Source organism: Onychostoma macrolepis, chromosome 20 (genome assembly GCF_012432095.1).
Source record: "Onychostoma macrolepis isolate SWU-2019 chromosome 20, ASM1243209v1, whole genome shotgun sequence".
In the NCBI taxonomy this organism is placed as follows: domain Eukaryota; kingdom Metazoa; phylum Chordata; class Actinopteri; order Cypriniformes; family Cyprinidae; genus Onychostoma; species Onychostoma macrolepis.
Window position 1 is genome coordinate 540,916 of NC_081174.1, and position 72,089 is coordinate 613,004.

A 72,089-nucleotide genomic window follows, 5' to 3' on the forward strand; every position below is an offset into this window, starting at 1 on the left:
CAGGTACATCACAGGCAAGGCAAAGAATATCCCTAGGGCTAGCATGGGTCTACGATCGGCAAACAATATCCAGAGGGCTTGACATGAGGGGTAATCCAAATAACACAAGCAATAGTCCAAGTGAGGTGCAAACACAGCCCGAAACAGCAGGCAAAGGGTTAATCCAAGATACACAGGCAGAAGATCAGGAACCAGACAACAAGGCAACACAAAATGACTAGACTTAAACTAGAACTAGAAACTAGGACCAGAAACTTGGAATGGCTCCGTAATGTAGCTATCGCTAGAAGAGTGATACATGCTAAACAATACTCGGCGATCTGAAAGAGGAAGTCCAAGGCTTATAAAGCATGTCTGATTGGATTCAGCTGTGTATGTGTAATCAGTGCAATGGATGATGGGAACTGTAGTCCGGAGTGACAGTCTCTGTGGTATGAGAGTCAATATGATGGAGAGGCGAACACTTGTGGCAGTTGGACGGAGGACCACGAACCCCCAAACTCAATACAATCCATGAGGGCGGTGTAGCGGAGGCGGAACAGGGAGGGGGATGGAGGGCCAGGTCCATGAGGAATTGGAGAGCAGAGCACCAAGGTGGAGCAGGGAACCAGGACGGAGCCAGCAGAGCAGAAAGCCAGGGCGGAGCCGACGAAGCAGGAACCCTGAGCGGAGCCGACAGAGCAGAAATCCACCAGGGCGGAGCCGATGAAACAGGAGTCCTCCAGGACAGAGCAGACAGAACTGGAGCCCCCCAGGATGGAGCAGACGGGACTGGAGCCCACCAGGGTGGAGCAGATGGGACTGGAGCCCACCAGGGCAGAGCAGACGGAACTGGAGCCCTCCACGGCGGAGCATAAGACCACCACGGCAGAGAAGATGGAGCAGAAAACCCCCATGGCGAGCCAGACTGATCAGGAGACCATGGTAGAGACTGAGACCTAGAGAAAGCAGAGATAGACAACACAGACAGAGCATTCATGGCCCCAAGGACCGAGGCAGGAAATGTAAAGTGTTCCTTAACAGTTTACCTGGTTCCCTCATTGACTGAAACTGGACTGACACACAGTTCATAATTGGGTCCATTGACAGTAACTCAAAATAAGTCTCATTGGTCGAAACAGGACAGACAAGTGGCTCAAAATTAGAGTTCTTGACTGACACAGGATAGATAGACAGTTCATTAGTGGTTTCTTTGGAAATTACAGGGGTAACGGGACAGACATGGATTGTATTTATAGAATCTGGGCTCATGACAGACAGAGTTAAGAGTTCAGAGGCGGATCTTTGGGCTGTGACAAGGTTACTTGAGCCTTCAGGGAGCTCAGTAGTTAAGGTTTCTGGGGTCATGTCTGGACTGAGGGGGCAGATAACAGGTTCATTGATTGCAATGGGACTGACAGAAACTTCAAACACATTACTTGAAAATGGACAACCAGATCGTTCAAAATCAAAACCATTGATTGGAACTGGACAGGTTGACAATTCACCCTCAGATTCATTAGTAGGAACTGAACAGACAAATGATTCAACAACAGACTTCTTGACTAAAACAGGGCAGACAGATTGTTCAAACATATTACTTGACATAGGACAGACAGATGGCTCAACATTAGACTTACGGACTGAAACAGGCCTGGCAGAAAGTTCTAAATCAGGTTCATTGACTGAGACCAGATAATCAGTCAATTCAGTGACAGAAACTGGCAAGACAGACAGTTCAATATCAGACTCATTAGTTGAAACTAGACGGACAGACAGTTCACAATCAGCCTCCATAGCTGATACAGAACAGGACAAGAGTTCAGAGATAGCCTCATCGGCCAGTTCAGAGCAAGGCAAGAGTTCATAGACGGCCTCCATAGCCGTGACATGACAGGCAGAGAGTTCACGGATGGCCTCCATAGCCGTGACAGGACAGGCAGAGAGTTCACGGATGGCCTCCATAGCCGTGACAGGACAGGATGAGGATTCACTGGCGGCCTCCATAGCCGTGACAGGACAGGCAGAGAACTTACAGACAGCCTCCATAGCCATGACAGGACAGGCAGAGAGTTCACGGATGGCCTCCATAGCCGTGACAGGACAGGATGAGGATTCACTGGCGGCCTCCATAGCCGTGACAGGACAGGACAAGGATTCACAGACGGCCTCCTTGGCCAGGACAGGATAGGACGAGAGTTCATAAGTGGGTACCACCGACACCACTAGAGGGTCTGCAGCGGATGCTGCCACCTCTGGAGGTTCTATAGTAGCACCATCAGGATACAGGGAAAGTTCAGAAATGGTTCCTTCGACCGTGACATGACAGGCTGAAAGTGCATTGCTAGACGCCACCACCACGCAAGGAGCTGAAGCGAGCACCGCCGCTTTGTGAGGTTCTGCAGCATGCGCCGCCACCTCTGGAGAAACTGCAGTGGGCACCATCGCTTCGGCGAACACAGCAGCGAACACCACTACCTCAAGAGGTTCTGCAGCATCACCCGCCACCTCTGGAGACATCACAGTGGACGCCGTCGCCTCTGGGAGTTCTGTGGTGGTGTATGCAGCCCAAACACACCAAAAAGCCATCCCCATCATGGGAAGCACTTCAGACAGGGGAATCAGTTCAGGAACAGGAGGGCTAGATTGAGTGGGTTTGAGGATACCAGCTGCAAACACCAGCAGTGCATCCCTCACACTGGATACCAGACTGGGATATTGAAGGACTGACCTTGAATATCTGGGTGCAGCAGACAGGGAGTGACAGGACTCGTGCCGAGACTCTGGACGATCAGCTGTGACGTTATGAGACTCTGGACGATCAGCTGTGACTTGACTGGACTCACAGAGATCAACTGTGACTTGACTTGGCTCACGAAGATCAGCTGTGACTTGACTGGACTCATGAAGATCAGCTGTGACTTGACTTGACTCATGAAGATAAACTGTGACTTGACTCATGAAGATCAACTGTGACTTGACTTGGCTCAAGAACATCAGCTGTGACTTGACATGACTCACGAAGATCATCTGTGATTTGACTTGATTCACGAAGATCAACTGTAACTTGGCTTGACTCATGAATGGTAGTAATGATGTGACAGGTTGTTGTGGCCGCCATTTTGTGAATGCACTCTGGTGCAGCCACCATTTCAGTCATAGATGCACCAACAGTGAATAGAAAGCCAACAGTCAACAAAGCAAAGTCCAAAAAACAACTCTCGTGTCTAAGGTTAGACTGAAGAGGTTGATTAATGTCATCACAGAAAATAAAATAATGTCTGATAAATCTGAATAATGAGCGATGGCTAGAAATTCTCTAATATAGTTCTCCAATGATCGTGGGCCTTGTTTAAGGACTAATAATATTCTTGCAGTGTCCATAACTGGCCAATGTCTATTTGAAAACTGCTGGATCCTTGTGTGGCCGAGTATTCTGTTACGGGGCGAACGAGACGTGAGACGTGCGGATCCATGTGCAAGGCTTTATTTACAAAGGCGTGGTCAAGAAACAGGCAAGGATCAGATAACACAGGTACATCACAGGCAAGGCAAAGAATATTCCTAGGGCTAGCATGGGTCTACGATTGGCGAACAATATCCAGGGCTTGACATGAGTGGTAATCCAAATAACACAAGCAATAGTCCAGGTGAGGTGCAAACACAGTCCGAAACAGCAGGCAAAGGGTTAATCCAAGATACACAGGCAGAAGATCAGGAACCAGACAACAAGGCAACATGAAATGACTAGACTTAAACTAGAACTAGAAACTAGGACCAGAAACTTGGAATGGCTCTGTAATGTAGCTATCGCTAGAAGAGTGATACACGCTAAACAATACTCGGCGATCTGAAAGAGGAAGTACAAGGCTTATAAAGCATGTCTGATTGAATTCAGCTGTGTGTGTGTAATCAGGGCATTCAGCGGTGTGTGTGTAAACAGTGCAATGGATGATGGGAACTGTAGTGACATATAACAGTCTGTGTGGTGTGAGAGTCAATATGATGGAGAGGCGACCTCTTGTGGCATTCGGACGGAAGACCACGGACCGGATTTGTGACACCATGTTTCCATCCACCTATTTTTATGCGCATTTTGGAATATTGCATAAAAAACTGGATGGAAACGCCAAGATGCGCATAATTTCTAAAAATGTACATAAAAAACTTATGCGCACAATTGTCTTTAGCACATTTTTATAGTATGTAGAACTGGGGTTTGTGATTGATTTGGAGGGGGTTCATGAATTGATGAAAAGCTAATAATTGATTCATACAAATTAACATTAAAATAAAATTTGTCTCACTGGACTGCGTTCCCAATCAGCAGGCATCCACCTCCGAAAGCAATGAACGCATTTATTGTGTTTCGACTACTCAGGCGCAAGTAATTCATCGTATATGAAAATGATTATATTAAGTGGCTTCTCCTACTTTTCTTAGTGATATATAGTGCTAGTTTATCAGGAAGTGATGATTTAGTTCTCTTTGACACGTTGGATGGAAACGGTGCTTTATTCGCAAATGTTTTATGCGATATTCCAGTTTTGCGTATAAGTTAAATTTGAATATTGTTTACAATACACTGGGAGTGCATGCAACTACCTGTTATAAGAGGCATGACGTGTCCAGTCACTCTAGGCGGTTAGCACACAATTTCTGAGGGAGGAACCAGAAAGTCAAAATACTGTTTTTACGAGAACAGAAAAGGGTTGAAGAATAAAGCTAAAATATGTTAAGTTTTTTAAAAACCAAGCATGAAAACATGTTATAGTGCACCCCATAAATACAATCAATCCTCTGAAAAAAGCTGGTAGACAACCCATTTAAAATTAGCCATGAAGCTTTTTTAAAGTAACGTATAAATCACAATAGTTAAATGTTTTGCCAGTTAACATTTTTGAGGGAGCTACTGCCACTGAAATGAAAGGGAATGCTAACTGAATTTTTCATACAGAGAAAACATTTGATTGTTTTAACTCTTGATATACCACCTTAATCTACAAAATACTCTAGTTTTATATAACATCATGTTATGCAGTCTGCCCTCTTTCATAAAGTCACCAGGATCATGTAATGCCTTGGATAACACCGTCAACTTATGCACTTTTCCTTTATCCATGTTACTCAACCATGAGCAATGCCAGTATTTTTCAGTGGATATAACTGCTGGAGCATGTTTATTATTGCTATTTTTGGCAAACATTATTATTTATCATTCTTATGGTTAGAGATTTAAACAAACCTCTGGCTCTAAGTATTACATTTCTGTACCCAATTTTTATTAATGGTACATCAATATTTGAATTGTTAAGGAGAGTGCTCGTACTTTTTTAAACAATCTGACAGACAGTTTTAGCCTTGGTAAAAAACAAAAAATATTTAAAAAACAAAAACAAAAATCCTATATCTATATCTATAAATCTATAAATATTGTATTTTATTTTATTCACCTCCTGTCTGTCTTTGTTCTCAGGCATTTTTCTGTTTATTTAATAGGTATCATACTGCACTGAGATACTGAATCGGCAGCACTGACATATGATGGTTTCTAAAGAAGGCCCTTCTTTGGGGATCTCATATTTCACACGCGAGACACGAGATGAAAGGCTCCACTGGCAATGAAATGTGAGAAACCTGTCCAAAGCAAATGCCTTTTGAGTGACGCTCAACAACATGCAAGCAAATGATGAATGTTACACAAACACCTACACATAATGCTCTCTCACGTGCATGTCTCACCATTACACAAGCAGCAGGTTGTGTGCAGGACCCTGAGGGGCAGAAACGTTAAAGAAATGCCATTAAACACACTCTGATTTATGAAGAGCTACCACAGCCAACAGGCTTCCTGTTGGCTTCCTGTATTCAGCTATAGAGACATCAACTGGAGATGACTAAATCCCTGTCATCACTACTTGATCTTAAAACAACTTGAACTCAGACCAAATACAAATCCAAGGTTCCTTCTCACTATTCATTTAGTTGGACTCATTTTACACTAGATATGTTTAACTATCAAGTGTACTCGCTGTACATTTAAATACCTGCATGTAATTACATATCAAATAAATAAATAAAAATAATACCTTACCAGCCTGGGTCAGTGGGTTAGTATGAGTAATGTCTAAGTTCCTTTATATGACCAGGCCACACGATCCCCTCTTGAAATGCGATCACGTGTATGCTTACATACTCATTACAGCTGTTTTGTAACTCTTGCATAAAGCTGAATCTTGCCACATGGGGGCAGCTTGAACCTCATTGTGTAATCCAGCTAATTTTGACAAGAGGTTTTATTTAATGATAACTGTAGTGTCTGTCAACTCAAACAAAAACAAGCCTATTGAGATGAGGTGTAAAACAAAGTGTTTGACATAGAGAGTTTTAAATTTGTTGACATACATGATAATACTGATGATAATATTCACAATAAACAATTCTTTCAAGTATTAGCCTAACTGTTAGCTGTTTACATGTGCCAAACAACCAAGACACATCGCAAAATCTGTTTTATACAGTTTCCTTTAATTAAACATGAGACACAAATAGTCCTTTCTTTCTTCTAGTACTGCATGAAGATTGTTTTATCTATTATCAATGTTTTTCTTGTGCAGTGGATGTGTAAGAATTAAGTTATGATGGACTCAATAAATGGTCCCACTTTATATTATGTGCCTTAGCACAGATATTTAAACTGAACTGAGTTGGACAATGACGTCACTGAATCAATGATGAACTGACTTTTACTTAAAATTGAATGTTTACTGTTGTCCTTTTGCATTATTACACACTATTTTCCTATTTAATACTGTAAATCTGCTTTGACACAATCTGTATTGTTAAAAGCACTAGAAATAAAGGTGACTTGACTTGACTTAAGTGTAGCTAATATGTCGTTACATTATACAGTTAAGCATTTGACACAATGTTCATATTTTCTGCGTACTTGTTTACCATTTTTTTTTCTTTTTAATAAAAAAACCTTCAGCTTTTGCTGCTTTTAGGGTTTGGATACAGGTAGGGGTAGGTTTATGGAGGTATATAAAGATATGCTGTGTGTATATGTATATATATATATATATATATATATATATATATACACACAGTATATACTGTATATGAAGAGTTCATTTGCAAAAACAGATAACTCATGTTTTTTCATTGTGCATTCCAGTTAATCTCAATCAAACTGCAGTTGGGTTATTTTGAGTAGGTTAAAAAATAACAAAAAAAACAAAACAAAAAAAACCAGCTAACTAACACAATAAAACACAATAAAAACATAATAAAAAACATGATTTTTGAAAATTTAGAGTTATCTGTTTTTGCAAATGACCTCTTCATATATACAGGTGCTGGTCATATAATTAGAATATCATCAAAAAGTTGATTTATTTCACTAATTCCATTCAAAAAGTGAAACTTGTATATTATATTCATTCATTACACACAGACTGATATATTTAAAATGTTTATTTCTTTTAATTTTGATGATTCGAGCTTACAGCTCATAAAAGTCAAAAATCAGTATCTCAAAATATTAGAATATTTACATTTGAGTTTGAATAAATGACCATCCCTACAGTATAAATTCTGGGTATCTCTTGTTCTTTGAAACCACAATAATGGAGAAGACTGCTGACTTGGCAATGATCCAGAAGATGAACATTGACGCCCTCCACAAAGAGGGTAAGTCACAGAAGGTCATTACTGAAAGGTGTGGCTGTTTACAGAGTGCTGTATCAAAGCATATTAAATGCAAAGTTGACTGGAAGGAAGAATTTGGGTAGGAAAAGGTGCACAAGCAACAGGGATGACCGCAAGCTTGAGAATACAGTCAAGCAAAGCCGATTCAAACACTTGGGAGAGCTTCACAAGGAGAGAACTGAAGCTGGAGTCAGTGCATCAAGAGTCACCACGCCAGACGTCTTCAGGAAAAGGGCTACCAAGCCACTTCTGAACCAGAGACAACGTCAGAAGCATCTTAACTGGGCTGTGGAGAAAAAGAACTGGACTGTTGCTCAGTGGTAAAAAGTTCTGTTTTCAGATGAAAGTAAATTTTACATTTCATTTGGAAATCAAGGTCCCAGAGTCTGAAGGAAGAGTGGAGAGGCACAGAATCCATGTTGCTTGAAGTCCAGTGTGAAGTTTCCACAGTCAGTGATGATTTGGGCTGCCATGTCATCTGCTGGTGTTGGTCCACTGTGTTTTCTGATGTCCACAGTCAACGCAGCCATCTACCAGGAAATTTTAGAGCACTTCATGCTTCCTTCTGTTGACAAGCTTTATGGAGATGCTGATTTCATTTTCCAGCAGGACTTGGCACCTGCCCACACTGCCAAAGGTACCGAAAGCTGGTTCAATGACCATAGTGTTACTGTGCTTGATTGGCCAGCAAACTCGCTTGACCTGAACCCCATAGAGAATCTATGGGGTATTGTCAAGAGGAAGATGAGAGACACCAGACCCAACAATGCAGATGAGCTGAAGGCCACTATCAGAGCAACCTGGGCTCTCATAACACCTGAGCAGTGCCACAGACTGATCGACTCCATGCCACGCCGCATTGCTGCAGTAATTCAGGCAAAAGGAGCCCCAACTAAGTATTGAGTGCTGTACATGCTCATACTTTTCATTTTCATACTTTTCAGTTGGTCAAGATTTCTAAAAATCCTTTCTTTGTATTGGTCTTAAGTAATATTCTAATATTTTGAGATACTGATTTTTGACTTTCATGAGCTGTAAGCTCTAATCATCAAAATTAAAAGAAATAAACATTTGAAATATATCAGTCTGTGTGTAATGAATGAATATAATATACAAGTTTCACTTTTTGAATGGAATTAGTGAAATAAATCAACTTTTTGATGATATTCTAATTATATGACCAGCACCTGTAAAGGTTTGAGAGAATGTTCCTAATTCTAAAAAACAAAAACTTCTCAAATATTATTTTATTCCTTAATATTAAAATGACGGAGTTGTCGGTGGTGGTTCGGTGTTGTCTTATATATTGTCCATGAGGATGCTTGGTCTTCTAAAAAAAAGAAACTTTACACAGTACTTGTCCATCTATTAACCAATCACCTGATCCATAAACCATTTGACTGATCACTCTCATTTGCCACAGATAATAGACATCATGACAACACGAGTCATGTGTCATGTGAAATCATGTGTTTTCTATCAGCTGTTTAGAATTGAAACTAGCGATGCCAGATTTGTGAATGAATCACTCTTTTGCATCATTTTGTGTCTGCAGTATGTGTATACAACCACCCTATAATATTAAAAATCCATCCATTCCTTTTTTATTTTCCTTATGAATCATAAACGGTTTCTCCAAATGGGTTGTGACGTTACATTGGGATAGACGTCACTCACGACTGGTGACAGAAAATTCTCTATTAGCATAGATCCTTCCCTAAGTGAGCTGTTTGTTTTCTCGCTAGAGAATTGTGATGGAACACTTGGCCTGGCTCAACAACAAGAAATGGCTGTTGATTTAGTACAACTTCTGTTATAGTGTTATACTGTTGTAGTGAACTAATCTAAAACACAAACCATTCCTAACAAATCATACTCACAATGGAACACGGTGTGCCATTTAACAAATAAAGACTAAATTACAATGTGCAAAACAGCAGCATCCAACACTTCTAGTTGTATCATTGTATCATTAAACAGAGACATGTGTTGCTGTGTATGTGTGTGCGTCCAGTAGCGAGCACCGTAGGAATGTCATCACATGTTCTTGGTGGCAGGCACATGCACACCAAAGCAACATTCAGTCAGTGCATGCAAATTGTTTTACATTAGACTGCTTTGTAAACAAGGGTCAATACAAGGCAGGATTTGCATCAATGTTATTCATTAAGGATGAATGAATATGAACTGTCTGTGATCCATCTTCATATCCAGAAGACGTATTACACTTTATACTTTGTGAATGTCTGCAAATTATATAATAGTTTGTGTTCTGAGTCAGCACTGATCCACAACATCCACTCAATCAGAAATAAAGAAAGAAAGAACAATAACAATACATATTTTAGAGAGTTTTTAATAATCATTATTATTATTAGAGAGCATTACATTTTGTGTAAAAAAGTAAGTCGTTGGAAACATTGACACCGAAACTCTTTATTCTTCTGTCTACCTGGAATTCAGTCAGAAAGGTTTTACCTGCTTGGAAACAGCTCTAAGCTGTGTCTCAACTACAAGTCTTAACAACTTCTTGATTTGTTTAGCAACAGAGGCTACAAGGCTACAAACGTCTCAAGTCAAAATTTTAATTGGATAAGCTTTTCCATTTTGGCCTCAGGGGGATTCCTGAACTCCCACCCTCTTTTACATTTAAGCAACTACTAGAATTTGCAGAGAAAGCAGAACAAATATAACCAAATTATAAATGAATAGTAAATTATATTATTAACCAAATTATCCAAATAATAAATGGTCCAAAAAGAGCTTAAAGCCTGATGTGATTTGAGAACCTTCTTTAGTAGAATATAACAACTACTTCTGGCTTTTTAAAGAAGACAGAAACCAGGAACTGACATGAGGACGCTGTAATATAATAGCAAACTTTTTTAAAATTCCATTGCTTTGGCCATTTGATCAAGATTTTTATTTTTTTTAATCAATGCAAACATCAAAATACTCCGGGTTTATGACAGAACACAAATCTGTTTTATATTCATTTGTCAGACACTTTTATCTAAACCAATGTGTGCATTCTAATGATACATTTTATCAGTACAGCATCCAACATTCCTTACCAGTGCATGCATTCCTTTAAATTACAGTTCGCCACCCTTTACACGGCACATTTACACACACACACACACACACACACACATTGGTTTTTGTTTTATGGGGACTCTCCATAGGCATAATAGTTTGTATTAGTGCTGTCATTCGATTCGTGGACTGTGATTAATCATGATTAATCACAAATTTAAAATACCAGGATTTACCTGTAAACGTGTTGAAAAAGAAATGCATGACAAACTAGTTTAAGGAAACAGTACCTTTCACACTTCCGCCAGGTACGAGACATAATCCTTATTATTATTGTATCATTATTCTTTTGTTTTTATTCAGCCATTATCAGCCATTATACTGGCAATAAAACGTTTACCAAGCCACATCGCTTCAATCCCAGTATTTACCCAAATATTATCAAAAGTATTTCTAAATAAATACAACAAAACATTTCTTGCGACTTTACGTGAAGTATTATGACAAAATGCATTATGAAGAAGAATTGGACCTGTTCTGCAGCTGCATTAGAGCTAACATTAGCATCATGCTTCATAAGACAATTTATGAGATTAATAGTACACTTTTACTCAGAACTCAGTTCAAGCCACCATCGAGTGTTTGTAATAACTTCCTTTTACGATCACATGTGGAATTTGGTCATTTACTGTTGTTAAAATACGCTATTTATAGCCTTTTATTTTACTGCACAAATTAGCATTTCAGATGTACACATTCAACTAAAAAAATCACATACAGACCATATCTATCTTAATCGTGTGTTTATTATCTTATATAATCTATAGTGGCTGTTGTCATGTTTATTTCTGCTGTGTAAAACTTTAAGTCAAGTCAAGTCACCTTTATTTATATAGCGCTTTTAACAATACAGATTGTGTCAAAGCACTTAACAGTATCAAATTAGAGGATAGAGTGTCAGTAATGTATAATGATAAGATTAAACACTCAATTTTCAATTTTCAGTTAAAAGCATTTCATTATTGAATTCAGAGATGTCATTGTCTAGCTCAGTTTAGTTTAAATATTATCTGTGCAATCAAATCGGCGATAATCGCTAGAAATTAAGTGTCCCCAACTGAGCAAGCCAGAGGCGACAGCGGCAAGGAACCAAAACTCCCTCTGTGACAGAATGGAGAAAAAAAAACCTTGGGAGAAACCAGACTCAGTCCTCTGACCAGACGAAACCCGCAGTTCAAAAGTTTATATGTCTATTTTAATTTTGTTGCAATTTCTAACAATAGTAGTATTATGTAGTTAGGTATTTTATTATATTTTAGTTATTTTGTTATATTTTTTTTAGTTTTATTGTATTCAATCGAGGTTTTCGCTGGGGATATGTCTCTGGGGCTCATCTGGGTGTCCTGGTCTCCGCTGACGATCAGGGCTGTAGACATCATCTCTTGGTGCTGATCCACCATCTGATCGGATACGGACTGAGAAACAGAATAGGAAAGAAACAGACAAATATTAGCGTAGATGCCATTCTACTTACGATGTAACGAGTACATCGTGTGTTATGGGGAGTGTTCCCGGTTCCGGTTTATCTAATTAATGCAGCCTAACAATCCTTTAACGGATTTGAATAATAGAAGCGTAATACGCTTATGTGTGTTATGTGTAAGCCAGGCTAAAGAGATGGGTCTTTAATCTAGATTTAAACTGACAGAGTGTGTCTGCCTCCCGAATAGTGTTAGGTAGATTGTTCCAGAGTTTGGGTGCTAAATAGGAATTTAACATGTGCTCTGCTGAAACTCACGTTGTCTGTGATGTTACAACCGCCTCTCCGTTCTTAAGTTGTCAGGTATACATTTCAAGTATAATACACATTAGTAAAAGGATCTATTTTAATTTTTATTTGTCTATATACACTTTGGGCGGTCGCGGTACATTATAAAAGTAGCCCAAAAAATCGCAACCCACGGCTCTGTAATTTTTCCCGCGACTGTATTTTCAAAATAGTCTACTTCTGCCGTTACACTGGCAACACTGGTTCGCTGTACCCTCATCACACAATGATAGATGACCTTCCGCGCTGCGATGACGGGAAGAAGTTGGGGTCAAACCTTATCAAACAATTAATTTGCGTAAAAAAAAATATTAACGCGTTACATTTTTTTGATTAATCGCATGTCACACCCCTAGTTTTTATACTGTACAAACTGTATTTTCTATCTCCCTACACCGAAAACAACCCCTTACAGAAAACTTTGTGCATGATTTGATTATGATTTTTAGCCTTTTGAATTACGAGTGCACAGAAAGCATCCTCATAAGCACCTTCAACATTGTAATACCTATGTCATACCCTGTCATTACAAATTCTCATACAAATCCTCACAAGCCACATAAACGCACACACACATGAATAGTTAAGCTTATTTCACTGGGGGACATGGGCAGATTTTTTCACTTTTCACCAGATAAATAATTATACAGAGAACAATTATTTTGTTGTGAAACATAATGTTTTTAATTATTTTACTGTACTCCAAAAAAAATAAAAAATAAATAAAACAACATTTGAGCAAAGAGGAAAATCAAAAACATTTACTCTTTATAATCTTTCTTTCTAAGATTCTTGAAATTACAAGAGTTTTTAAACCTAGGGTGCTGCAAAGGACCTTTATTTGAAAGAATATGCCAATTTTTTTGTAAAAGTATGTTGTACATTTGATGAAGATATCTGCAAATAAAATACATAAATTTCTTAAATGCCTTAAGCAGTTACATTAGGTGGCATGAAGTCTTAAATTTATCAGTCTGAAACTTTAATTTACAGTGTCATACTTATCTCATGGAGATCACTATGAGTCATTTACCCTGATGATTTCATAATAAGCTCAGAGCAGAGTTTCATAAGAGCTGCACCTTTATACAGTCTATTGATGTGCCTTATATGATTGACTAGCTGAGTAGTTGGTGTTAAAAAATCCCTGTATATTTATGTCATGTCCAGCTGACATTGATCATAACTGACATATTTTTGTTCAAAATCCTCGAAGAAAAGGCTACAAGAGGGGTACAAAAAATTGTGCATATCCTGGATACAGAACGATTAATTTTAATGCAGAGGTCTTTAGCCCTGCTCCTGGAGACCCACTGGCCTGGAAAGTTTATTTGCAACCTGCTTTACACCTTCCTGTGATTTTTAAGCAATCCTGAAGACCTTGATTAACTTGTTCAGGAGTGTTTGGTTACGGTTGGATCTAAGCTCTACCAAGAGCAGGGTTAAAAACCTGTGCTTTTTATGTAAAGGACTCATGGCTAATCCTTGCATTCAAAAGTACAAAACTATTAGAAATTAATTATTGTGGATGCGAACCATCTAGTTCACAGAATCTTTATTGTAAGAATTACAGCAGAAATACCAAAGGAAATATCATAATCAATATGGAGGACTTTAAATATTGAGTTAAATAAGTGGGGGAAAGTTTGAGATAGACTGCTTTGAAAGCACAGTGGTTAAAAGTCACCAGTTCTGGCCCATCCCTGTATGATCACTGTATTTGTTTGTCTTCAGGCTGAATTCTGAGCATTTTTACTCCAATCCTAAAGACAGTCCTTCTTGTGAATATGCTCACTTTCAGTTGGGTCATTTAGAATGAACCCCTATGTTAATTCACAGCATCACACTGTAAAAAAAAAAAAGAACAAAAAATTTTTTTTTTTAAGTTAACCCAACTAGCAACCGGCAAATTAAAAACTTTAGTTCATCTAATGAATAAAAGTCAGTCTACTGCACTGTACAATACTACTCTTTTTTTTTAACACTCCTCTTTCTTTTAGATTTATGTTAATTTTCAAAGTTTTCTACATAACATGGATAGTACTTGCCTCTCAAAACTAAAGGCAAACATTTATGTTAATGAATAAATATATTAAACAAGTTACAATGAGATGCAAATATACAGTACCTCAGCACACGATTCTGAAACATGGTGAGGATAAACATATTTTAAATCAGTGTTAGAATCATTGTCCTGCTGCACAACCCAAGTGCACTTGAGCTTGAGGTCACAAACTGATGGCCGGACAGTCTCCTTCAGGATTTTCTGATAGAGAGCAGAATTCATGGTTCCATCAATTATGGCAAGTCATCCAGGTTCTGAAGCTGCAAAGCAGCCTCAGACCATCACACTACCACCACCATGTTTGACAGGAGATTCTGTTGCTTCCTATTAAATTACCTGAACCATTTAGAAATAGGTCTCTAATCAATTTAGGATTCGACTTATTTTTAACACACTCTATAGTCTCCATAACTGGGTGACTTTGTTATCCGACTTAACAAAGTCCCCTTTTCCCCCTAAAAAATGAATTCAGAAACAAACTGAGGAATTAACCTGACTGAAACTGTCCCCACATTGTAAAATCTAATTAGTTAAGCTTTAAAAAGCATGCAAACCAATTGCCTTAAAAAAAAAAAAACTGAGGGAAACAGGAATAGTATGTTTTTCTGACAAATGCTTACACGAGAGTTCTAGTAACTAAAAAAGAGAGTACTGTATAATTTACTTTATATTTATTCTTGATTTATTACAGCTACTCAGAATTCTACTGACTCATTGTCATTACTGACATTGCAGCATGAAGAAATTATGCAACTGCTTTGTTTTACATTTTTTGGCTGCCAGTTTTATTTGCTGTCTTGAGTCAGTAGTAGCACAACAAAATAGCAAATAATACGCTATTGTTACAATGAATAAAAATGATGGTTACACTTTATTTTGATAGTCCACTTTAGACATTCTACTAACTATAAGCAACTTCGCAACTATACATGTCAACTAATTCTCATTCATTTGCAACTACATGTCTACAAACTCTCAGAGTAGACTGTTAGGTAAAGTTTAGGCTTAGTAGATTATATATACTTGCAATGTTTCTCATAGTCAGTATGTTGCGGACCCATCAAAATAAAGTGTTAGAAGGTTGAAGTCAAACATGGTCAATTGCAAGATATTTGAAGGATTATATCAATCAAATAAAAAGCTTCACAAGGTGTTTATGACAAATGTTAGCAATAAAATTGTAAAAGATCATTAATCGTCATGAAAAACAGATTAGTTAATGATTTAGTTATAAGTTAGGTCACCTTTTAAATGCGACCTATTTATTAATTATCTTCGCTTGAAACCAAATATCTGATTTCATAGAGAATTACAATAATATGAATCAGCATTCATTTATGAAGTCACTTTATGTGATGTTCTCTCAAATTTTGCAGTTGTATTGACAATTCAACATTCAAGATGACTGGGAAATGAGTAAAAGCAACTAGAGAAAGATGACTTTAGAAGTGGAGGAAATGAGTGAAAAGTCCCACCTGAAACTGTTTTTTTTTTTTTTCTCTTTACAAAATGGCTTTACAAAATAGGTTGTTGTGCATGCTAACCTTCCTTATTTCTTCTTCTGTTTTTTGTTGCACACATATCAATGCACTGCTGCTTCTCACTGGTAAATTAATATTTTAAGTGTCACTCAAAACAGTAAGTATGTTGCTTTATGCACTTTAAAATGATCTGTAACTAAAACCTAGTAAGTATAACAACTAAGTAAAGACAACTAATTATATCTAAGGTAAACTATTGGATTTTAAAGTGCATGAGAACTTTGTGTATTTACTCTCTGTTTACAAATTCTCTGCATTAACATCCATTCTGTAAATTACTATAGCTTTTACAGTTTTTCTCGATTGCTAACACACTATAACTGATTCATTTGGCCCAATTTTCCAAACCATTCATATAGTTCTCAAAACAAAGACACGTTACTCAACACTTTTAACACATTGCACCTGTTTGCACACACGTTCCAATTTGCTCAGTGTTTTCTGCAAAACTCTACACAATAACAGCAGCATTTTGCACAGGTTTAACCATGTTCTCATTCAGAAAACACAAACACACAATATAATTACAGTTTTTCTCAATTGCTAAAACACTAAACCCTATTGTCTGAACCAAATGCTCAGTTGCCTGAACCCACTGATTGAATCAATCACTCTTTTGGCAAAACCATAAGCACTTTTCACCTGTTTAGACACAACTTGCCAACACATTTTAATTGTGATGCACCCGTGCTGCATAATGGTGAGCACAGGTGACAAAAGGCAAACACAATTAAAGCACAGGTGTCACCACTTGAACACAACAACTCAAAATTGATCACACTTGTGGCTAATGATGTGAGGGAACATATACAGTAAGCCAGTTCAGAGAGCACTGGTTTGTGAGGCCCTACAATGGATAGAAATCTGAGAGGAAGAGTTTGTGTGAGAGGAGGTCGAGGTGGTCAGCGAAGACAAAGAACAGTAATATCTCATGAAATCAGAGCTACTGTGATTGACCATGTTCTTGTCCATGGTATGAGCATGAGGGAGGCTGGACAAAGGGTACAACCAAACATCAGTAGATTCACTGTGTCCACCATAATCCGAAGATTTAGAGAAGAGAACAGGTAATTACCTTTTTTTGACATTATAGTACAGTATGTCAATGTTGACAGCAATTACTGTATGACATGCTATATACTGTACCACAGTATACTGTAAGTAAATATGTTTCGGTACATCACTGTACCAATGTACTGTAGTATTGTAATGGAGGGTTGGTCTAACTGTTTGTAGGCCTAGTATTCCATGTATATTTTTTGTAACTCCATGTTCTCTTTTTGTAGAATTGAAAGACTGCCACATGGGGGTGAGAGGACAGGTATGTTCTCTCCACACCAAGAGACCCTAATTGTTGATATGGTCCGTGAGAACAATGCCATTAAACTGAGTGAAATTCAGCAGAAGATCATTGAGGACCATGTAAATTTTGAGGGTATCAACAGTGTCAGCCTCTCTACTGTTGATCGTGTCCTCAAGCGCAACAGACTGCGCATGAAACAACTATACAGAGTGCCCTTTGATCGCAACTCAGACAGAGTCAAAGAGCAAAGATTCCAGTATGTACAGGTTGGCATCTATCCAGACACATTCAATGTTGATTACTCTAAGTAGCGATTTACTGTAGTGGCCTAAATCACTTTTTCCGTATCACTTACAAAACTATATCTATTTCTACAGAGGGTTTTTGAACTGGATGCAATGGAAAGACCCCATGAATACATGTACATGGATGAAGCTGGATTTAATCTCACCAAAAGGAGAAGGAGAGGCCGTAATGTGATTGGCCATCGGGCCATTGTTGGTGTTCCTGGGCAGCGTGGTGGCAATGTCACATTATATGCTGCCATCAGCAATCATGGGGTTGTCCACCATTATGCCAACCTGGGGCCCTACAACACTCACCAGCTCCTCAATTTCCTCAATCACATGCGAGATGCTCTGTTAGGGCAGCAGGATGAGCATCCCATCTATGTTGTTGTTTGGGACAATGTGAGTTTTCACAGAGCCCTCCAGGTTAGAGAGTGGTTCAATATGAACCAAGGTTTTATCAATCTTTGCCTTCCACCGTACTCCCCTTTCCTAAACCCCATTGAGGAATTCTTCTCCTCATGGCGGTGGAAGGTATATGAACGCCAACCTTACACCAGGGTAAATCTCCTGCAAGCCATGGGACTTGCCTGTGGTGACATAGGTGTGGAGGCATGCCAAGCCTGGATACGGCATGCCAGGGGTTTTTTCCCCTGTTGCCTGGCCAGACAAAATGTGGCCTGTGATGTGGATGAAGTCCTGTGGCCTGACCCAGTACGGAGACATGATGCTGTGGCTGAGTAATGCACTTATTTGTATATTTTTGTACTTTATTTTTACATGGGCTTACTGAACACAAGTGGCAAACGCATAAGATTTCTGTTTGTTTTTACAAGTGCTACGTGTAAATGCACAAGATTTCTGTTTTGTCTTTTTGTACAAGTGCTAAATGCACAGGTTTTTTTTTGTTTTGCAACATGCATTTAGCCTACATTGAACAATAAACATTTATTTCTCCAGCTTCATGTCCTGAGCATTGTGTTTTCTATTTTTCTAAGTAGTGTTTAGTGACTGTTCCGTAGTGTTTTTAATTTTGATTGACTCGGGGCACGATTTGACAACATGGTTCAGTTTTGAGCACAGATTGAACTGTTTTGAGGTGAAAGTTTGGTTTTGCAAGAAGAGTCTGAGGTTTTGTGAATGTAGCTTGAAAATTGTGTTCACCGTTTAGAGAAAAGGAGAGCAGCTTTCAAGAAATGTGTCTTCGCAATCGAGAAAAACTGTGTAAATCAAGCATCAAAAAATGATTAATCATTTATCCATGTGTGAACATTAAGTAGCAAAACTGATGACACACAGGTCAGAATCTCAGGATGATATGAACAAGAGCACAGGTGATTATGTGTTTTGGAAAATGAATCCTGGTAGTGAGAGACAAAGAGGAATAGGAGGAGAAAAGAAAAATGAAGGGGATGAGGTGAAAGGTCATTTGTTGCTGAATTTATTTATTTATGTACAGTAACTGACAGTACATTCCAATGTGCGTTTACTGTATATTCAGTTGTTTGGTCTTTGAACTTTTCTCTTCTAGTGATTTTCATCTACTGTAGGATCACTTTACAGTAGTGTAATGAAAGTAAACCTTTCTTACAGTTTATTGCTGAATTTCACTGTATCTGCACCGCTCTATTTATGCTGCATACTGTAACAGTCATTGCAGGATTCCTGTTTCCCAAAAGGAGGTTTTTGTAACAGTGTTTGGAATTGATCTCACTAGTGTTCTCTAGTCAGGAAAATAGTCTGTGTATTTGACAGCTTTGTGTGTCATCTGAGGCCAAAGATTAGATTCTGACAAAAGAGAATATGTTTTTGACTAAAATGTTTGACTTTGACCTGAAAGTCTGAAGTTTGCACAAATTGGTGTGAAGTTTTGAGATTGTGTTTATAGTTGTGAGAAAACGGTGAATTGTTTCATGAATTGTGTGTTAGCAATCGAGAAAACTGTAAAACAGAATGCAGGTGCTGTAAGTCTGGGCATGCTGTATTCCCCTTAGAAGCCCCTGTGTCGACCAACCCTCGACAGAGAAGGTCTGTTTAAGTACTCTGAACACTGAAGTATAAGTAAGTATTTCACCCCTGCTGAGCGGGGCTACAGTGCGGTTCCTGTTGACCGGCATTCCAGTTCTCCTATGTCATTCGATTGTAATTCACAACCATTTTAAAAGAGTTATATAATAGAAATTAAATTTGATATGTTATAAAACATTCACTAATGGTTAGAAATGAGAACCGTTTTGGTTTGAAAAGAATATTTAATGAAAATAACCTGTGAAAACAACTTGTTCTGAACTTCTGTAAATTTTTGACGTCAGACTTCATGGAGACATGACTGCCAACATTTACACATGCCTACAATATTCTGTGTTCAGAAACTTGGCCTGCCTAGTTATGACGTAAAAAAAAAAAAGACAGACATTGGTTAGAGTTTATTATTCCTGACATCCAGATGCAATTGTAAAAAATGATTTGAAAGTTTGTAAAAACTTATGCTTATTTTCAACAAGAGCCCTGAAGAGCATGTTATGGTGCAGTTAAAAACTATATATTTTTAACGCCAACAACAAATCCACAAATTGCGAGTGATCACTGCATTATACATTTTACATGCAAAGAGGCCGCTTACATAGAAAGCTTAAGTCTGGCAAATTTTGGGATGACATGAGTAAATGATGACAGAGTTTTCTTTTTTGTCATTGTTTTCACAAGCGATATTTATCTATTATATTTATCTCTTTTTTCACATCACATCTTACAACCCGAATTCCGGAAATGTTGGGACGTTTTTTAAATTTGAATAAAATGAAAACTAAAAGACTTTCAAATCACATGAGCCAATATTTTATTGACATTAGAACATAGAGAACATAACAAATGTTTAAATGGAGAAATTTTACACTTTTATCCATGGGACAAGTCTGAAGACCTTTGTTGAATGCCCGTGGTCTTCAGGCCCTCAGACGACACTGCATCACTCAACGACTTGATTCTGTCAATGACATTACTAAATGGGCCCAGGAATACTTCCAGAAACCAATGTCAGTAAACACAAACCGCCGTGCCATCTGCAGATGCCAACTGAAACTCTATCATGCAAAAAGGAAGCCATATGTTGACTGTTTCAAAGTGGAAAAGTGTTCTGTGGTCAGACGAGTCCAAATTTGACATTCTTGTTGGAAATCACGGATGCCGTGTCCTCCGGACTAAAGAGGAGGGAGACCTTCCAGTGTGTCATCAGCATTCGGTTCAAAAGCCAGCATCTCTGATGGTTTGGGGGTGCATAAGTGCATACGGTATGGGAAGCTTGCATGTTTTGGAAGGCGCTACGAATGCTGAAAGGTGTATGTATATAAAGGTTTTAGAGCAACATATGCTCCCCTCCAGATGACGTGTATTTCAGCAGGACAATGCAAAACCACATACTGCAGCTATTACAACAGCATGGCTTTGTAGTAGAAGAGTCCGGGTGCTGAATTGGTCTGCCTGCAGTCCGGATCTTTCACCTATAGAGAATATTTGGCGCATGGTGATTCTGGAGACAGACCTTAGTTTTAGTAGTCATGTCAAAGCAGTAACTAAATCAGCATACTATCATCTCAAAAACATTGCAAGAATTAGATGTTTCATGTCCAGTCAAGACTTGGAGAAACTTGTTCATGCCTTTATCACCAACAGGGTGGATTATTGTAATGGTCTCCTCACTGGCCTTCCAAAGAAGACCATTAGACAGCTGCAGCTCATCCGGAACGCTGCTGCCAGGATTCTGACTAGAACCAGAAAATTTGAGCATATTACACCAGTTCTCAGGTCCTTACACTGGCTTCCAGTTACATTTAGGATTGATTTTAAAGTACTTTTACTCGTTTATAAATCATTCAATGGCATAGGACCTAAATACATTGCAGATATGCTCACTGAATATAAACCTAACAGACCACTCAGATCATTAGGATCGAGTCAGTTAGAAATACCAAGGGTTCACACAAAACAAGGGGAGTCCGCTTTTAGTTATTATGCTGCCCGCAGTTGGAACCAGCTTTCAGAAGAGATCAGATGTGCTAAAACATTAGCCACATTTAAACCCAGACTCAAAACTCATCTGCTTAGCTGTGCATTTGTTAAATGAGCACTGTGCTACATCCGAACTGATTGCACTATGTATAATCATTTTCTATTCTTAACTGGTTTAAATTTTTAAAATCATTTTGTTTTTATTGTTGTGATTATTATTATAATTTTTTTTAATTCCTTGTTTTTATTGTTGTGATTATTATTATTTTTAATGACTATTTCACGTCCTTTTATGTAAAGCACTTTGAATTACCACTGTGTATGAAATGTGCTATATTAATAAACTTGCCTTGCCTTGCCTTGCATCATTAAAAGAAAAATACGTCAAAGACGACCACGAACTCTTCAGCAGCTGGAAACCTATATCAGGCAAGAATGGGACCAAATTCCAACACCAAAACACCAGAAACTCATAACCTTGATGCCCAGACGTCTTCAAACTGTTTTGAAAAGAAGAGGAGATGCTACAATTTGGTAAACATGTCCCTGTCCCAACTATTTTGAGACCTGTAGCAGGCATCAAATTTGAAATTAGCTCATTTTGTGCATACATTTGTAAAAATTTCTCAGTTTTCAATTTGTTATGTTATCTATGCTCTATTGTGAATAAAATACTTGCTCATGTGATTTGAAATTCTTTTAGTTTTCATTTTATTCAAATTTAAAAAACATCCCAACATTCAGGTTGTATATTTATTTTACCTTCGCTCTTGACTGACACATTGCCTTGGTAAAACCGTATATCGAAAAGTTGGTCAAAATTGTCGGTCATGATGGAAACAGGTAATTGGTAGCTGATGATGTAATAATAATGTAATAAATGTTGATGGAGTTTCATATTTCGAGATTGAAGGTCTGGGTCTGGGATAAAGATTAAAAGATATATAACAATATAAATATGTTCATACATCAAAAAAAAGTTGAAGACTGTTTTTTTTCCTCCCATAATTGAAAAAACAACCTTTCATTGAGTCAGTGTGGATGGGTGTGTGGCTTATCCCACATGCACGCCTCTCTGAAGAATGCTGAAAAACAGCAGCCACATTACTCCCCCTTAATTCATTTCATCTCCCCCTCTATGATCCTGCTAGCTGCCATCCTTTGCATTTTTCTCAACATTTTCTGTCCAGTTGACCTATTTCTTCCTCAAACTCTTGACTCCAGTCAAAAAGAAGTGATGAAAAAAAGGCAAAAACACAGGCAGAGAGACAAAGAGAGGTGGATCATTACAGAAGAAAACCTCTGTCTCAGTTTTGTTATCTGTTTGCTTGGTCCTTGCCCCTATAATGCATCTCATAATAGATCATTCAATTAATATAAAATAATTTGGCTTTCGTTAGATTAATCTTATATGCACTTAAGTTAGCGCTGAAACACCTCACAGTAAAGTTAGGAAAACACTTTTGGGAAACCATCACAAAGAGTTAGCAGATATTAAGCAGACAGTCTACTAATACTCTAATGAGTTAGTTGGCATGTAGGTGCAAAGTTACGTATTGTCTACAGAATGCTCAAAAGCGACCATCAAAATAAAGTGTTACCACAATGTTTGTTGCTCTTTAGGAAACATAGTTTGGTAATACTATAGTTTAGGGACCAGTTCTCACTATTAACTAGTTGTTTATTAGCATGCATATTACTAGCATATGGACTGTTTATTAGTACTTATAAAACACATATTAATGTCTTACTCTGCATGACCATCACCATATTTTAGATCCCTTAACTCTTCCTCACACCTAAACTTAACAACTGCCAACTATTAATAAGCAGCAAATTAGGAGTTTATTTAGGCAAAAATCATAATTAATAGTTAGTTAATAGTGAGAAATGGTCCCCAAACTAAAGTGTGACCCCTAATTCTTGTGTATAAAGCAGTGAAAAAGAAACTATTTATGTTTGAGAGAGATGACAATGTGAAAATCAAACTCTCTTACACTTCCTCTGCTCTCTCACCCACAGACAAAGTTTGTGAATGAAATTAAAATAAAAAGGAAGAAACAAGTGCAGGGGGGAGGCTGGTGAGAAGAGGAATGAAATGGAGCCTTCAAGTTTGTAAGACAGACAGAGAGAGAGTGTGAAAGTAATTCTTCCCTCCTGTCACGGATTAGCCCCGCCCCTTCACTCAATAGTCCCTCCCCCTTGTGCTCACTGGTTCATTTCAGATATCTGGGTCACTCCCAGCCCTCCCCTCCTTATATTTCCCTCAAACAACCCAAACAGTCAGAACTCCGCTGCAGCGCTCTCCGTCTCACCTTCTCCCTCCCTCCCTCCCTCTCTCTGCTACAGGTGTGAGGAGACCTACACCGGCCATTCACACGCGCCTGTCCCTCCTAGCCATACCCATTTCATAGCATTTATAATATCATAATACCGACCTGACATCATCTAGAGCATTACTTACATGTGCACTTACACACCAACTTCTGTTGTGTCCTAAGACTCGAGGACCCAGTCATCATCACCTCAATAGATGGTGTGTAAGTTTTCATGAAGTGACATTCAAGGAAAGGCAGGATGAATTTTGACGAAGTCCTGGACCGGATTGGAGGGTTTGGACGCTTCCAGAAGACGCTTTATGTGTGGATCTGCCTGCCACAGATCTTCTTGGCCTTCCACATGTTGGTGTCTGTCTTCACTGGGGCTGTGCCCCCTCACCTGTGCAGATCTGCCTGGCCACCGGGTGACGGTGGTGGCCCAAGGCTGGGCTTCAACTTCAGCATTGCTCCTGGGGAGTCCTGCACATCCTTTCAGGATGGCCCTCTGTCCCAGCTTAATCACAGTCTACCAATTACTGAGCACTCGTCCACTTCAAACAGCTGCACGGGAGGATGGGAATTCAGCAAGGAAGTCTTTCTCAGCACTACTGTCACAGAGGTGAGTGCTAATCTTTAAACCATCACGGTTGTATAAAAGGATGTGGTCGTTTTGTGATGTAACATGCACAGCGTTGCTCTTTCTTAATCCGTCCCTCTCTCTGGTGCTATCTGAGCCAGTCATATATTGTGGTTTAGATGTTTTGGGTGCTGACTGCATTGAGAATTTCTGGCCTCCTGTGGTGAAGGCATCTCAGACGGCTTCATTAAAGTGGTGTAGCTCACAGGACTGCAAGACAGACCGATGGAACTGCATTTCTTTTGCGACATGTGACCAGAGAGATGGGTTGCTCGCAGCAGGGCATCCTGGCAGAACCTGCTTTGATTTACAAAGACTGGATCTTGGCCCAACCTCACAACGGGGGCTGACTATCTGATATGGCTCTCTGCTTTACAGCTGCGGTGTTTGTGTGTGTGTGTGTGTGTGTGTGTGTGCTTGGGGGCATCTTTCTAGTCCATGTGTATAGATCTTGAGGACAGAGTTTCTAAAACAAACTGCTTCTAAGATCCTACCAAAGGTATTTTTGTGGTGAAGACAGATGAGAGTTAATTTCAAAGTGTGGTAATGAAATAATTAAGTACATTCATTCAGAAAAACAGGTTGTCCCTATGGCAGTACTTTCATTGGCCATCTTTATTCACTCCTAAATACTATACCTAAAGGATATATACCGTATTGTCCCGAATATAAGACGACCCTGATTATAAGACGACCCCCCCAGATGTACCAGATTTTTCCAGATGTATCTTTTGGAAAAAGGCTTTTTGAAAACCAAATCTTGTTTTTTTGTTTGTTTGTTTTTTTTGTTTTGTTTTTTCTCTCTCTGTAAAACAAATTTTTTCTTAAATTATTTTGAAATTGCATATTTTTCCTATTTTAATTTTTGTTTTGAAAGTATTGTAAATACTGGTAAATGTACCAACAATGATATTGAAAAATATACACTTTTTGATATACCATAAAAATAACAGGTAGCTAATGTGAATTATATAACATTTAGGCTATCCATCTCATAGTAGCCTACCAAAATTTTATTAACAGTAGAAGTGAAATCTTATTGTAGTCTTCAAATCTGGGTACTGTCTTATGATTTAAAATCACTTACAGAGGAAGTTTGGTCCCATCAGGCCAACATGACAGTCACTACTCATGCCGCTGTAAGCTTTTCTTTTTCTTTTGTTTTCACTCGTGATCTTTACAACACACATTACATTACATATTTCATGGCACACTCGTTTTATGCGTTTTTGGCGCCACCTATTGTTGTGGGGGTATTATTAATGACATGTCAAAGTCTAGACCCTGAATATAAGACGACTGCATTTTTTCAGATGTATTTCCAAGAAAAAAACATCGTCTTATATTCGGGTCAATACGGTACACACATATATATATATATATATATATACACACACACACACACACACAAATGCTAGGGTACTAATATGAATCTTTTAGGGGTAGATAAGGTACAAAGTTGTCTCTTTAAAGAGACTGCAACAGTGACAAGCTGCTGTACCTCTAAAGGTAAAGTTTTTTTTTTCCCCACTTTTTTTTCTGACAGTGGGCTCCTCCAGTCCCTGCTGAAAATTTCAACTAAATCCAGTTTCTAGTAATAATTGTTTTATATATGGTAATAAGCTTGACAGTAGTAAGTCTAGATGGATCAGTGGGCTAACTGGAGGACTGTTTTTGGAGATGGCAGGCCTACTTGATCAAGCTGGTTAGGAATGATAAGCCACCTTGGACTGATAACAACTAGCCGTAATGTTCCACAAACCACCTGATTATTATAACACTGATTTATTTTATGTTGACCTTGTGACCTTATTTTATAGTGGGACCTTGTGTGTGAAAATGCCACTTTGAACAACATTGGATCTTCTATCTATATGTTCGGGCTGCTGGTTGGAGCTGTTCTGTTTGGCACCCTCTCTGATAAGTAAGTAGAAGAATCTCAAGGTAACTTTCAATGCACACAATCTCTCAAACTCTCACACATCCAAAACTTTCAATTCCAGTGGGAAAAAAACAGGATCTGAAATTCAAGGACTGATATCAGGTTAGAAACCTTTCTGATTTGACACAAGATGATTTGTGAACTGCACGTGCCTGGACAAGAGCTTAAATACCAGGAAGTTTTAGATATTTTACATAAACAGGTCTCAGAAAAACTCTGAACACACCCTTTCAATAAGCTGACAAATGTGACTCTGTCTGTGAGAAACACAGTTCATGCTCTGTCATACTTTTGAGACGGCTGGGAAGGCTTCTGTCCTGTATGCAGACTTCTATTTCTGGTTTTATTTACTGATATTTATAGAGAGAAGTGGTGATTTGACTAGTAATATCTTGTGCTAGAGCCAAATCAGATGGATTCTGCAGTATTGGAAATGTAGTGGTTTTAGAGAGCGGATCTAATAAGCAGCACATGTTCACATTTCAGAGCTGAACAGACAATAGCAGCACTGTGGTGTGAAAACATTAACTGCTGAATGAACTGAAGGGAGAATGTGGGATGGAATGCTCTAAAATACTGGAAAGACTACAGATATTTACATGAGACTGTGCACCATCCACTGTATGTGGTTCTACACAGGCTTTTCTTCAGGACCCAGATTATACATTCGATCCAACATAGAACTAAAATAGTTTATTGCTTAAAATTGAACTTTGATGGTTTCATGCTCTTGGCAGCCAACAATTCACCACACAAACAATATTGTGGTTGGCACAAATCATGTTTATCCTCAATGCAAGTAAAGACATATTTTACTGTAGTCTGGATCATATGATTTCATGTCAAATCTTACAAGTACTCCTTGTTACAGACAGTAGCACAAGGCACTTTTGTGCATGCACACATTAAAAACATCCAGTCTGCCATCCAAATCCGGTTTCACTTTATTTTGATGGTCCCTTTAACACATTCTGTTGACTATAAGTAACATTGCACCTACATTTCTACCAACTCTCATTAGATTGTTAGTAGTGTATTAGTAGACTGGTAGGGTTAGGGTTGGAATAAGTTGACACGTAGTTGCAAAGTTACTTATAGACAGTAGAGTGTCTGTTGAGAGACCATCACAATAAAGAGTTAGCAGATATGAAGCAGATAGTCTACTAATAATCTAATGAGAGTTTGTTGACATGTAGTTGCAACATTACTTAGTGTCAACAGAATGTTCAAAAGGGACCATCAAAATAAAGTGTTACCGAAAATCCTCTATATCAACATGCTGCATTGAGCACCCTCTCAGATATTAGGGAGTTTGGTTGGATGCATTGCCTTTTAAGATGATACGATTTCATTTTAAGATGTTACAGTTTGCATTTTTACATGTTGCAGGCTATTTTACTCAAAATGACATTGCATCCAGGAGGTATTCATTTGATCAGTCCAGTCATTACCTGAGAATCAAACTCATGACTTTTATGTTACTAGCACCATTATCAGCAACCATTTTAGAATAGACCAGTCCAGTATAACCTTTCTGAAAAAGAAGTACACTTTAGCATATTTTTTTAAAAAGAGTACTTTTAATGGAAATAAATAAAAACATTACCAAAGTGTGAACTGAATGTAATGTTTTCACATAGAAAATTATATGGTCTCTGGAATAAAGTGTACTGTTGCATGTGCTGACAAGCATTTAAGGTAAACTAAAATATAATTTAGCATAATGTCCATTGAAAATTGTATGTCATGTAGTGAAATATATTTGTAATCACACATTTGTAATGATGAACTTGCATGTTAAAAGACAAATTATTTTATAGATCTGTAATATATATATATATATATATATATATATATATATATATACATATTTATGGAGAGAGAGAGAGAGAGAGATTATATATATATATATATATATATATATATATATATATATATAATATGATCTGAAGTACAAGATCACAATCAATAATTCTTTTTCACAAGGGTGGACCCCCATGCACACCTGTTTTCTAGGAAACATATTACTAACTGAGCTTAATCACACAATAGTGTATCTTTCTAATGACGTACGGTTTTATGCTATTTCAGGTATGGCCGCAGAATGATCATATTGATTGGTTTAGCAGCACAGGCCATCTTTGGAGTGGGGGTCGCTTTCGCCCCAAATTTCTACATATATGTCCTGCTTCGCTTCGTGGTGGGCATGACGATTTCCGCAGTAATCATGAATGCATTTGTGTTGGGTAAGTAAAAGATCCACTAAGGACTCACTATTTTAACTTGTTATGCTTTGTCAAGCTTTCTGGAACTAAAGAAAATGGCCTTTCAGAAAGAAATTGTATTGAGCATTATTATTTTAGCAGCAAGAGAATTTTCTTAATAAGAAGAATATATATTATTTTGAATTGTACTGTGGTTGAGTCAGCAGAGTCTGTGATAACATTTAGCCTGAGACTAAGCCTAATACAGCGTCTAATGGCGCTGGGATTTTCTGGTTTAATGTGAGTGTAGCTTATTGTCCAATGTGTGCAATTTGTCTTTTCATTTTGCAGGCACTGAGTGGACCGGCCCAAAAAAGCGCATGTTGGCAGGTGTCATCACAGACTACTTCTTTGGTTTTGGCTACATTCTGCTTGCAGGTGTGGCCTACCTCATCCGAGACTGGCGTAAGCTGCAGTTGGCCATTTCTGCCCCGGGCTTCCTCTTCCTGTTCTACATCTGGTGAGCTGCAAACATAAAAAGGCTGCAATATGTCTTGTGACTTAAGTGTCCGAAACGGTCCTGGTACTTAGGAGGCCACTGTTCTTGCATGTATTCTTGTTATTTACGTATGTTTATTTTTGTGTTTTTTCAGGGTGCTTCCTAAGTCTGCCCGTTGGTTAATGGCCAATAACAAGCATGAAGAGGCACTGGATCTGATTCGTAAGGCAGCACTTATTAATGGCAAACCTCTGGTAGACGATGACATTGAGCTCTGTCAGGTATGGCATACTCTTAAGCCCCGTTCACACCAAGAACAATAACGATAAAGATAACGATAAAGATAAAGATATAGTTCTAAAAATCGTTCTCAATATTAAAGAATAGCAGAGTCCACACCATAACTATAATGATAAAGGCACAGAGAAACGATATCATTGGAATCACCTTCAGAATGATTTTTTCCAGCTGATGAGGTATAAAAATATTGACAGCCAATCATAACCAATCCTGCTGTCACGAGCTCGATAATTTAAAGTGGCAGACGAGCGTGCGCTTACAATAAACAGACGATATCCCTCGCTTGTGTGAGCGCTAATATCATAATCTTTATAGTTATCGTTCTTGGTGTGAACGGGCCTTTAGTCTCACGTAGTTAGACTTTTCACTATAAGCAGAGGATCTGGTCCTTATTGCAGCTTATTCTGGCCAAGAACTGCCCTGATAGGAAGAGACCATTTTACTAACATGTAAAGTGAACAAACCAAAAATTGTATAAAACTTCTTTTCGAAAGAAGAATTATAGCATCTGTTCCACTTCACTACTCCTGGCTTTAGGCACTGTCCACGGGCAAAGAAACATGGGGTTGGATTTATCTGTGAAAGCCAGCTAAATATTTTTTTAAATAGTTAAAAATGTTGTCATCCTAATGTGATTTTTAAACCTCTATGACAGTCTTTCTTCTGTGAAGCACAAAAGAAAAATAATACACTGATCTCTCTTTATCCATGCAATACAATGAATGGAAACCTAAGCTTCAAAAACAACACAAAAGCATCCTATATACCCAAGACTTTCAAACAACTCTTAGAGCCTCCCCAGCACTGTACATTTTGGATCTCCACAGCTAAATTACCTCATTAGTAGTGTACTGTACTCCATGACCTGAGCTGTTTGCGTCTAATAAGGAAAACATCTAAAATATACAGTCATGATGTAGCAACATATCTTTACTTCCATATTGTGATATATATATATATATATATATATATATATATATATATATATATATATCTGATTATTGAAAAAAGTTGTTGATTGGATTGGCAGATTGGCAGACCTGAATGCTAGCTTGCTGACAAATATAACATGACTGGAGAAGTCTGGAAGTTAGGATAGAGATGATGAATGCCAAATCTACAACTAACCTTAACCTTTGATGCCACTTCGATTATTCTTGAAGTGAAATTTTGCCTGTATGGTTATTAGATTCACTGTTTTCAACTTTGAAGATGAAATTGAGGAGGCAGAATGATAAATTGGGAATACCGTGAACTAAGACTACATTTATGAAACTATTTTGTGTCCTTTTTGTGTTTTGTGGAAGTCCACATTCATTGTAATTGAATGGAAGATGAATGAGTACTTGTTCTGTGTCCCATGGTAAAAGTTATACAGGTTTGGAACAACATGACAGTGACTAAATATTTGGAGAATTTTCATTTTTGGTCTGAATGAACTTACACATTCAGTTGGTCACTGTGTTTTCCAGCTGGCCATTTAGCTGGTTTAAAATTTTGACACTTTTGTTCACCAGCTACTAGTTTAGCTTGACAACACTCAAACCATCTAGGACCAGTTTATATCCATCTTGGACCAAGTAGAAACATGCTGCAAGTTAGTTTTACTTGTTATAAAACAATTACCACATCAAACTAAATTTTCCAGTAGGGCTATGCAGTTGTATTTGCATTTTATCTGTGATGTAACAGCTCTCTTCAGAAAGGTATATTCAAATTAGTCTCAGTCTCAAACCTGTACTACAGTCCTACTTGAAATGTGTTTTTCTTGTTTTGCAGAGCCCTAAAAACTCGGAGAAACTGCAAGAGCTGAGGAAGTACACTGTTATTGATTTGGTCCGAACGCCCAGAATGAGGAAACAGTCCCTCATTCTTTTCTACTTGTGGTAAAAAACGCAGTTAACTGCAAAAACCTTGAATTCAAAATGAATGATTTAGAAGTTGAACATTATGAATCATTGTTCCTACACTCTGAGAAATAAAGGTACAAAAGCTGTCACTGGGGCAGTACCTTTTCAAAAGGTACACTTTTGTACCTATTAGGTTCAAATATGTACACTTTAAGTACTAATACTGTATGTACCTTTAAGGTACCAAAATGGACCCTTTAGGTATAAACATGTACCTTTTGAAAAGGTACCGCCCCAGTGACAGATTTTGTACCTTTATTTCTGAGAGTGTATATTCAAAATTCAGGTCTAGAATTCTCAGTCTAGAAATGAAATAAGATGAATTTGCAGTAAATTAATGAGAAAAAGAGTGACGTGTGTGAAGTGAAAAGTAAGGAATTAAGAGAGCTATCAATAACATCTTATCTTTACTGGATCTGCAAATTATGTTATGAATTTCCACATTTTGAGCAATTTGAACACTTTCTTTTTTTCCCTCAGAAGTAAAAGTTCCAGTTACATGTCTACCTCTAATAAATAAATGACAAATTACACTAGAGCAACCATCATTTCAAAACACTAGTAATTTCAGTTCACAAAAGTTGATGAAGAAATTTCAGGGCTTTTCGGGGATGGGCTTTTGGTTATAATCCATTTCAGTTACACTCTCCAGCATTTCCTGTTGTGGCTCTCATTTCCCTTAAGTTTTGCATGTTTCCCTTTTATGTTTCATAAGAACTAAAAACAAAAACTTCTGTTATAGTTCTGAGCTTGGGCCATTCCCATATTAATTTTTTGAACTTAGAGAGCACAAAAGTGACATTGGATTTTGTTTGTTACAGGTTTGTGAATGTCCTGGTGTACTATGGGCTTTCACTGAATATTTCAGACTTTGGTATGAATATCTACCTGACGCAGATGATCTTTGGCTTGGTGGAGATGCCAGCACGAACCATTACTCTCTTCACCCTAAACCGCTCACGCAGGATATCCCAGTTAGCATTCTTGGCAGTAGGCGGCCTGGCCTGCCTTCTTACCATATTCATTCCAGATGGTAGGTGAAAAACCAAACCTTTACTTAACTAAAGCTCTGAAATCACACATCCGCCTTTTCACTGAATTTGTTCTGCTGATTATAATCGTTCTAATTTTGTGCCAGTTAACTTTGTTTTGCATCAATCTTACCAGACTAAGTTGTTATTCTTCTGAAAACTTTAGTTACAGTCATTATACCTTTGACGTTAGTGTTTCCTAGTTTGAGATCAGCTAGTTTTCGAAGACAATGCAGACTTTTTTCCCCAGCCAAGAACTACCTTTTCTGTAGCAGAAACAATTATAGATTGGGCACCAGCTTTGGTGGAAAGGAGCATGAAAGAAGAGCATCAACGTGTTTTACTGGGCACTTTAAGATATTCTATTTTCCCAACTTTCCCAACAAAAGGAAAAAGGAAACATAAAGAAACCACAAAAATGCTGGCATGTAATGTAACAGTGTGTGTGAGTGTACCGTGGGTTTTGCTTGATACATAATAACAATAGCACCCAATAAACAGACCACAGGCTCCATTTGATGTAATGATATAGCTCCACAGTGTTCATGCCATTGTTTACTACTGTTGATGAGACAGAAGCCTGGAGAATTCTGAGCCACATTTAAAAACCTTGACTTACGCAAACTGTTTATATAACTCAGTAACTAAAAGTGATGTCATGATTCAAATGAGGATTCAGAATGAAGATTTGTGTGTGCCACCCTCCCTCGAGGCAATTGGAAAACGAAACCAGAGACTATCTCTTTCTGTCATAACAAACCTCATTCATTCATAATCGTTGTCTTCACAGATCTGTCTATTGTTCGCACTGTACTTGCCATGGTGGGCAAGTTTGGCATCACCGCCTCGCTGTCCATTGTGTACATTTACTCAGCAGAGGTCTTCCCAACAGTCATCAGGTACGCAAGGTCAAGAGATTTATAAAATGTGATATCTTTATACTCAAAGTTGTATGACTTTCTTTCTTCATTTTTATTTTTGGATGAAATATTTCTTTAAGAGGAACACCAGCTTGGTTGGAAGACCTGCCATACAAGCTTAAACCATCTAAGATCAGTAAACCCTCCTAGACTCAATACACTCTAAAACAAATGGTGCTATATAGCACTAAAAGTGGTTCTTTGGCTCGTAATTATAGGGGAACCACTTTTGGTGCTGTATAGCACCAAATCTTGGTGCTTCAGTGGTTCTTCAGTAGTTCTTCACCGGTTCTTTGCCATGACTGAGGGGCTATATAGCACCGCTACCATATACAGAACCTGTTAAGCTCCTGTACGGTTCTTCAGTGGTTCTTTGTAGTGGTGGCCAGATGAAGCCTCATGAAGCTTTTCAGCTTTTCAGCCAAGTGGTTCACAAAAGGGTTAATTTCTGGAGGCTTCATTTGCTCACAATACCACCTGGTGGCCAAAGAGTGTAAAACAAACAGATATATTACAGACAGAGGTGTAAAGTCCAGGGGCCTCATTTATAAAATGTTGCGCAGAAACCATCCTAAATTTGATCTTACGATCATTTCTCAAATATGCGTACGTTTGATTCATAGACTGAACGTACGAACAGAAAACGCGCGTACGCGTCTCTTTCAGATGTGAAATCTATGAATCACAAATGATCTTCAACTTGCATGCAATTGAATGGTTTCAGCTCTCTGCCTTGTAAATGACTCCAAACTTATATCATTAACATATAAAATATTACCAATCATCATAATTTAGAACAGTGAGCTGCAAGAACAGCTTACATTTTAAAAAACCTGCAATACTCCGACAATAAAAAGTGTGTACGTCTGCTCTGACCCTGACGTGACGCTAAGTACTTTTCCACGTCAAAGACCGTCTTTATAAATATGAGTGCTGGTGTGGATTTAAGCGTACGCACACTCTAAGATCAAATCTGAGCGTACGCACGCTTTATAAATGAGGCCCCAGGGGTCAGAAAGTAAAAGTCCTACCATATGTCTATTCCACCCATGAACTCAGCAGCTGATTTCACCAGAGGAGGAACCAAATCATTCCTTTCAAGTCACGAGCAAGTCTCAAATCAAATCCCAAGTCCTCAAAGAGTTACAGTTAATGAGATAATTAAATGACTAATTAAATGATGATTGTGCGTTAGTGATGAACACCTGCTGTTATTGAGAATTACAGAGGATCAGATGTTGATGTTTTATTAGTTAAAATGATGCCACCATCATGGAGATCAGTGTTTGCTTTAGCTGGGCTCTTGACCCTTGGCTTCTTATGTTAGATTTCTCTCTGAAACACTGCATGTGCTGTTGTAAAGCAGAGAGATTAGTGCTGGGCAGTGAGCAAATGTAAGCTGTCTTTGTATGATGAGATAATCATCAGGCACTGATCTATTTACATTCTATATATATATATATTCATTTTTATGTTCAGGTTTTGAGTAACCAATCCTGTGAAACTACAGCATGCAATGAAAGTGTTGCGCTAAAAGTTGTAGTGCATGAATTTTAAATCTATGTAATGCATATAAATATCTGAACTCCAGTACTATTTAGACACACACAGACATCAAGAACCAGCATATGAATCTCAACAACGATGACAATCAACAAAATGCTTCATGCTGCAATGCATGCTGGGTAACACCATAGTAAAAAATCCCATCATGCACTGCAGCATGAATAATTATTGTCACCACTTTTGAGGATCGTATGATAAGTGTTCATGTCTAAAAGCCTGAGCGATATAGTTCTTTTTCCGATATTTAAGCATTATGGTGGCATTTGTTTAATAGGACTTATTTGCAGTTCTGTAATAGCTGAATGTTAATCAATAAATCCAAGAGACACCACTTCATGATGTTCATTCATCATGAGTTATAAACAGAAAGTGTAAGCTCATCTGCTACTTCAAGATTTTATTCAGCAATGCATAAATGTTTGCTGTGAAACAACATTGCAACTGTTTAGAAGCAGATTACTTTAAATTAGTAAAAGGGTCAATAGCCCAAGTAAAGCAAACACTGATCTCCATGATGGTGGCATCATTTTAACTAATAAAACATCAACATCTGATCCTCTGTAATTCTCAATAACAGCAGGTGTTCATCACTAACACACAATCATCATTTAATTAGTCACTTAATTATCTCATTAACTGTAACTCTTTGAGGACTTGGGATTCGACTCGACACTTGCTCGAAAGGAATGACTTGGTTCCTCCTCTGGTGAAATCAGCTGCTGAGTTCATGGGTGGAATAAACATATGGCAGGACTTTTATGTTCTGATCCCTGGACTTCACACCTCTGTCTGTAATATATCTGCTTGTTTTACACTCTTTGGCCACCAGGTGGTATTGTGAGCAAATGACGCCTCCAGAAATTACTTGTCGTAGTTCTGAATGGACCAAACAATTTTGTAATTTACGGCCAAATATCAATAGAAATACATGTTATAGCCCTCAAACCCCATGACAGTGACTCAGTGGTTCAGTTGGTAGTGTTCATCCATAACTACTGCCCCACCACTATCAAGTTACAAATAACTGTATAATATGTTGTGATTGTCATTTACTCTGTTGCACAAACTTTTCACTTACATTGTGGAAAGGCAAATGACTTCTTCTGTAATTGTGTTGCATCAGGCCTGGGACATAGTGTTACATTACACTTCTCCATATTCAAACACTTCCCAGTGTTCAGTTGAGATGTGAGATACAGAAACATATCTTTCTTTTTCTCAGACAAAACGGCATAGGTATGGGTTCGATGTGCGCACGGGCAGGCGGAGTGATTGCACCCATCATCTACCTCCTGAGAAACATCAGCCGTCACGCCCCCATGGTGGTATTCGGCCTGTGCCCGCTTGTAGGTGCCGCCCTCACTATGTTTCTGCCTGAGACAGCCCATAAGCCCCTGCCAGACACCATAGAGGATGTGGAGCGCACCGGTGTAAGGTGAGACACTGCAGACCCACGAACGCTTGGCCAAACACATTAATCTGGTCACACTTTCATTTGGGGACCAATTCTCACTATTAACTAACTATTAACTACGACTTTTGCTTCAATAAACTTTAATAACACGGATCTAATGATCTAATGATCTAATTAATCTAATTCATTAGATTAAAGAAAAGCTGCATAAAATCTCAGTTCATCTGAGAACTGATGTAGGCATGTGGTATTTATTAAACGCTAATGTTGGATTTCAATCAGCCTGCATGAGATCTTTGCCCACAGAACTCCACAGAAATCTCTGCAGATTTTTGCAAGCATGAATGACCATCATCATGTAATTTGATTACTTTTAGCTACCAAAAAAGTGTAGGATTCTAATCCTCTTTTAACACATTGTCATTTTCACAAATAATCTATTGGTCTGCAGTTAATGGTTATTTTAATCTAATGATTATTATAATTATTAATCGACTGTTCTACTATGCTTTTTGCAATGACTCATCACACAAACTATTATGTCAATTTACAAAATTCTTTTTATACAAATGTATATTTTTCATTGTGAAAATATATATTATAATAATATAAAATATAAAATATATTTCTGGCATAGTTCTTGTTAAGTCAAATTCACTGCATTACTTAAAGAACATGAGAAGTACTTCATTCTGTATGACTTTCCCTCCGCCATGGGAAAAGAAAAAGGAGATTTTACGCAGATTATTTTCTGGCAAAGTTAAAAAGCAACTGAGGATGTCATTTGGGTTCTAAGGAAGAAAGAAGAAACAACATGAATGTGAATAAAGTAAATTATCAGAGAATTTTAAGTGAACTGTTGCTCTCAGAAAACATTAACATTACAATAACATAGACAACCACAGTCAATAGCTTTCAGTCACAGCAACTTTAACACAGTGCCACTTCTTTTAACAGGCTACTAAAAATGCACTTATTTTAACAATTAGATCATTGAATATATCCAATTGGTCTTTTACAGATGTTTTACTGTTTTATCTATGAAATTATATGGTTATTATAACAAGAAAAAGAAAAAAAAGTTTTGCTTTATTGCAAGAGAAATTTGCTCTTGAGTCTTTTCTGTAGAGAATTTAGTCTATATGGCATATTCTGTATCTTTTTCATCCCAGATGCCCCCAGATCTTGTTTTAAAACAGGTAGAGTAATAAGTAGTAAGACAATTAAAACTGGCCAGCTTACTGCTATCTAATTTCACAAATAATTTAATAATATTAAATTAGTAAATATATAGTTTACAGTATGATTCAAAATCTGCTAAGGGGTAATTTAATCTAACAAATCATGTAAAAAAAAAAAAAAAAAAACATTTTATCAAACTTTGATAATTGCCTTAATCTGACAAGATCTACATTTGAAAAAATCACCTCCCAGCAGGCACCTTGATATCAATTTGATTTGATATCAATTTATCAAGACTTAGATCAAGATGCTGTAACATCAGTTTAAATTCAGTTTGGATGGCAATTTCTTCCAGTGGTAATTGGGTGAAAATAGGAAGTTAATCCCACACTCAAATGGGTTAAATTTTGATGTTTAATTTACATAAAATCAATGTCATGTCAAGTTTTTGACGTCAGTTTGATTTGCATATTCAACCTGTTTTTTGACGTCTATTTTGATGTCAATTTGGTGTCTTTTCAACATCAAATTGCCGAACGGGCTGTCAGTTTCAGCAAGTGAAGAACACATTTATTCTCACATGCATTGTGTATAATGTACATTATAGTCCTTCTTCTTGGAATGCAATGACGTACTCACAGCATCCAGTTGGGTGGGTTTTCAAAGAAATGCATCTACTCTACCTTTGTTTAGTTTTTTTTTTTCCAGGAAAGAAGTGGTGCACAAAGTTGTTTTTATTGTAAAAAAAAATCTTTCATTTAAACCCATGACAAGCTGTCAAACCAGCCACAGTTCGACTTGGGCGAGAAATGCGAGAAATTTTTGTGTGAAGTCAGAATAGATTTAACACACGCTTGAACATTGCAAAGAAACACCACTTTAATGGAAGCAAATTTATAGATGAGAACATGTCCAATTTTGTCAATTTATTATGCATTAAATCTCTATTTCAACAAAATGTGTTTCAAAACTGCTAAAATTAAAACAAAAAAAGACTGTACTGATAAACATTTTGATGTACTATACCTTTTTCAAATAAATAAATAACTTGGATGCTTAGCTACTGTTGATCATTTTGACTAATGGTCTAATGGTTTTCGGCCCTAATCCATTCTGCACATTCTTCCCCCAAATCCACGCAGAAATGCTGAAAACATCAACAGATTCCATTTGGGCCTTGTTTTCATTTACCCTGGGAGATTTCATGAATGTGAATTCCTGCAGTTTACAAAGTTTTACTAGGATTTGAACAGGTATTGGGAGGTTAATTTCTTGTTGTTTTGTGTGCTTTATTTGGACACGCCGTGGTTCGCTGTTGACACTTACAGTAGGGATGCTAAAATGTTGCCAGCACCCTCACAAGAGACATGTTAAAAAATAGTTTTCTCTGCCTGGATTTAGAGTTTTTCCCCCTTTCCTTTTTTTAATAAGGAAGGCTGGATAGAACATAAACCACGAATCAAAACAACTAAGCTCTTTAACCGCCTAAAGAAAGCCACACTGTTTTATTAAGAGCATATTTTATTCAGAGCAGATCACAGTTAAACTTGATACACATGAAATGTGGCTGATCTTTGCCCTCGTTTGCCTTACAGCACTACGGCTGAGAAGTCACAACACACTTTGTATGAAGAGTGTCCCAAACAGAACCCTGACAGCATCCTCTGAACTCTGAGCCTACAGTAGACTGTCTCCGAACAACCATTTCAGAATGAGTGTCATTTCAGTTCTTTCCAGGAGTACTTGAACATAAAGTGCACTCTTAGAAAAAAAGGTATAATGCTAAAACAAAAGCTACATAGACAGTACATCTTTGTACCTTATTTACATACCCTAGTAAAAAAGTAATATATTTCAAATACATTTATTTCATACTAAGCATAGTTCAAATCTATAAACATATTTACTGACATATCGCTCAAGATTTACTGATGTAAAAATTATAGTTAAACTTTATTTGGAGTACTGCTTGTGGTCTTTTAATGCAAGGTATTTAAAGTGTACCTGAAGTAAGCTATACTTGCAATAGTTCCACTTTAGCACAATCAAATATACTTTTGTACATCTTTAGTTGGACTTCCGCACAATTAAAGTGCATTAAGCACAAAATTAGTTGTTCCGGTTTAGTATACTAAAAATACAATTGCAGGGGATTTTTATTAAGTACATAAAAATGTAAATGTATTTGTACTTGGCATGAAAAAAATTTATTTGAAATACATTTAAGTATATTTATTTTTTACTAGGGTATTAGTGCCTTAAAGGTACATATCATTACTTTAACAGTACACATTAGTACCTAAATTGTACATGTCAGTACCTTTTGAAAGGGTACTGCCTCAGTGACAGAGATTTGTGCCTTTTTTTCAGAGAGTGTGGCATGGAATGCAGCAAAATGCAGTGCTAGCATGAAGGCTAGAGATACAGTGGGTACGGAAAGTATTCAGACCCCCTTAAATTTTTCACTCTTTGTTATATTGCAGCCATTTGCTAAAATCATTTAAGTTCATTTTTTTTCCTCATTAATGTACACACAGCACCCCATATTGACAGAAAAACAGAATTGTTGACATTTTTGCAGATTTATTAAAAAAGAAAAACTGAAATATCACATGGTCCTAAGTATTCAGACCCTTTGCTCAGTATTTAGTAGAAGCACCCTTTTGATCTAATACAGCCATGAGTGTTTTTGGGAAAGATGCAACAAGTTTTTCACACCTGGATTTGGGGATCCTCTGCCATTCCTCCTTGCAGACCCTCTCCAGTTCTGTCAGGTTGGATGGTAAACGTTGGTGGACAGCCATTTTAGGTCTCTCCAGAGATGCTCAATTGGGTTTAAGTCAGGGCTCTGGCTGGGCCATTCAAGAACAGTCACGGAGTTGTTGTGAAGCCACTCCTTCGTTATTTTAGCTGTGTGCTTAGGGTCATTGTCTTGTTGGAAGGTAAACCTTCGCCCAGTCTGAGGTCCTGAGCACTCTGGAGAAGGTTTTCGTCCAGGATATCCCTGTACTTGGCCGCATTCATCTTTCCCTCGATTGCAACCAGTCGTCCTGTCCCTGCAGCTGAAAAACACCCCACAGCATGATGCTGCCACCACCATGCTTCACTGTTGGGACTGTATTGGACAGGTGATGAGCAGTGCCTGGTTTTCCACACATACCGCTTAGAATTAAGGCCAAAGTTCTATCTTGGTCTCATCAGACCAGAGAATCTTATTCAGGTGTTTTTAGCAAACCCATGCGGGCTTTCATGTGTCTTGCACTGAGGAGAGGCTTCCGTCGGGCCACTCTGCCATAAAGCCCCGACTGGTGGAGGGCTGCAGTGATGGTTGACTTTCTACAACTTTCTCCCATCTCCGACTGCATCTCTGGAGCTCAGCCACAGTGATCTTTGGGTTCTTCTTTACCTCTCTCACCAAGGCTCTTCTCCCCGATAGCTCAGTTTGGCCGGACGGCCAGCTCTAGGAAGGGTTCTGGTCGTCCCAAACGCCTTCCATTTAAGGATTATGGAGGCCACTGTGCTCTTAGGAACCTTAAGTGCAGCAGAAATTTTTTGTAACCTTGGCCAGATCTGTGCCTTGCCACAATTCTGTCTCTGAGCTCTTCAGGCAGTTCCTTTGACCTCATGATTCTCATTTGCTCTGACATGCACTGTGAGCTGTAAGGTCTTATATAGACAGGTGTGTGGCTTTCCTAATAAAGTCCAATCAGTATAATCAAACACAGCTGGACTCAAATGAAGGTGTAGAACCATCTCAAGGATGATCAGAAGAAATGGACAGCACCTGAGTTAAATATATGAGTGTCACAGCAAAGGGTCTGAATACTTAGGACCATGTGATATTTCAGTTTTTCTTTTTTAATAAATCTGCAAAAATGTCAACAATTCTGTGTTTTTCTGTCAATATGGGGTGCTGGGGTCCTACATTAATGAGGGGAAAAAAATGAACTTAAATGATTTTAGCAAATGGCTGCAATATAACAAAGAGTGAAAAATTTAAGGGGGTCTGAATACTTTCCATACCCACTGTATACATTACTGATCTTGGATTGGAAACAATTTTATCACAATTGTACAGTAATATACATTGATATGAGGGCATTTTTATGTTGGTTTTATTGTTGTTGGGTTGAGTTTTTTTTTTGTTTGTTTTTTTGGATAAATTTGAAGTCTTGCATTTTAAGACACCATCTCCAGCTGTGTTTTATTCTGCTTGCCAGGTTTGTGAATGTTTGGATATGTGCGATTCTGCACCATTTATTATTATTTTGTTTGTTTATTTTTATATGACTCACTCATTTTGATTTGTTTTGTAAGTGTGAGAGCTAGTAGTGCTGCAAACACACACACACACACACACACACACACAATCACGCAATGATGCATTTCTTGCCTCTTTCTCTAAAAGCCCATTCTACAGGAATGCACTAAAATACTCCTCACAAACTCATCAACACAAACTTTTTTTTGTGCACCCATCAATAGTTTTCCAGTTTTCACTGGGTGGAAGAAATAGTAATACCTGCTGGAATTATTACTACTCTTCAAAAATATATCAACCATAATCATGTCCAAACAGTTCAGTGTTAAGCCAGAATTTAGCGGCTCATGTTCAGTTATTGCTGATAGATGCTAACTATAATGGCATCAGTTAATCTTCGTCAGTGAAACTGATCACCTGGTATTTACAACATGAGTAACTGGCTCAGAAATTGACCTCCTTTGCATGAATACCAATAGAGCCTGTTTATATGGCTATAAATACTTTACTAACTACTGTTTCCAAACTTCTTAAAGCATTTTACAATTACCAAAGCTCACAGTCAGCCGTAAAAGAAAGGATAGAATAGAAACAGAAAATAAACAGCTGCCTTTTGTTTGTTTTATTTTATTTTACATACCATCTCTGAATGGTAAAAAGGTTTGCTGGCCAGTTTCAACATTCACTTTCTCATAATAAAGGTGTAATGTTAAAAAAAATAGTGCCAGACAGGTAGTCCCACTCCAACTCAAAACCATTGGTTTAGGGAATGCTGTACCTTTGGGCAACATACTGCAATTATAAAATTACACACCTTCACGGACTGTCCATTTTTAGTTAATTATCACCACCTTCTGGAGAAACAATGCTACTTGAATCTTGATTATTTTTACATAACCTGTTTTCCTAATTCAGACCAAACTAAAATGACCTTTCTTCTTACTTCTGTATTTTTTTAAATATTGTGATTGTGTATTTTATAGTGTATTTACCAAATAATTTCATTTTATGCATATGCATTACTGTTTTTTTGGATATTTTTTTTTTATAAAACTAAAAGTGGGTTTTGCAAAAGATATGCCCATTAATAGTATATTGGAATTATTTTATGCATTGAATTATGTATTAATGTTTTACAAATTTAAAGATGTCAAACATTGGTACAAATGTTGCTGATTTGCAAGTCACCAAGGTAAAGTAGCTGGCTAATGTAGATTGAATGAATTGTAATAGTCTTGGAAGCAAGTTATTGTGTTCTGTAGCCGTAGACTGTTTTGTGATTAGCTGCCATTTGCAAGCACACATACATTACGTGTCTCTGGTCATGAAACACTATCCAAGGACTCAAGACTACAACTGGCATCTCAATGAGAGTGTGACAGCAGCTGCAGCAGCCGTCCTGTCCGTGTGACACTAAAGCAGTGTGTTCTCAGACTGAAAGCCTTTATACAGTGCCTGCTGTCTGAAAACCACTGGACACTGAGGTAAAGTATTGTATTGGAATCCTTCCATATACATTGGCAACACAAAAACCCCTTTTAATTAGCATGCTGATACAATTATGACATTTCATTATCTCCTCATCTTTCAAGATTTCCTGTAAGTTTTTTTTTGTTTGTTTTTTTTTTTAAGACAAATTAACAGGTTTGTCTTCCTCATTCTGGTATATGAATGAAGGTGGTCCTGTTAACTGATATTGATTGTAATTAGTTTTTTTGTTTGTTTGTTTTTAATGGAAGCCCATTTTCGCCACAGAATGAATGAACGAACAAATAAATAAATAAACATAAAAAATATAAAAGAAAAGTTTTTATCCAACAATTCAGACATTTTTTTCAGTTCAGTTTCAGTTTCAATTAAGATGTTAATTGTCATTTTGCAAAGAAAAAAAGTCAAAATTGTGAGATAAAAAGACATACCTTTATCTGTTATTTCATGGTTGAACAAAACAGAAGATGAAAACTCAAAATTTTGAGGGGGAAAAAAGTTGAAAATTGCTAGATTTAAACTCAGAATTGTGAGATCAGAACTCGGAATTGTCAGGGAAAAAAGTTAGAATTTTTTCTAACTTTTTAAAACTAACTTTCTAATTTTCTAACCCCAACCCCCTGTTTGTTTGTTTGTTTTTTTCACAAAGAAATTAAGTACGGAAAATACCCTGTACTTTTCTTTTTGTTCTTGTTGTTTAGTGATCAGCATTGACCAGTAGAGGGCACTAGTGGCAAATGTTTAATTGTTGGGATGTGGAAGAGCTCAGTGGCTTGAGCATTTATAATAGAAAAGAAAAAGAAAAAACACTTCAAAAGAAGCTCTGTATCTAGGAATAGATTCCATACAATGACAGCTAATAGTGACTACTTCTGTCAAAAGGAATAATAGTACCACTTTTATGGTGCAGTAGCCTATAATCATCAGTACGGAGCCCCTTAAGGGACATGGTGGTGGAAAAAATTTGGGGTAGGAGGAAAAAATATTTTTCAAATGTTTCGCGTTGTTTCGCAAAACGTTTGTGTTCCCTTGAGAAACTTTGCGTTCCCTCGCAAAACTTTTGCGTTCTCTCGCAAAACTTTTGTGTTCTCTTGCAAAGATATTTGCGTTCTCTCGCAAAACTAGTTGAGTTTGGACAAACTCTTCCTGTTTACTTTACAGCTTGCAGTGGTTCATACAGCTCTGTATGTTCACAATGGAGCGGTTCATAGAGTTTTATTTTGAACTTGGACTCAAATATAGAAATACAGTCAGTGCTCTGTTCACAGCACAGTTTTGGGACATTCTAAAATGCTTAATGTGGCTTAATGTTTCAAAACAGTGACATTGGAGGACCAAATAATAAAAGCTGATAAAATTATTAGGCTAATATTAATAACCTTATTAATAATATTACTATTAATATAGCAGAATAGCCCAGAATATGAACGCAACGCCCTGCACGTTTAGTTTTTTCTTACGCTTAAGGTAGGCTATAATGAATGAAAACGGTGATTTAAAAATACCAAATCTGTTTACAGTTTATTACGCACAGCCCAGAATGGAACGCGCAAGTGTTTTCTCCCCCTCAGACAACACATTATAAAAAACTCTTAGCACGTTGCTTTTCTGTGCATATAGTGTATATTTTTAATAAAATATAAAATTTGGGCTTTTTATCACTGTTTTTTTTTTTTAAATATTAAGCCACGTTTAAGTTCTCACGTTTAAGACACGTTTGTCATGTACACAGCAGGCTACATATTTTTAATACATATATAATAGACTATAACATATTATTTTTTATCATTTTCATTAGGCTGCGTTAAGCATTTTATGAACCACTGCAAGCTGTTCCGTTCTGGGCTCATCTGCTTTTCTGTGCGTAATATAAACTGTAAACAGATTTGGTATTTTTTTTAAATCACCGTATTCGTTCATATAGCCTACCTTAAGGTTTTCTATGGGGGAGAAAAAGCTTTACATACAGGTTGTTGCATTCATATTCTAGGCTATTCTGCTTTATTATTAATAAGGTTATTAATATTAGCCTAATAATTTTATTAGTATTTATTATTATCGAATTTGGGCCTCCAATGTCATTGTTTTAATACATTAAACCACATTAAGCGTTTTAGAATGTCCCAAAACCATACCTTGAACTAACCACTGACTGTATTTCTTTATATTTGAGTCCAAGTTCAAAATAAAACTCTATGAACCGCTCCATTGTGGAGCTGTAACCACTGCTAGCTGTAAAGTAAACAGGAAGAGTTTGTCCGAACTCAACCGGTTTTGCAGAGAACGCAAATATCTTTGCAAGAGAATGCAAAAGTTTTGCGAGCGAACGCAAAAAAAAAACCTTTTCCACTCATCCCGAATTTTTCCCACCACCATGTCCCTTAAGGGGCTCCGTACATCAGAAACCAAATGATTGGTATGTTTCAACACAAAAAAAAGTATGTTTATTTGCAATTAACTGATAATGTTCCCCCCAGACTTGTGAAGACATATTAGTAGCTATATTTATGAGCTTGTGAGCTCTCTCTCTTTTTCTCTCTCTGTGTTCTAGTATTCCCTACATTACTGAAACCAAATGTCTCCACAAATATAGAAATACTAGTAAATTTGGACATTTTATATGGTCCCCATGCGAAAACAAGCTCATAAAAAATAAATAGAAAATACAGTTTGTATAGTAGAACATTACACCTATGAAAAACATTGGAGAATACCCACAAAGATAGCAAACCAGATGTGTGTGTGTGTGTGTGTGTGTGTGTGTGTGAGATTTCTGTGCAAATCCCAGCTCACAGCCGATTCTAAATATTTCATCTGACCTGTCAATTAGCTACAGTGCTGATTCCCTACTAAAACAAAATACTAAACTAGTCTAACCTAAACCCTATTTCATTGTGACTAAAATATGATGACTGGTCGACAGATGGAAGCATTGAGCCAAACATCACTGTTATAAGGCTCTTGAACCTATAATGAAAGACTGCGTGCGCAACATCCATTTATCATCAACAACATCTAAATCTGTCTGATTAACTCACTCTTTTACAGCATCTCAAACAGCACACAACAGCTATTTTCCGGAATAAGTAGCTATAATTATTATCGCTTAAAAATGACATAGAAACTTCCCGTAGCATCTATTTTGAATACAGAATAGGCCTAAATGCATTAGACACAGTGGAGAGGATTTTAATCACACAGAAACACAGCCCGACTGCTTTACTGTTTTTTATAAAAACTTATAACATAATAAAGATATTCACATTATATTTTTCGTTAGAACGTTACTTTACTATGGAAATTGAAAAAAAAGAGATGTTGATGATAATAATGATGATAATGGTGTCCACACCAACGATAACATTCTGTTTATTATAAGCGTGGCTGCAGTTTTAAAGCAACATTTAAGTAAGTTAATGATTAATGCATTAAGCACAGATGGTATAGGGCTTTGAGGCAAAATGTTTACGGAGGAGGCGTAACCTCATTTGATGGAAAATCTTAATGGACGGAGCGTTTTCTGTAACTTCTTTCAACGCTAGGCATGAAAACCCTCAATGTGGAGTCAATAAAGCGACACATGCGTTATTCGCCCCGGCGTGTTCAGTCCTTCGCAGTCCTATCCTGTTTACAAACCCCCGGGTGGGGGCTGATTGACAACCGTCTCAGCCAATGAAATGCTCGAGCTCGCGTTGAACGCGATCCAGAGCATTCTTTTGGCTGAAGGAGATGTCAATCAAAACGCAGCGCCATTGAGTTTCATTATGCTGCCGCTGCGCCATCACCAGCCAGCCGCTCGCAGCAGTGACTAATATCCGCCGTTTACTCGCCGTTCCCCGATCGCCTGCTATTCTGTACACCATCACGGATATCTTTGTGATAGGTTTGTGTACCATGGAAAACATCAAGACAGGACTTTAGGCTGTTATCTGGGTAAGTGCATTATTTGTGTTGGTTATTGTAGTTTAATAGAAATGGAAACGTGCTGCTCACCATCCGCTGCATTTCAATGCATGCCCTCATTCTTCTCATATAAACATATGTATAGTAATGATAAGTCTATGTCATGGGATTTGCCCTAAGGATGCTGCAGCTGTGATTTTTGTTGCATGCAGTGATTGTAACACCACAGACACAATGTTGCCTTTACTGTTACTGATATTTTTAGATGCAGTCGATATTTAGTTGACTCAGTTATTCTGCTGTGTCGGCATAAACCTGCAGTCCGCATCCTTCACTTCAGCTCAAACCCTCAGATCAAAATTTGTTTATCGATGCCTACTGTTGTTGCTTAAACTGCGTCAACTAGGTCATCGTTGCATCGTCGAGTAATGCTTTTTATATATACATATATGCAATGTCATGAGCAAGAGTTGATTGTACTTAATATTAGCATGACAGTTGTGCAATTGTGAGTGTGATACTGATTTTATACAGCTGATAAATAATCAAGAAGTTGTTACTGAGTAACTTACATCAGACACAGCACTGACAGTTACTCTCTTATCTATTATGTATTAGCCTCCAACAAAAATAGTTCTAAACAAAAGTCAGAAAAGGATCAGATGTTGCATGTTTTCAAGCAGAAGTCTTGATTGTCTTTCGCTCCTGAATGAATAAGTGTTTTTGAACTAATCTGTTGATTAAAAAAGACACTTGTCACCACCTACTGTCATAGCCTCCAAAAAGAGTCTCTGAAAAACTCCCACCTCTTGGTCAGCCTGTCTGGAGCGCTGCCAGTGACTCATTTTGCACACATAGGTGTATGCCTATTCAAATTTTTGTCCAGTTAAATTCTCTGTCGATTGCCCCTCCCTAGCGTCCTCTGCTCAAATTGTCATTTATCTTTATTACAGTTGTTTATTTGGCGCTATTATGTCAGTTGTTATTATGTCTTTGCTCGTGGGCACTCTGGATACAGATTTTTTTGGGGCTAATCACCAGAGCTAATAATGCCATTTGACTCTGGAACCACAGATTTATTTCCAGTTGAAAGCAATGTTCTGCTTTGAACAACAATACAGATGGTTCAACTGTGATACTGAGGCTCAAGACTGTGGCTGTGTCTTAAAAGTTGCAGACAGCAGTTTTGAGCATCATGTGCTCTTCTTGACTCAGAATGTATTCTCTGCCCAACATGCCATCTAGATAGTTAACTGATTGGGGTTCAAGACCATGCTCTGGTTCATGTTTGTTAAATGCACTGACCAGTTTTAGAACATCAGTCTTTTTCTTCGATCTGCGTCTTGCACTTAACGGTTCTACATTTGATGTACAGAAGCACTACCTTTTATTTTTAAATGCAACCATTGAAGAGCAATAGCTATCACTCAGAGTAAACTTAGTGAGAACATTCTAACCTAATTTTAACTTAGGCTACTCAAAATGTACTAATTTACAATAACACTTTAGTATAGGGAGCAATTCTGTTTGCTTAGTAGCTTGCCTTTTTATTAATATTGGCTGTTTGTTAGTATTATAAAGCACATATTATGCATGAGCATATTCTGCATCCCTAATCCTACCCAATAACTAAAATTAACTTTATTTCAAGGCAAAGCATTCATCAGTTCTCAAATCTCATTTGCATGTGCGCACATTCAAATCTAGTGTCTGCAAAATGTCTCCTTTTGTGTTCCATTACAAAAAGAGAAAATATGTGTTTGAAATGAAACAAATGTAGTTTTTGGGTATAATTTCTTTACGATAAAGCAACTTTGAATTGGATCTATTTGAATGTTCAGTGGCTCTGTCACAAAACATAATGAGCTGCCTACCTAGACAGCATTTTTGTGGTGCCTGATCCCCAAAAATGCTGTCTAAGTAAGTCTGTCTGTCTGCCAGGCAATTTGTAGTCTTGATTCTTGCTTTGTTTGATCCGTTCTTTTCCATCATAATCAGATGCACTCATGAACCTTCACACAGCAACACACATACCCTCCTACATGTTATACACACTAACTGTTCCATCTGGAAAAATTAAGTAGGCTTAGTGGGACGTGTGGCATCTCTCTCAGGGTTGGTGGAAATCACACACATACCGTCTTCTCTGACTTTCTCTCCTACTCTCTTTCCTTTGAAAAGAAGTTAGTAAAAGAAGGAATAATTTTTCCAAAATCAAAAAAAAAAAGGTGCACTATTTTCTCTGCCATTCACTCTGCCCCCTTAGGTTATAAATCTGTATCTGTAAATAGAAAAGAGATCGTTTCCATCACCATCCCTGCATTCATTTTCCAAGCTGCTTGTCCTGTGTACGGTCGCTGCCTGGGATGCTAAAGCCTGTCCCACTATCACAGGCTGTAAGCAGGGAAGCACCCTGGATGAATGGCCAGTGTTTTCCATTACGTTTTGACTGCAAAGACAATTAATGGGTACTGAAACTCTTAAACTCTCAAAAAGTTCGCAATAACACTATAAAAGTGACCCATGCACTATATTCCAGGCCTTCTTAAAACATAGAGTTTCTTGAGAAGAAGACCAAAAATCATTATTCACTTAAAAACTGATATCCACTCCGCCTTTCTTTTTTTCATCCATAACAATCATGTAGATACTATAAGTAGAGTTTGTGAACGAATCATTCTTTTGAGTTAGGTCATTTCAAGTAATTGGTTTACAAAATACACGAACCATGAGTCTGATTTATCTGGTTCTTAAGTTCAACTCCTTTCTCAATGATTCAGTCACAGCATTTCTGGATTTAACAACAGCAAGTTTCTCGAGTAGTTAACAGTAAGTAACAACTAAATAAAGGAAAGTCATTAATGACTAATCATGTCACTTCAATCATATTGTTCTACAACACGTTCCAACACGGTTCATTGCTGTCCATCAGTTCTCATGCACAGTTTTGTTCATGTCATCATTATTTGCTTGGGATTGTATGTGTTTGTTACATTTTATTAAACATTACATTGGTATTTGCTGGTGGAAACATCAAAACACTTCACAAAACCACTTCCGGGAAATTAAGTCACATTCTCCTTAACCAAAAATGCGGTTTGCATCTCATATGTTCCAGTTTATTATTAACTAATTATTTTAAAATATTTGACATTTTTTCCGATATTAAAGGGTTAGTTCACCCAAAAATGAAAATTCTTTCATTAATTACTCACCCTCATGTCGCTCCAAACCTGTAAGACCTTTGTTCATCTTTGGAATACAAATTAAGATATTTTTGATGAAATCTGACCCTGCATACACAGCAACACAACTGAACTATTCCCAGACCCAGAAACATAGTAAGGACATTGATAAAACAGTCCATGTGACATCAGTGGCTCAACTTCAGTTTTGCGAAGCTATGAGAATACCTTTTGTGCGCAAAGAAAACAAAAATAACAATTTATTCAACCATTTTTCTCCCCGAGTTACCGTCTTCCACCATTTTGGAGAGTACCACAATGGTACTTTCCCCAGAACGTAATCAGCGTTATTTACATTAAGGAGAAAGCGTGCACATGCTGAACGTGAACAGTGCTGGTTACGTTGATTATGTTCTGCAGTAAGTGCGAGCAGATTTCTCAGAAATCTCAGATTTCATCAAAAATATCTTAATTTGTGTTCCGAAGATAAACGAAGGTCTTATGGGTTTGGAACGACATGAGGGTGAGTAATTAACGACAGAATTTTCATTTTTGGGTGAACTAACCCTTTAATCAATTAACCCAGTACTTCTTGAGGTTTACTTGCTGAAGTAAATCATGTAAATTCTTAGCAGTCATATCCATAATGTGCATTACATGGTCAGTGTCCAAAAAGGAAGCAGCTGAATGAAGCAACTGGTCATAACATCAGTCTGCAGAACCCTGGAAAGGTAACCGTGGAAACAGACGAACGTTTGGAACATTCTGGGATTCTATTTCACTTGCTGTTTTGACTGGGATGCACTGGAGGGTTTGCTGAGGTGAAAATATCTCGTTTATTTTCTAGATAGTATCGTGTCATCCTGTTTTGCTCACCCTCTGTCAGATTTGTGCTGAGAGCACAAATGTGTATGGGGCTTATCTCATAGAGACGTGCTTATGCCATCAGACGTCGCCTTGACTGCCCCGCCTGCGATCCAGACGTGTTTTAGAGTCTGTAACCTGTACTGTGTAAGGTAAATGTCAGAGACTTTATTATAATATTGCAGGTAAAATGTCACACGTTGAGGAAAGATGCAGAACAAAGACAACAGCATGTGTGTTAGCTATAGAGAAGGTGCAGTATTAACTTTTGCTAATTAATCGGTTTGAGATTTGGTTTATTGCTAGAGATGTTCCGATACCCTTTTTCCCTTCCCGATACCGATTCCGATACCTAGGCTCAGGGTATCGGCCGATACCAAGTTCTGATCCAAAACCTGGGTGTGTATCTGGTTATACAGCTGTATGTACTACTAGCCCTGTATGAATTGATACAATTATTTTATGGTGTGCTTCACCATATACTGTATATATATATATATAGATATAGATATATAGATATAGATGGATATATATATAGATATAGATAGATAGTCTGATGAGTAAACAAAAAAATATAATATATAATGTTTGGAAAATGGCACATCTTTTTAAATGTCTGAAAGTGCACTCTTAACATCAGTCAGTCAAGCATTATAAATATATTATGATAATCAAGTATTATTTAATTATATAACTTTAGCAATTAGAATTAAAACTTGGTAACCATGTATGAATACATATTAGTCATTTTAACTGAACTTAAGACTGGTGGTGGTGCTTTTTTTGTCATTCAGTGTTTCTGTAAAAAATGGGGGGGGAAACTATCAATAATACTGATAAGATAATAGTCATACTATGAACTCTACTAAGAACAATATAAAACGCACTTAAGGATTAACGAGCTGCTGGATTCATGAATATTAATGTGTGCGTTCGCTTGAACTGATTTGCTGACATCAAAACAGGGACGATAATAGGTGAGCGCCAGCCAATGAGATTGTCATTTGCGCATTAGCTCCGCCTACTACCAGAGAACCCGGCAGTTCTTAAAAGCTGAATAATTCCAAAGGAACTCCGTTATTTTGACAGGAAAATGCAACAAAGAATATTGTTTAAATACCATGCAGAATTGACGCGCTACATGTAAGACACACTCTCTCTCTAGTCGCACATGCGAGTGATTTAGTAGCAATGTGCTACCACGTTTGTACTTCTTCTTCGCGGCTCTAAATAGTGATTGCTTGTGGCAACACAGCACAACTTCCTGTGTTTGCATTCTGAGCAGTGAAGAATTGATTTTCAATTTGCAGCGTTAAGCAAAGCTAGCATGCATAACTGTAGGTCTTGTTTAAGAAAATAGTATCAGATCGGTACATGGGTTCAAGTACTCGCCGATACCGATGCCAGAATTTTTTGTGGTATCGGTGGAATTTCCGATACTAGTATCGGAATCAGAACAAATAATACACGTGGCCTCAAACTTCAGTATTTTTGTTTTGTTGTTTTGCTTTATTTCTACATTTCAATTGAGAGATTCATCTTATATTATACTTCAGGCTTCACCCAGGTTACTAGAGCACATTCGCAGAAGCATGCTCCTCAAAAATGACAATTTCATTAAACTAAAAGACAAAAGATGAAAATCGTGTACATATTGAATGTTAGCTTAAGTCTGCTCAAGAGCATGATCTATTTAAGTCCACATATACAAACAAGAATCTGAAACTATGCTTCTAACCACAGGCGGAGAGCTGCAGTTCCAACCACACAACATTGTGGTGTCGTTCGCGAATGTTCATTAGAAGCATGATTTTGGGAAAGTATCGTTGAACTATGTTGGTAATGATGAAACTTGCTTTTGGAAAACACACCCCTGAATAGCCAAAATATTGACTTCCATGGGCGAGAAATGAATTCATCCGCCATTGGTTGAGCCAGTGTTGCAGTGTTTACACTTTTCAGGAGAATCATCCCACGAATGGCTTATTTTAGTAGTCATTGCATATTAAGTTGTGATATAAGGTATTTTAACATAAAAATATTGTACACTTAATCTTCAGCAAGTGTGCATAAGGAGAGAGTCTGCAAATTATAAACTGACCTGCAAACCCATTCACCAGTGGTTAAAGCAATATCTTTCCCCAAAAATGAAAATTCTGTTATTATTTACTCACCCTTATGTCATTCCAAATAGGTATTACTTTTTTTAGTTTGGAACATTTTGAACATAGCTCTGTGTTCATAGTGCTCAAGAAGAGTTGGGGGTAATGCATAACAAGTAACACGAGTTACGTATTCAGATTTCTTTTTTCAAGGAACTAGTAAAGTAATGCATTACTTTCAAATTTACAACGAAATATCTGAGTTACTTTTTCAAATAAGTAACGCAAGTTGCTTTGTTTTCCTATTTATTCATTGACATCACTCTTGTCCCCAATTTGAGAGAAATTGGGACTGAGGCTTATTAATTTCACTTTTGGTATGAAAGTGTCCTTACGCTTGCCAAAAATATAACTTATAGTTTTTGTTGTTGTTGTTGTTGTTGTTGTTGTTATTAAAAAGCAAATAAGCACGCTCAGCCCAGGTGACAAAAAGTAATGCAAAAGTAATGTTACTTTTGAATGGAGTAACACAATATCGTAATGCATTATTTTTAAAAGTAACTTTCCCCAAAACTTATCGAGAATGTCAATCTTCTAAAGGAAAAAGATATATAAAAGCACTACTGTAATATACTGATGGTGTGTAAGGAACAGACTGAAATGACATCTTACACTGTAAAAAGTGAAAGTTGACTTAACTTAAAAAAATTGAGGAAACCCGTTGCCTTAAAATGATTAAGTACATAATAATAATAATAAAAAAAGTTAAGTGAACTTGACAATTCAATTAACTTATTTTTTTAATTATCATTTACTTAAAAATTTTAAGGCAACGGGTTTCCTAAATTTTTTTAAGTTAAGTCAACTTAGCACTTTTTACAGTGTACCAATAAAACCAAAAATCTTTTCAGAAGTTCTAAAATCTCATGCAGTATATGCTATCAATGCATTTCAATTTCATTCATCTGGAAATAGTGCAAGATTTGAGACTTTATCCACCAGGATTTGATTGAATTCATTTTCTTGCATACTCTTCTGAGAAAGTAAAAATCCAAGACAGTTAAATAAAATGTTGGTAGTTTTTGTTTTAGGATAAAGTGGGTCTTTTAGGTATTCATCTTCTGATCCAGCTGTTCTTTCTGTGTGTGTGGTTGACCAGTGGAAAGAGTGGGTCCGGCTCTTTTTCGTCTCAGCTGCCCCACCCCCAGCCTCTGCTGAGGTCATCACATATCACCACGGCCCACGGTGCACTGCTCTGCCCTTGCGTAGGGAGCCTATGCCTGTTCTTTGAGAGAGAACATCAGCCAATACATAGAAGGACTCAACAATTGGCCACTTTGTAGCCTCAGACCAGAAACGTACTTTACACAAGTATTCAAATGCGGCTATGAAATGCTTGGCCAGGGCATATCTACCCCAGTTAGTGTTGCATGTTCAGTGTACAGAATGAATATTGAAGATAACATCATAACCATGCTTATGATACGATTTGGACTCAATTAGGGATGTTATAAGTATCAAAAATTAAAATTGTTCTATTAGCAGTAGCATAGTGTGGTGACTTCCTGGTTAAGATGCTTTTATGTGAATTTAATTGGGAAAAGAATTTGTGTATAAATTTGATCTGCCTTGCAGTACACATGCATCCAAGCAGACCTGCTAATGTCTATTGTGTTGTTAGTATTAATCAAACAATAAGAAAAAAAGAGAACAATACTTCACTTCCATGCCATTCTTTAATAAAAATGTAATCAGTTAATGTTTAATTAATAACAGCTGTGACAACCCAAGCTGTTACCTTTAATTGAGTTTGACTATGTAATTAGCTCAGAATTAATGTTTAAAATAGTTGAGGTTTGGGGGATGTAACATTTGGGGTTTTTCTTTTTGAAAAACAAATTTTACAACTCGAGACTCAGCTCTGTCTTTCTGTGCTGCAGGGTTTAGTTACACACATCCACACAATTGATGGCCAAATGTGATATATCACATGTCTTGGTGGGATGCTTAGCCTCCTAAATTCAAAATATTAAAATGGAGATGGTTTTGCCACTCTATCTTTAGTGATACGGGGTGTCATTATAAGAGCGACTGTGTGTGTGTGTGTGTGTGTGTGGCTGATGGTGACTGCTGTCTGGGAAGCAGACTTTCTAAAGGAATTAAATTAGCTGGAACAGTTTGCTTCCTCACAGTCCCCAGGGCCAGCGCTGAATCACACAAACACAGCCACGTTCTGTCTCTTATCAAACACCCTCTTCATCTGAACCGCTGCTTGTTTGGATACAAAACATTGGCTAAATATTAGGCATTAACTGGATATATGTAGATTAACACTTTAAACTAATAGTATTAATGGTTTAGCATTAGCAGGTCAGTGGTAACTTAAGTAGTTATGCACAGCTGAACTTTAGTATAACCATAGACATGGTGGAAAGCTGAGAAGCATTTTAAAGTGTGTTCACACAAATGGCTTCATCGCTGTCAGTATGAGCATCCTTTCATGCAGCAACTAGACATCTTAATAATGTTAGAGTTAGTGTAGTAATTGGTGGCAATGGCAGTAAATTTTCACAGTTCTATACCATAGCTAGGTACAAAAACTATTGGAACTATTTAACTAAAGATTTTAACTGTGAAAATAAAAGAAATTAAATTTCTGTAGCGTATCTGAAAATGTATTTTAGACTGAGCTGAAAAACTTGAAAAGCACTGTTTATTGAACTTGTGTCTTTGTTCTATTGTATTTATTTTCTGCTATTGCTTGTAATTTGGTTATCTGTAGAAAATATTTTTTGGACTGAGCCCATAGTAGCAGCCAGAATTGTTTTTCCAATTGTTTATTTTCTTGACTATTTAAAAAAAAAAAAAAAAAGCGTAGGCCTCCTTTTTGTGTGTGTGTGAATATCCCTATTGAGGTACAGGATGTGAAAATTTCAGATAAATGTTCATGGTATATATTTTGGTTGCATTTGTAAGTTAAAATAGCATTTAAATAGGTATATAATATCATTAAATTGCATTTAAATAAATATATAATATCGATATATCGATCGATATACTCCTGAATCGAATTTTTTGAGGTATCAGCAAATATCGTATTGCTAGGTATGAGAATCGATATCGTATCGTATCGTGACGAACCATCTAATTTACACCCCATAAAGCAATATGCAAAAAATGTATAAACTAAAAATTTTCACACAGATTAAAGTGCAAAAGAATTATTAAGACCAATAGGCAACACTTTACAATAAGATCTCGTTAGTGACCCTTAGTGGTAACACTTTCTTTTAAGGACCAATTCTCACTGTTAACTAGCTGCTTATTAGCATGCTTACTAGCATATTAGCTGTTTATTAGTACTTATAAACATTTTAATGGCTTATTCTGCATGATCATATTTTAGATCCCTTAATTCTACCCTATACCTAAACTCAACAACTACCTTACTAACTATTAATAAGCAGCAAATAAGGAGTTTGTTCAGGAAAAACTCTTAGTTTATAGTTAATATGTGTTCCTTATCCTAAAGTGTTACCTTAGTTAAAGCATTAACATTAACAATGAGCAATAGCTACATTTGCTATAGAAGTTATTAATCTTTGTTAAAAAATACGGGAACACTTATTAACTATTAACTACGACTTTTCCCTCAATAAACTCCTAATTTGCTGTTTATTAATAGTTTAGGTATTGGGTAGGATTAGGGATGTAGAATAAGGTCATGTAGAATAAGGCATTAATATGTGCTTAATTACTACTAATAAATGGCAAATAGTCTAGTAATATGCATGCTAATTAGCAACTAGTTAAGAGACCCTAAAATAAAGTGTTACCAAAAATACAACTGTTAGTTCATGTTAACTCAGATTTATTAAATAACACAGTAGCAACTTTTGATTTTAACGTGTTATTAAATATTGAAATGACCTACACTCTTAAAAAGGATGTGTTGAAAATGTGTTATGGACAACACAGTTTGTGTTGGTTTTAACTCAACCAGTGTGTTATTCCTGCTTACACGGGAAATGTGTTGAAAATTTTCTACACACTAATGTGTTATAAATACACAATTTGTGTCAAGTATGTGTTATTTTTGTGTTATCTTTGAACAAACCTTGTATCCAATAAAACACAGAAAACTCACAATAATTTATACAGGATTTATTAAACCTGATACATTTACATAAAAAGTCAAAATGAAAAAACAAAACAAAACAAAAAAAGTAAACTAAGTAAGCAAAATATAGTAATTTAAACATTAGAATTGTTCCTCGAGTGAAAAGTTGCTTATTACAGCTGATGATACACAAGGAAACTTTTTGAGCAATGTTTCTTGGGCACTTTCTATCCAGATACTTTAGATCGGTCGTGGGCCTGTGTCTCACCTGGTTGCCCGTTGACGCAACATTAACCAAAGTTGCCCGGCAACATTGCTCAAAAGGTTGTCCTGTGTATCATCAGCCAAATTCCATTCAAAGCTGCAAGAGTTGAATAAATCAAACAATATCTAGGGCATGTTGTAGTTCAGATTAAAATGTAAAAAAAGTTAACTATTTGAAAATAATAACTATGAAGTCTAACTAAGTATTTGGCACTTAATGAACACCACTGCGAGTACAAAAAGCCGAATGGCTTTTTAACGCATTTAAATATGTTTCAGAAAGTAGCAGCTGTTCGGGGTTTCCGGGGTAACAGCTGCATTTCTGTGGTTCCATCAGCGCCATCTGCTGTGAATGAGAATGAGCGCTTTCATTCAGCGCGTCTCCTTCATGCGCCCGCCATGCGCATCTCATCCGTGCTTGTTTACATAAGAGTGCAGGTGTTGTGCATTGTTACCAGTTGATGGGAAAAGTATTATTAAAATGCATTAAAAAATGTGAATAATTTGTAAAAAAAAATATTCACGGTATTTTGAAGTGCCCACAATAACAATATCGTTAATATTCATTATTGTGATTTATCGCATTGCCGAATACCGGCATATATTGTCTACTCTCAACTGTATTTTTGGCAAAGCCATGCTGTGAACAGAACCGCACTGGACAACTGGTGGACTGTCATACAGCGTGAGGGTGCTGCTCATATGTGTCTTGCAGCTGCATATGTACGTGTCTGTTGTGTTCCGGGTTTTTCATGTGTGGTTTGATAACTTTCAGAGAAGCAGATGATCTCTGTTTTGTCTGAAGGTTTGCATCACTGTCAAACCACTGGAGCTACTTCAATCAGTTTTGTGGTCTGCGCAAAACTCAAATGCTTCACTCCACAGCTCAAAAGCTGCCATCTGTAAATTAACATTTGATGGATGAAATTGCACCTTATTGAACTTTTGCTATGTGAATTGTGAAAAGACTTTGCCGTTTGAGACTTCGCCATCTTTGATATTTACTTTAGTCACTGTTGTAATGTTTACAGGTGATAGTCACAAATACAATGCGGGCTTGACTTATTGCACAGCTGTATTTGAACTTTTCTTCATCCCTTCCATTGGTATGGCTATCAGCGTCAGTCAGTGCAGTTTCGAATTCAATCCTACATTTAGATACGATTGTGTATTGAACCGCATGAAAGTTGATTGCGAGCTCACTGACTGGCTCTTGTGATACAATCCATGAAGCTGACTACAATGCACAATGAATCTTTTGTCTACATAATGTCCATTATTATGAAGGTATTCATGAAAGTGCTGAACTCTATGAGCTTCCGCTGAAACTCATGACTTAAACACCTCTGATCGACCAACAGACATGTCTGTGACTGCATCAACACTTAACTATTTGTAAAAAGATCCAACTTTGCCTTCTAGTTATCGTCCCTTATCTTCAATAAATACCGATATTAAGATGATTTCTAAAGCTCTTGCATTTTGTCTGGAATCAATCATTTCTACAATTATTCATAAGATCAAACTGGATTCATTAAAGGTCGTCATTCCTCAAGTAATTTAAGAAGACTTTTCAGTATAATTGATATATCACAGCGTAATCAAACACAGGCAATAATAGTGTCTTTAGACGCCGAAAAAGCTTTCGATAAAGTTAAATGAAAATTTATTTTGCGGTCTTGGAAAAATTAGGTTTTGGAAATTCGTTAATACATTGGATAAAGGCTATTTATAATGAACCTAAGGCATCATCAGTTATAACAAATGGAATATTATCACATCGTTTTTTATTACAAAGAGGTACTAGACAAGGATGTCCTCCTTCTTCTTTGTTGTTCGCTATTTTCACTGAGCTATTGGCAGTGGCAGTTTGCCAAAATGTAAATATACAAGGCATATCTATTGGAAATATAAAACATAAAATAAATTTGTATGCAGATGATATATTGTTGTATCTTCAAGATCCATCTAATTCCTTAATGGAACTTTTTAAAACTTTATCATCATATTCACAGATTTCTGATTATACTATAAATTGGACAAACTTCAACAATACTCCCAGTTACAGCAAATTAATGGAATTCCCCATCCCAACCCTTATTTTCATTAATTGTTAGAGATAATTTTAAATATTTGGGCATAATTATATGCTAGTTATGAAGTCAGAATTGTAGGATATAAACCCAATTTTTTTCTTGCAGTTGCGAGTATATCTCGCAATTCTATAAAGTTTAAATCTTGTAATTCTTTTTTTTCTCAGAGTTGTGAATTTCTCTCACATAATTTAGAGAAAAATAGTTGGAATTGTGAGATAAAAAGTTACCTTTGTTTTTTTATTCAGTGGCAGAAACGGGCTTCCATACATTACTTTACAGTCTGAGGTTGCTAGCTGGTCCCTCAAAACTGTTTGTCCACTGGTCAGGTTCTTCTGCTTTGTTTTCGAAGGGTTTTGGGCACTTGTCAGGCTGGGAGATCCTGACAGGTTTTTGCGGACGGATCCCAAATGCAGAGCAGCTAGGGAGTTTTCAAAATGACTTTATTAACAAGAATGCAATGCCTAGCTATGTTGCATTATGAGATGCACTGACACGTTTCAGAATACAACAGTGCATCAAATTGAGCTTGTGTCCACATTTGCATAGAGTATGTTTCAGGCCTGAGTTTTTTTTTTAGAATCAGAATCAGAAAGAGCTTTATTGCCAGGTATGTTTACATATACAAGGAATTTGTTATGGTGACAGAGGCTTCCGCAGCACAAACAGAATGACAGTGACGAGATGAGACTCAGATAATAAAAAGAGTAAAAATAGAATAAGTAAATAGGAAAAAACAATATACAAAAAAAATGTTTTAAAAAACACACAATATATACAAAATACACAAAAAATTCTAGTTGGTGCTGGTTTGTCCACTCTCTGCCTGCATTATATACGCAACATCACATGTAATACATTTACATAAAAATAACATATATTACATAAATCATAACAGTTTGCCAAAGATGCAAGATATCTGTTTGAAAGAGTAAGTTAAGTAAGTCAGTTTTACACTGATCAACATTGCACAAACATAAGTTAACTACACTAACTAATAGAATAGATTATTCCTAAGAAAAGCAGAATTAAAATGAGTATTTTCATTTCAACCAAGAATGTTGGTGTGTTACTGGATTTAATGATATGCTCTATTCCTGTTAAACTCAGATACGTCAAGTGTTTACATTATACAGACCCAAACAAAAGACATCTGTGTGCCTCTGCTCTCTGGAGGTTGTTTGTGCATAATTCATGTTGTGAATTGTCTTGCTGTGTTTTCGATCATTTCTATGGGTGTGCGTATGTGTTGTTCGCAGGCAACAGTGCAGCTTTGTGTCTTCAGCAGTGAATATCCCGCCATGCCACTATCAGTCAGTAAATAACGTTCACTTGAATGTGAGATGCTTTTTTTCTCCTGTTGCCTATGGTCTGAGCTGCCCTCTCTCTGACATATAAAGCGTCTGTGCGTGTGTGTGTGTGTGTGTGAGTGAATGCTTGCATCCAGCTGAATGCACAACAGCCTCAGGACTGCAACTTCACGAGAACCCCACATGATGATAGAGATGGACAAATCGAGGGTAGAAAGAGAAAGTAGTGCATGCTGGGAGTTCACTAGACCTAGAGCGAGGAAGACAACATGTGGAGAAAATAAACAGCATACAGCCTGACACATACTGGCATATACCAGTGTGATTTTGAGTTAGAATTTTTTAATTAGTTAAATTATTTGTATGTTTTGTCAGTGCTCTTTCATTTAGATTTTAATTTGGGTATTTTTAGGGCTATAAAATGTGATGTATTAAATGACATTATTTGTTTAGCACTATGTTATATGTTGAGATTAAAGCAATTCTATTTTGTTCTGCCAGATAAAGCTAAAAAGGATGCAGAAAAAAATAAATAAAAAGTTTTGTCGTTGTTTTTAAGAAACAGGGTTGGATTCATTTATTCAGTTTATGTTTTACTATTTTATTTATTTTTTGTAGTTTTCATATTAGTTTAGTTAGCACTTTCCCCCCATAACTGGAAAAGACAAACATTTAGTGGCACAGTCAAAAATGAGAAACTCAAAAAAAGGAATTATAAATGACTACAAAATTCAGTTCAAAATGTTTGATTTAAACCATCCAGCACACACACTCACAAACAGCCCTCGTGTGACAGAAAATGAAAGGTTTTCCCTTCTGTGAGCTGTACAGAGTGAGCTTCCTGTAGTTTACATCCAAGCTGTTCTAAAAATACAACAGAACCCTCAATTAAAGATTTCCCGCTGCCTGCTCCACACATACAATGTCTGGCTGAAGATCTCTGAACCCTTACGTTGTTTAGGTGTCTTTTTGTGAATAAAAGGATATTAAGGCAGTGCACCAACATTTTTTTATGTGATATGTGACACAAGGGACCTGATGTCATGTTCTAATGTCATTGCCTGCTCTAAATTCAGTTGGGCCGATCTTGTTCTTAGCTTCAGTAAATACCTCGCTTTAGGTTTAAATCAACAACAACAACAACAATTACAAAAGAAAGAAAGAAAAAGTTAACAAAAAAAGAAAGAATGAAAAGAAAAAAATATTATCATGTAGTACCAAAGTTGCGTGATGCTATTTTCTGTGAAATACAAATGTAGGCTATAATATATATATATATATATATATATATATAGTATAGCATAATATAATATCGATTCATAGCAACTACAATGACAAGACAAAAAAAATGCATTTTTGATGTTTCTTTTTTTTTTTTTCGGAGATAAAGATATGGATAGTAATTTTGTACATACAGTAGGAGTTCTTCATCAAGAGTTTTTTCTTTGTGTTCCACAGAAAAAAATAGCGGTTGCTTGGAACAAAATTGTAATATTGAACAAATCTTAATTTATGGTTGTTTCAGCCCCTTTTTATTTTTTTTATTAATTCTCGCCAACTCAGCGTTACAGAACAGATCAGATGTTGTTGCTTTCTATAATAATTATCTTTCGAAACAGTGGCTGTTCATTTAACAAAGATCAATTTATTCTTAAATCATTTTAATTCTTAATCCACGTTGAATGCCAAGTTGCTTTTTCTGCCTATAGTTCAAACCTAATTAAGAAAATGGGTTTGTCCTAAATATAGCTCTCCTTGGAGGTTAATGTTTTTTTCTATCATTCGTGCTTTGCTTTTGCGTGTGTGTTTTATGTAGTGTCACACTTCTCTTCTGTCTTGGGAGAAGTGTATCATCTCAAACAGACTGCAGAAAAGGCAGGCGGTATTAGCACCATGTTATGTAAATTATTAGGCAGATAATGTTGATATATGTCAATCTAGTGTATGAGAAAAGCTATCAGTGTCTGTCACATTGAACCTCCCCCAAAATGTCACATAAAAAAGGCTAAATGTCATGGATGTCACATGCATAAGCTGTTGGGATAGTTTTGGTTTGGAGGGTTCGTTGTAGGATTACAAAAGAAATATAAAGGCAATATGTGGAAAACCATTTGGATAATTCATTGACATACACTTATACACTTACTTCTTAGTGTTCAGCAATCTTTTACATACAATAAGTGAAGAAATTGTAAAAAAAAAAAAAAAACATTATATATATATATAAAATGCAGCTCTACAGATAGTCAGAGGCTTCATTTGTTTGTGAGGGGTTAGACTGGGTGTCTGGGTGAGTACCATCACTGTGTGATGTAATCTGTCCCTAAAATAGCAGCTGATACTATTGAGTGTGGGGATATAGAAAGGTTGATTGTGATTAAACTGTCCTAGAGTGATTGACATTTTTCTTTTATCATTTTCTGGCTGTTGTTCTGCACAAAGGTCTATAATCCAGGTCAGAGCAGAATATAAAGCTGTTTATCACATTATAATATTAATGTGTGTCTCTCTTTCTGTTTCTCTCAGGATTCTCTTCTGAACACAAAGCAATGTGGAGGAAATAAGGATCGTGCTGTGCTTTAAATACAGGTGAGAGTAAAACAATGCATCAGTAGCGTGGTCAGGGAAGGTGGGCTAAAGGCAGGCTTACAGGAAATCTACACCCACAAGCTCACTGCAGATTTCTGCAGAATTTAAAAATGCAACTTGAATAACTACAGATCGAAACTAAGCCGTATGGCAAAATATTTGACCAATATTCACAGTTTTCTGCTTTTTTTTTGTGGGCCTCCAAAGAATAGGATGCAACAACAGTATACCACTGTGTTGTTAGCATAAATGACAGAATCAATTGCTAATTCATATATTTGCATATTTTTATATACAATGTGCTTGCACGTCACTTAAGGTTATGTTTAGGGTTGGGGCGAGCTTTCCTTTTTTTTCCTAAAGCCCCATTCACACCAAGAATGATAACCATAAAGATAACGATATTAGCGTCCGCACCTGCGAATGACATTGTCTGTTTATTCTCAGCGTATGCTCGTCTGCTGCTTTAATTTCTGGAGCTCGTTATAGCAGGATGGATTCTGATTGGGTGTCATTCGAGCGCATCGTTCATCAGCTGGAAAAAATCGTTCTGAAAGTGATTACAACGATATTGTTTCTCTGTGCCTTTATCATTATATCTGTGGTGTGGACTCTGTTATTCTTTAATATTGAGAACAATTTCAGACAATCTCAGACAACTAGTAATATTAAAATAATTAGTACTTGTGTTTGTTGTTATTAAAATATTCATTATTTTTATATATATATATATATATATATATTACGTTTTTATTGCAGTCTGATAATTATTATTATTAATTATTATTTTGTTACCTTTTTCAATTCTGCATATTGATTGTCAGATACAAGTTTTTATTTTTATTTTTGTACCCCCTACTCCTTGTTTGTTTATTTATTAAATATTTTGCCTTTGGCTACCCTAGTAAAAAAGTAATATACTGTATTTAAAATGCATTTATTTCATACTAATTATAATTCGAATCTGTTAACATCTTTACTTAAATAATCACTTGAGACTTACTGATTTAAAAATTATAATTAAACTTTATTGGAGTACTACTTTTACATTTCCAAATAATAAGCCCAAAATGCGCAAGATTAGTTTTTAGCAGTCAATTACAGACTAAAAGTACAATTGCAGGGGATTTTTATTAAGCACATAAACATGCAAATGTATTTGTAGTACACTTAGCATGAAATAAATATATTTCAGATACATTTAAGTATATTTGTTTTTAATCTGTTCCATATAATTCCACATATTTTCCCCCAAAACAGCAAAGAAAATATTGTAAATACAAAAAGTTTGGGTCAGTAAAGGTCTAATTTATATCTTCATTTAGATAGTGAAGAAAATGTGTGTGATATAATGTTGGATAGAGTTCAGTGTAGGGTGTGTCTTCTCTGAGAAAAGAAAACATGATACTCAAGAGTGTGTGTGCATGAAGTCATATGAACTGCTGAAAACCGGAGTGTGTTTAAATGGACTGTGTGTCTGTTTTTGACTCTGAGAGATTATGTGTGTTTTCGTGAGGTAATTTGGGCTAGCGAAGACATACTGAAGTGATTAGACTCTGTGGAATGTGTGTGTGTGTGTGTGTGTGTTTTGACGTTTCAGTGAGTCACGGGTTCCATACGGTATAATGGTAGAGCTGCTTACTACTGTCCTTTGCCCCTTAGGTCTCTCTCTTTCTCTCCTTGGTTTTCTTTTTCTTGTCTCTGAAGAGAAACACGCTGGTCAGCGTTTCAAGCCCAGGGCCTGCTGGGTAGTGTCAGTGGGTGACTGCACATCAAAGATGTATGGAGTGAGCATCTCAGCAGGCCTGACACTCCTACTGCATAATAAAGAGAAGCCAGGGCCTGCTCGCATTAAACCAGACCTCTGTGGCTCCAATAAGCATGTTCCACTTTGATGCTTGAGCATTGATGACTGCAGCAAGATGAAGGGTGAAGCAACATCGTGTGCGGATAGAAAGCGTAGGGATTTCAACAGATCTGCTTCAGTGTCATTTCTGTGCTACAAGTGTCAGTGAAGATGAAGCTCTGCCTAAAAGATCAAAGAAAGCATCAAGAAGAAAATACTTATAGGTTATATTAACGATTCTATTACTTTTGAAGGAGCTGACTTGTACATCTAAAAAATTAAGACTAAAAAGAACTAGTTCAGTCAGACCCTTTTCACATTTCCAGGGTCCTCAGAAGTGAATGTCATCCTAGGATTACAATGGGCTTGATCCATGGAAAATATAATATTCGCATTACCGTCTGCTCAAACTGTGAAAGAAAAAATTAGATTTGTTAGATTTACTAATTTAATTATAGTGTAAATGTGTCATCACAGTCTGTGAAAAGTGTCTGTTAGTTTGTGAATTGGTTGCACTGTATTTTTCTGGTATTTGAAAACAGTGAGGACATTGCAATAGAAAGATGTCTATTTATTGTTTGTTTGTTTGTTCTTTTATCTGATTAATTTACTGTGTCCGTTCTTTCAGGTTATACTGCAACTCACAGCTTAGACAAATCTGTTAAAGAATGGTAAAGATATTCAGATAAAAGCAGACTCGTCAAAGAAATGATTCTGTGGTTTAGGTGTGTTGGCACCTTTTATCTTTTCAGAATTTCATGTTTTAGGGATCAAGGGAAGTCATTTGAAATTGACATGCACAGTTCAGGCTGGAAATCAGAATTTCACCCATCTGTTTTTTTGGTGGCAAAATGATTTAGCTACATTTGGTCTAGGAATCTCCAGAAATGCATTAACTAGTCAGTGGGTTGCCTGAGTGACTAGTCTGCTGATCATTCATGAGCAAGTGTTGCACAGTATAATTTAGCAAGCTAATATGCCTGAGATGCATTTATTTAGAGGGAGTTTATATAAGACAGAATTAAATGGAACGGAATGCACTGGTTGTGAGATGACTTTGAAAAACTTGTACTCTTTAATTTGGCAAACCATCTTAAACATGTAACATTCAAGATGGGATGCTCCCAAAAACTGTGACAATGCAGTGGCTAAAACTCTTTTCTAAGAAGGTTTTAACAACTAAAGCAAATTCTGTCGTCTTATAATTAAAGCACCCTAAAAAAAAGAGATTATTTTTTAAAACAAAGACAAAAGTGTAATTTTTAAGGTGGACAATGTGTACAGTAGATATAAGGTTCACATTAAGCAAATGTATATTCATACTATATAAACTAGCATCACTGAATCTTGGCTTTTGTTAAAAAAAAAAATAGGTTACACTTTATTTTAAGGTCCAATTCTCATCATTAACAAACCATTTAATACAACATTTGCCTCAATAAACTCCTAATTTGCTGCTTATTAATAATATGTTAATAGTTAGCAAGGTAGTTGTTAAGTTTAGGTATCGGGTAGGATTAGGGATGTAGAATATGTGCTTTATAAGTACTAATAAACAGCCAATATGTTAATAATAGGTATGCTAATAAGCAACTAGTTAATAGTAAGAATTGGTCCCTACTTCAAAGTGTTATCAAAAATTATAATAATAATAGTCCTTTTTTTGGTAGGTGAATTTAAAATTTTGCTAGGACTGCTAGGATGAACCTTGCTTTTGAAGTAAAACAGAACTTTTGTGACCCTGGACCACAAAAGCAGTCGCTGGGGTATATTTGTAGCAATAGCCAAAAATGCACTGTATGGGTCAAAATTATAGATTTTTCTTTTATGCCAAAAATCATTAGGACATTAAGTAAAGATCATATTCCATGAAGATATTTTGTAAATTTACTACTGTAAATATATTAAAACGTCGTTTTTGATAAGTAATATGCATTGCTAAGAACTTCATTTGGACAACTTTAAAGGCGATTTGCTCAATATTTAGATTTTTTTGCACCCTCAGATTCCAGATTTTCAAACAGTTGTATCTCGGCCAAATATTGTCCGATCAATGGAAAGCTTATTTATTCAGCTTTCGGATGATGTATAAATCTCAATTTCGAAAAATTGACACTTAAGACTGGTTTTGTGGTCCAGGGTCACATTTTTAGTTGTCCAAATGATGAAACAAAAAAAAAAACTTATCAGTAAACATTTCAGTTCAGTAAAAAGAAATATGAAATTGTGGTAACACTTTATTTTAGGGTCTCTTAACTAGTTATGCATATTACTAGAATATTAGCCATTTATTAGTAGTAATTAAGCACATATTAATGCCTTATTCTACATGACCTTATTCTACCCAATACCTAAACTTAACAACTACCGCACTAACTATTAATAAATAGCAAATTAGGAATTTATTGAGGGAAAAGTCGTAGTTAATAGTGAATAAGTGTTCCCTATTCTAAAGTGCTACCAAAATGGTACAAATATCACATTCTTAACACCAAACAAAAATGATTTGTTTATCTGTTAGCTAAAGTGTTTCATGGCAGTTAATGTCGGGTGAGCAGGTAACTTTTTTTCTTTCATTTCAGCTGGCCGTGGGTTTGACACCAGCATGTGAATTCAACACCCCAAATAAAAACTCACCCCGTCAACTCATACCTTCCACCATACCCACCTACATGCCCTGCATGACGCTCCTTTAACCCACACAGCCTCTGTGAAGCTGCAGTTTCGTACTGTGTTTGCATAATTAAGAGCAAAGCCTTTAAATCGAGTGCAGTCTGTCACGTTCTGCACAGTGGCATCTCTAAAGAGGCTTTATGGGGCAGCATTAATACCTTTTAATGGGCAGATGAGGATTGGATAGGCCCAGCTGTTCCTGTTCTATTGTTCCCAGTCAGAGCTGTGACACACATTGAGCAGAGCCACTTTTCTTGGTTCTTGTCTTCACACTCAGACAGAGAACGCAGCCTTACAAAGATCCTATATCTGGCCATTGACACTTGTTCACCTTAAGACACAGTCGAGCATCCCTCCGTTTCTAAATCAACACACACACACACAAATCCCTTCACCGGCAAGCTTGATATCAAGATGCAGGGATGAGATAGCAGCTAAGTCAAATTTATCAGTATTTTGAGAAAGAAGCATTTAGGGAAATCTAAAATAATAATAATAATAATATGTAATTAATGTAATTGTAAATGTAAAAGTATAAAGGTTTGGATTGGAATATTTAAGATGTTTAATGTTTTTATAAGAGGTCTCGGCAAGGCTGCATTTATTTGATTCTAATATGCTCAATTTGGTTCTCAATTATTATCAGTTATTATTGGTGTTTAATTATTAATATTTTTTCTTATTATCAATGTTGAAAATACTATTTAGTGGAATGTATTATAATTTCTTTCAGGATTATACGATGAATAGAAAGTAATTTTATAGCATTTATGTGAAATTATCTTGTATATAAATGTTTTCATTTTCACTTTTGATTAATTTATTTAAAGTATTTTTACACACACACACACACACACACACATGTATATCACAGTTTCCACAAAAAATGTAAGCAGCACAACTGTTTTCAACATTGATAGTAATAACAATGCTTCTTGAGCAGCAAATCAGCATATTAGAATGATTTTTGGAGGATCATGTGACACTGAAGACTAAAGTAATGATGGAGTCGTTTTTTACATGACTCTGAAGAGACAACAAAAGGTTTATGACAAAATGTTAATTGCTGCAGTCTATTTGAAAAAAACTAATTTAAATACATTTTTTTTTTAAATGGTTCACATGAATGATTCAGTGACTCACTCAAGACTTTCATTACTGGATGAATCAGCATTTTTGAAAGAATCTCTTGATTAATTCAATGACTCACTCGTAAAGACTTAACTTGCATAATTATAAATCAGTGTTTTTGACAAATACATTTAGTGCAGCTGTAATATAGTTACAGTAGGTGTTTTTTATTGCATTACACATGGGATTTTCTTTACATTGCAGTTGGCTTCTGAAGGTTTGGAAGGATTTAGGCCAAATATGCTTAAATATGTTAAAAATAATCAGAATGCAAAAGATTGTGCTAAAATATTCATTGTCTTTATGCAAAATACAATTTTTTTTGCATTTTTCAATTTTGGTAATAAATATGATCAGCGCATATTGTCATAAATGTGAGAATTTTGACATGGCTTGAATGCATCCTTTTGCCCAACATTTTTCAAAGAGGCCACAAATCAAACTAAAAAACAAATCAAAACATTTGTTTTTGTTTTTAAACGGTATCTAACCACAGCGCCAGTCACACTAAATTTTAGTTGACCTCCAGACTGCTTTTCTCAGATCAGTGGTTGGTGGTGTACATTAGGGCCAGAGGTGTGGGTGGGGGTAATCTACAGTAGTAACTATTTCTGTTCCTTATTTTGAATCAATCAGCTAAGCTGCTGTTCATAGGCCTGTAGGTAGACATGAAGGATTGTGGGTAGGAAAAAGTCTCATGTGGCACAGTCAAGCTAGCAGTGGGACAGCCAGAGATTTCAGCACTCATCACTTTTCTAAAAAAAAAAAAACAAACAAATAAAATAAATAGCATACTGGAGAGGAAAATGTTTGTATATAAACTGCAGCAATGCATTATACATCACATATTGAACAAGTTGTTTTTTTATTATTATATTTGTGCAGTTGGGATAATGGTATCTCATTAAATGAAATCTCTTACAGTAGCACTCAAATTTGAGAAGCAAAAGATTCTAATTTTGTTATGTGTCAGCGAAGCCAAGATGGTGTTACATACCTACACATTTGTGCAAGCACAACTGCAGAGGCATCAAAACAAAACCCACAGGGTTTGTGAGCATGCAACTTGGATGCACTGACCGAATGTGCACGTGTGCACATGCTTATCGAAGGGTCTTGTTTCCTGAGACTTTCTGCTTTGACTGATGTGACTGAACAGTACTAAGATGTGTTTGTGGTGAAGGCGTACGTACATATATGTTTTAAAATAGAATTTATTCCTGTGATGGCAAAGTCTACAGTGTCATGTGATCCTTCAAAAATCATTGTAATATTTGCTGCTCATTTCTTATTATCAATGCTGAAAACAGTAATGCACTGTTGCTGTATAAAAGTTTTAATTAAAAAAAAAAAAAAAGATCTTATCGTTGAAACTTTTGAACAGTAGTGTATGTGTTTCTTATCACCTTTAGCTTGAACTAATATTGCATATGCCATAAGTTTGGTAAATAAGTGGTCTGTCTCCTCCACCTGTACCGTCTCTGGTTGAGTTTAGTGTCTGGCTGACTCTCCATATTGACCTGTACAGTGATTTAATAGGTTGAGCCACTTCTGTGGTGGAAATTCAGTCTGAGCGACTGAAGTAAGACAGCATGTCTGGCTGCAGTCAGCTTTTTCAGTCTAGAGGCTCAGTGACTGACTCTGCATGTGAGACGTCAGTAGATCCTGCTGTTGTCGACTCAGTGAAGTACTTTTATTCCTACGAGGTACTACAGAGCTTCCTTACCTGAAGCGTATGTATTTGCTTCCAAATTTCGATTAGATTCATTTAAAGTACACCATTAAACTGACCATTAAACTTACTAGTAGGGGTGTAACGGTACTCGTACCGAACCAAAATGGTTCACATGGTAAATTCCAAATGGAAGTGATCATCTCTATCCCCTTGGTGTGGGTACTTTGGAGTGAACAGGGCACATGCTTGCCATTATTTAGTCATTTGGAATGCACTTGGCGAAGGGAGAGAGTCATTTCCTCATCATCTTCAGCTGGGATGTTCCCATGACAACACAGCACGGCGTGCGTCAGCAGATGTCGCTGTTTTAATGGCATAGAATAAATGTCTTTTCAGCGTTGTTAGCATAACTATTGCAAATGAACATACATTTTATATTTTAAAAGTTTTTTAAAGTTTAATGCTATATAATATATAAAAACTAATATGTATAAAAAATTTTAAAATATAAAATGTATTTTTTTTTATGCCGGTGTCCATCAGCGAATCTGCTGACGCACGCCGTGCTGCGTTGTCATGGGAACATCCCAGCTGAAGATGATGAGGAAATGACTCTCTCCCTTCACCAAGTGCATTCCAAACGACTACATAATGGTACGCACATGGCCTGTTCACTCCAAAGTACCCACACCAAGGGGATAGGGATGATCACTTCCGTTTGGAATTAACCATGTGAACCGGTTCGGTTCGGTACGCGTACCGTTACACACCTACTTACTATCATTCTATGGCCTCATGGGCAGGGCTTCAACATGTAGTTCAGTTGTGCTTCAGATGAGCTAAGTTTGAGTCCTGACTTTCAGTCGGGTTTTTTACGATAACGGTGCCAAATCGATACTTTTAAA

At 36.8% G+C, this 72,089-nt stretch overlaps 3 protein-coding genes across 7 annotated transcripts in view; all 3 read left to right on the forward strand.

The window, feature by feature from the left end:
- Nucleotides 1-17,599: 17,599 nt before the first annotated feature.
- On the forward strand, nucleotides 17,600-18,493 carry LOC131527093 (uncharacterized). The gene is made up of 2 exons (XM_058755954.1): nucleotides 17,600-17,718; nucleotides 17,840-18,493. The coding sequence occupies exon 2, from the start codon at nucleotides 17,861-17,863 to the stop codon at nucleotides 18,491-18,493; it is 633 nt and encodes a 210-aa protein (XP_058611937.1). The 5' UTR covers nucleotides 17,600-17,718; nucleotides 17,840-17,860.
- A 5,734-nt stretch (nucleotides 18,494-24,227) lies between these two features.
- Nucleotides 24,228-40,148, forward strand: si:dkey-119m7.4 (uncharacterized protein LOC560629 homolog). The gene is made up of 10 exons (XM_058756369.1): nucleotides 24,228-24,694; nucleotides 26,533-26,636; nucleotides 28,746-28,900; nucleotides 29,210-29,378; nucleotides 29,512-29,638; nucleotides 31,437-31,543; nucleotides 32,389-32,600; nucleotides 33,389-33,497; nucleotides 36,307-36,519; nucleotides 39,276-40,148. The coding sequence occupies exons 1-10, from the start codon at nucleotides 24,335-24,337 to the stop codon at nucleotides 39,346-39,348; spliced, it is 1,629 nt and encodes a 542-aa protein (XP_058612352.1). The 5' UTR covers nucleotides 24,228-24,334; the 3' UTR covers nucleotides 39,349-40,148.
- Nucleotides 40,149-47,188: 7,040 nt separating this feature from the next.
- Nucleotides 47,189-72,089, forward strand: part of fynb (FYN proto-oncogene, Src family tyrosine kinase b) — a 64,324-nt gene continuing 39,423 nt past the window's right edge. For 2 of the 5 annotated variants that reach the window (XM_058755158.1, XM_058755157.1), the window contains exons 1-2: nucleotides 47,189-47,362; nucleotides 63,797-63,859. The gene's annotated coding sequence lies outside the window, so the exon portion shown is untranslated. Of the gene's footprint in view, nucleotides 47,363-63,796; nucleotides 63,860-64,306; nucleotides 64,416-72,089 lie in introns of all 5 variants that reach the window. The other 3 variants (XM_058755161.1, XM_058755162.1, XM_058755159.1) reach the window with 2 other exon arrangements.

Excerpts from the sequence above, each read along its gene's own strand:
- si:dkey-119m7.4 (XM_058756369.1), top strand. The coding sequence starts at position 24,335 with ATGAATTTTGACGAAGTCCTGGACCGGATTGGAGGGTTTGGACGCTTC. Across the intron at positions 24,695-26,532 it reads TCAGCACTACTGTCACAGAG|TGGGACCTTGTGTGTGAAAA; the intron begins GTGAGTGCTAAT and ends CTTATTTTATAG. Across the intron at positions 29,639-31,436 it reads ATGACATTGAGCTCTGTCAG|AGCCCTAAAAACTCGGAGAA; the intron begins GTATGGCATACT and ends CTTGTTTTGCAG.
- LOC131527093 (XM_058755954.1), top strand. The coding sequence starts at position 17,861 with ATGGAAAGACCCCATGAATACATGTACATGGATGAAGCTGGATTTAAT.